Source organism: Thalia democratica, chromosome 8 (assembly GCF_965202585.1).
Source record: "Thalia democratica chromosome 8, ktThaDemo2.hap1.1, whole genome shotgun sequence".
Classification (NCBI taxonomy): Eukaryota; Metazoa; Chordata; class Thaliacea; order Salpida; family Salpidae; genus Thalia; species Thalia democratica.
Genome location: NC_139172.1, coordinates 42235396 through 42307484, shown reverse-complemented (window position 1 = coordinate 42307484; position 72089 = coordinate 42235396). Strand labels below are relative to the sequence as shown.

The following is a 72089-nucleotide window of genomic DNA, read 5'->3' as shown; positions in this document are numbered from 1 at the left end:
ATTTCTCTGAACCCTAATGATACCTCGGTACCAGCTTATTATTTCAATTTTTTTTTATTGGTCTCTGCAAATAGTTCCTGTCTGGTTTCAACATTGGATTGCATAGTAAAACAGAATATATAATACAAGTTAAATGGCATAGGAGATTAAATCACCTTTTTCACAATTTAGTCTTATTGGTCTTAGTCGGAGACTACAATAGGTTTCTTATGGAAGGGGCAAACTAAAACAGCAAATGACTAGAAATCACTGAAAATCTAGCTTCTCCTACGTTTTTTTGAGATAACTACTTCAAACTTTTAGGAAGTGTTCCTTGAAATATTTAGAAAATTCTGTCAGAACAAAATTTAAAAAAATTAGACAAAAAAGTTTTTTTTTTAAATTTTATTTTAAATAAAATCTTTCCATTTCAACAGAACTATCTAGATACTGCAAAGGTAGTAAACATATATTTAAACCTGTTTTTTATTGGCCTCTGCCGCATTTTTTTGCTTGATTTCAACATTGGCAAATAGATATTAATAAATTATACATATATATAATCAAATACCTGTTTTTTATTGGTCCCTGCTGCTTGCTTCTGCCTGGTTTCAACGTTGGCACCTCCCCTTCTCATTGCTGAGTTCACCGCTTGCTTCGATTTGGCTGCTCCCGCGCCCTTTAATTGATAATTTAAACAATTAAAACAAATAGTATAATAAACCATGTTAAACAACTACAGTTGTTTGTTTGATAAAACTAATGTTACAAAGTGGTTCTTGATGGTCAGATTTCAATGCAGAATTTGTAAAATGTATCCTTTAATAGTAACATTTTTAATCAAAAACTATTATACTGTAAAATTACTCAAGTAAAACATATACAACAACAAATTTAAGAAAAAATATTAAGTTTAATTAATTATTTAACTAAAAACATTAATCTAACAATTTATTAAATAACAGAGTTGCAACTCGTTTTTTCAAAATTTTTTCCAGGTTTTTCAAATTTCTTCCAGGTTTTTAAAAGTACACATTTTTGGGTATATTTTCAGTTTTAAGTTAAATTTAAGGTAAGAAACTAAATAGTATAAAAAGATTGAAAAGATACTGCGAAGCTACTTAAAATGTGTTTTTTAATAAAAAAAATTTTGGTAATAAATTAAATTTTTTATCTATATGAAAAATATTTTAAGTCAAACCAAAACTTTACTACTGAAGATTTTAAAGTTTTTAAAAATTCCAGGTTTTTCCAGGTTGTTTGATCAAAATTCCAAGTTTTTTCAAAATTTCTTAAATTCCAGGTTTTTCCAGTTATTTTTTGCCTAGATTGTCAAATTCCAGGTTTTCCAGTATTCTAGCTAAAGTGGCAACCCTAAAATAAATACACCTCCAAATAAAAAACTACATTGAAATTACCAATAGTAATTTTGTTTCAACAATAAAATACTGTATGCTTGCTAATATGTTTAATTCAATAGTGTTGAGCGAAATAAACTTGGAAAATTAAGATTAAAAACATTTTGATGCAGAAATTGTAAATTTTAAATAAGCTCAAATTAAAAAAAAGTGAAAGTCTACATTATATAAAAACAAAGATGGTTAGTTAATGAAAAATTCATGGATTGTTATGGGTCTTTTAACTAAGTTAAGTAGCTTATTGGCATGATTATCTGCTTATAAACTTGTTTGGTTTTATGTTAAGGTTTTTCATAACTTTAATTTGCTTAAATACAGTGTTTGCTAATAAAGAACTTTAATGTTATTAACAATTAAGTTGGAAAATAAAAAAACTTATGATTAAAAGATTTTTTTAGATAAGGATATTTGTTAACAGTTGTACTTTATAACTATATTGATTTATAGGGTAGGTGTCTAATATGCACAAAGGGACATTTTTGCACAAAGACACTTTTAATCAATAAGAATTAATAGTAATAACTAAACTTTTTATTATCACTATTACCCCCAACTCTTACCCTCAGTCTATAATTGTTATTTTATTAATAAATTTTCTTAGACTTGTATATTTTTACGCAATACAATTAGTGTTCTGTCACTATTACCCCTAACCCTTGATCGGTAATTTTTTTTTCCTTTTTTGTTTGATTTCTATTATTATCATTATAGAATTGGTGGACTGTTTTGCAATTTTAATTACTAAACTTTAAATTGTATTTCCAAATTTATTTTTGTTCAAATGTGCTAACAACTTTACTTAATTTAGTAAGTTTATTGTTTTTACTAGAATTTATATTTTTTTCGAAAGTATTTAAATCAGGGAACGAGTCAAATATACACAAAGACTATTTTACATGAAGGGATATTTTTGCACAAAGACACTTCTGCACAAAGGGTCACTTTTGCAAAAAAGGTCATTTTTGGATGAGAGTAAAAAATAAATAAAAAGATTTATTAATGAAAAAGTTAGGGGTAACAGTAATAGCAATATTAAAAATAAAAAAAGTTACCAATCAAGGGTTAGGGGTAACGGTGATAGAAAAAAAAAATGTACATAAGATAATTTATCAATAAAAAAAAAAAACAAAAAAAAAAAGACTGAGGGTAAGGATGGGATAATAGTGATAGTAAAAATTATATTGCTGACTCCTAAAGTTGATTCATTTAAATTATTAAGTTGTAAAATTATTATTAGTCTTTTTTGTTTAAAACACCTTTTCAAAATCCAGCAAATATTATTGAAATTTTAATAACAATATTTAAGTACACTTTCACATAGATCAACTATTAATTGTTTAATGCATCTAATTACATTTTAACCTGACTTGTATGTTCAGTGTTACCACTGACTTTTGGCAAATTTTCTCCAGGTTTTCAAAATTTCTTTCAGGTTTAAGTAATTTTCTAAGGTCTATTTTATTTTAAACTTAAGGGCATAGGGGAGAGGGAGGTTCAACATTTTTTTTTACTAAAAATAACATTGGATCTTATATGAAAGCATAAAGTACAAACTACAAGCCAGTTTTTATAGAAAAGAAAAATACTATTTAACTTTTAATATATTGTAATTTTTATAATAAGTTTCAGATACAAACGTATGGACCGTAAATTTTTTAGGGTCATTTTTCTTGGAAATTTAAAAATACACTAAATATCTATCTTCTCCTTCATTTTTAGAGCTAGAGACCTCAAACTTTCAGAAAACCTTCCTCTTATAGTTTATAAGACTTTGAATGTTGGAATTTAAAAAATATAAATTTTAGATGAGAAAAAACAAAAAAAAACAGGTGGTTTTTTTTATCAAAACTTTATTTTTCAAAATTAAAAAAGTTCCTGCATTTAATCTTTTTAAATTTCAATAAAACACTTTTTGTGAAGAAGATTGCTTAAAAAAGAAGGAAGAGATAGATTTTTAGAGAAATGGTCTTTTTTCGCGTTTTTGGTTTGCGCCTTCCATTAGGAACCTATTGAGGTCACCAACTTTAATCTCTCATATCTCAAAAAATACTTTGAATTTTTCAAGCGGTTAAAAATGTCTGATAGCTTAGATAAAGCTCTTTAAAATAAGATCAACTTGTAGATATCAAGGTTCTTAATCTATGCCCTTAATTTTAAGGTAAAAAACTGTATCAAATTGTATAAAATCATTGAAAAGATTCTGTAATGCTACTTCAAAAGTGTTAAAAAAAAAAATATTGATGATGGCAATTTTTTTTTCAATCTATATGGTATATTTTTTCATCAAAATCAGGAGAAATCAAAATTTTTATACTTAAAATGTTAAAATTGTTCGAAATTCTAGGTTTTTCCAGTTTTTTTTTGCTCAAATTGTTAAATTTATTTTTGCAATTGGCAATCTTGTACATTGGTTGATATGTTTTCAAAATTTTCAATTTTAATTTATTGTAATACCAACTTGTAATTAACAGTACAAATAACTGTTTTATGCGTTTTTTTGGTTTTCAAGTTTAAAACAATATAATTTATGATACATAAGAATTTTTTAAGTTAATGGATATAAATACAAAAAAAAAACATATTATTTGGGTATTAATTTGTTTAATATATAACATTAACTTCACATTTTCATCAAAAAAAAATCTTTAAATGATAATAAATATTAATCATATGTTTAGTATTGACTGTTGAAGTAAATCAACAACAAATTCAATACTTTATTTCTACAGTATACAAAAATATAGAAAATCAGTATAATAGTTCGGTTTATAAAAAAGGGAAGCAATATCAGTATTTAACTTATTTGTTTAAATTGAGTTTTTTCAACAAAATTTATTAGTGGTTATTCTTTTCTATTAAAATAAAAATATTCTAAATTTTTTTAGTAATATATCAGGTCAAATTTGATGCAAAAATAAATTATACAAAAAATACATATGCAATTTTGTGTGTTCACTGAAAAGTTGTAATCATTTAAGGTTCATTAACTAACTTAAGCAGTTTTATTAAGCAACTTAATTTTTCAAGAACCATTTTTAAAGTTAATTAAAAAATATTTAAGCATTTAAACTTATGTTCATTTATAGAAACAAGTATATAAATTCCATTTACCTTGTTTGTCTTTCTCAAGTAAGTGACCGAATCCCAATCAGTGTTAGACTGCATTTTTCTGTACTTTTTTAACTAAAACAACTGGTAACTGTAAGAAGTATTTGTTCTAAAACAACACATTATTTATAAAAATGTTATTTAACAGTTTTCAATCTGCGTCAAAAGTAATTTTTGGGAAACTAAAAAACAATATTTAGGAACTACTAGTCTAAGTATTAACAATGAAAATATAACCATAAAACATTTATGTGACTTGAACGCATTTAGGAAATACACTAAATTAATACATATTTTATTATTTTTTAAACACTTTAAAAACAACAGGTTTGTAACAAACTTATTAACTTTAGTTTATATTTAATGTGAACTATTGTTATAAATTTTTATGTATCAAGTAAATAAATATAAATTTATGTTTCCTAAATCTTTTACGGTGATTTTGGATGTCAGGAGGAAATGATTGGTAAGAAGTTAAAAAAGTCAAAGGGTAATGAACTTGCAAAAAAAATGAACTCGTTTACTAAATTTATACATAAGAGGCTAAAATAAGTTTGGGAAATACTGGTTTAAATGCATTATGTGAGTTATTTACTTACAAAACCTATCATCTTATTGTTTGACATATTAATTAATCAAGTTTCAATTACTTATTAAAACATGTGAATGCCATTTTAGTAAAATAAAACTAATTGGTCTGCAACTCTTTGAGACAAAAAAGTCAGCATGTATGACAAAAAAATAGAGTAGATGAAATTTTTTTGAATTAATTGTGAAAAAAAGCAAATAACAGAACAATCAGGGTGTCTTGCCAAACACATGTACTATTTCAGCAATTATGCACCTGTTTTTTATGGCTCACTGAGCATGAAATAGCAATGTTTTAGAATTGCACTAATGACATCTAAAGCAAGCTAAATTGTGAAACAACTTAAAATGTGAAATGAATAAAAATTGGACTTTTATCTAACTTTAAAAAAGAAGTTGGTATTTTTACCAGAAAACCTAGAAATTTAAATTGTGAATAAAAATATCAGCCAAAAAAACCTAAAAAAACCTGTAATTTTTTACTCAAACCATATAAAACATTGAAGTTCACAATTTTTGTTTATTTAGTACAATGAAATATAATTTAGATATAAAATATATTATATGAGATGATATGATATAAAATGATAATATGATACATAATATGAGTAAAAAATATATACAAATCAAAGTTTAAACAAGATGGTCTTCAGTTGATTTATATCTCAAATTTTTAGAAAAAAAAACTTGAAAACAAGCAAAAAGACAAACTAGGGTTGCCACACACTCAAGAAAACTGAGGGAATTTTTAAATTAAAGAAAATATCAGGGAAACTCAGGAAAGTTTTAAATATAAATATAATTATCAGGAAAAATTTTTTTTGGATCTAGAATGAGATTTAGTAAATTCAGTTTCTATACTTAATCAAAAAATTAGTTTTATTTTTCTATAAATGCTTATTTAGAAGTTTTTTAGCCTTGGGGCTAGTTCTTTGATTTTTTCAAGATTTAAAACAACTCAGGGAAACTCAAGGAAATTTAGGTTACTCAGAGAAGTTTCTGGTCACTCAGGGAATATGTTTTGACTTAAAGAGTGGCAACCATAAGAAATTTATAAATATTAGAAAAATATGTCAAGTAGCTAAGTTAAAACAAATAATAAATGTTTGTCAAAAACTGGATAGGACCCCCCTTTGACTATAAAGCATGGGTATTAATACTATTAAATTGTCTAAAAAAAATTATTTTAAGAATAAAAGCTTAGTATACTAGCTAGATAGTTTAAGGGCATAGGGGGGTAAATCACCTTTTTCACAACTTGATCTTATTTTAAAGAGTTTTATACAAGCTACAAGATGCTTTTTACATATTTATAAAGTTCAAAGTAATTTTTGAGATATAGGCGATCAATTGGTGACCGAGGTTCCTAATGGGAGGCACAAACAAAAACTAATATATCTTGAAATCACTAAAAATCTATCTCCTCCTTCATTTTTTAAGCTAGAGACCTCAAATTTTCAGGAAATGTTGCTTTTATAGTTTAAAAGACTTTGAATGTTGCAATTTTAAAAATATTAAAAATAAAATTTTGAGATGAAAAAAAAAACCAAAAAAGTAGGTGGTTTTTTTTAATAATTTTTTTTCTTAAAATTAAAAAAAACCCTGCAAATAATCAGATAAAACTCTATAAAATAAGATCAACTTGTAAAAATCAAGGTGGACCCCCTCCCTATGCCCTTAATTTTTTTTGAAATTTTTAGTTTACACAAAAGTTTACTTGCAGTTTTTGTAGAATATTAACTTCAATTTGTTTTGAAACTTAGTAGTTTTTTCTTTGAGAAGCATAAGTTACTTTTGTTGTGAAATACTAAGCTTTTTTGAGTATAATTCTATGTTTACAGCTTTATTTTAAAGTATTCAAAAAAACAGCTAAAAAACAAATATGGTTAGTTTTTTATATGAACTTAAAGATTTAATAAATAAGAATGAATGAAGAGTTTATTTTTCTGTGCTATAATCTAAAGTCAGATAGATTTTTTTTTTCTTTGCAGATAGAGCATTAGTTAAGTTTTTTGTTTTGATAATTATAAAGTATTTCCCATTCTTTTTTAGAAGTTTTACCTACATTTGTTTATAAAACTAGTTTGAATTACCTTTAGTTTAGAAATTAAGTATTTTTTAATTTTACAGAATGATGCTATGTCCAAAAATGTACTATATTTTCAAATCTATTAAAAGTACATCCTGTGGTTTATTGCTTTATGAAATGAAGCAGAGGCCAGACATATTAGAAGCTCTTAAGATACTTCTAAGTGCTGCAGAAGTACAAGTAAGTGACTCTCATTCTACCTCTTCTTATCTTTCTTTTCTTTCACAATCTCCTAATTCATCTTGTAACTTAAGCAATAATAATTTGTTTAAAACAGTTTCCCAGTGCACTGAGAACCAAAATGTAATAACTAAAAACTCTGTAGAACCTTTAATTTCTTCTTCTTCTTCTTCTAGTACTTCTTATTCTCTTTTACCATCCCCTGAAACCTTAACTAACAATCCCCTAACTATTAACATAGGTAATGATAATTTGTTTCAAACAGTTTCCCAGTGCACTAACCAAAATGTAGAACCCTCTATAACTAATTTTTCATCGCCTGCATTAAGTCCAGCTATAACATCTATTTCCACAAGTACTACTGTTAATAATAACTTGATAGCTCAAAACCCTCTAGAAAATGTCTGTCTTTCACCGTTACTTCCCAGTAGTAGTAACCCAATGCACAACATTTCATTTTTGAGATTTAAGCCTAAGGAAGCTTTGGGTCTAATTTTAAATTGCAAAAAATTATTTGATTTAGATGAAATTTTAAGTACAGATTTATGTAACAAATATTTTATTACATTAAATAATTTTGATCATAAGCATATAGTTTGTGTCTGGAAAAGTGTGAGAACTGATAATTCCAAATTTAAAGTTTTTCATAATACTGAAACTAATATTTATTCAGTACTTCGTGTAAAAAAATCAAATTTAATACCTGTTAATGAAACTAATGAAAATATTGTTAAATTTTACTATAAATTTTATAAACCAATTTGTAATAATCAGTATGAAATGCACGTTTTTCACACAAGCACACACAAACTGATTCAGTTCATTGGTAAAAAACCCACATGTACTTGTTACAATATACATGACCAGCAAAAAATATTTTATAAAAATAAAGATCTTGCTCCCTCAAAAATTTTCCTTAACAACCCTAATACTTTTAGGGACACGCAACAAGTAAATAATATGAAAAGAAAATGTTCCTTTAATGATAATAAGACTAATGAAAATAAGTTTAGAAGGTTAAATAACATTGCCGACGAGTTGCAGGCTATTGAAAAGTTGTCACCTGATGGTTTTTTTCAAAAATGTTTTAAGTTAACAAATAATGTAGATGACAACTCAATTGATCGCGATTTGCCTGCCGCAATGTTATTTGATCTAAAATTTTTAAAAGAAATGTTGTTTTCAGCTCTAAACAGTAAGTTAATTTTGTATTTTGATAAAACATATAATTGCGCGATTTATCATTTATCCACGATATCGTTTTTGTCTCAAAGGGTGCTAAGAAAAAAAACTAGGGCCAGGGCCCAAATGTTAGGGGTTTTTCTACTCCACAAATCAAGTTGTAAAAGCATTTTCGTCCAGTTTTTTAACCATTTCAAAAAAGTCATGGATTCCCTTATAAATAAATATAATTTAAACTGTTCCTTTGAGAGCCTTTTTTCTTTTTGTACTGATCAGGAAGGAGGAATAGTTTCAGCTTTAAAGGAATGCTTTAATAATGTAGATATAATTTTTTGTCATATTCATGTTAAAAAAAATATTTGTCATAAGCTTAAAAGTAACCCTAATTTAATTTTTATGGTAAGTAACTTAACTAAATGTAAAACAATTCAAGAATTAGATGATAAGTATGCTTTAATTCTAAACTCTGAATATTATATTAACAGTAATAAAAGTATTAAACACTATATCAGAAAAATTTATCCAAAAATAAAAAATAATGTAATATATCCTATAATTAATTTTTGTAAATGCACTGGCCTGTGCAGTTGTTCTCCCATAACCAACAACTGCGCAGAAAGTGCTAATGTAAAAATTAAAAAATTTTTAGATAATGAAACTAAAACACCTCTAGAACTTATTAAATATTTAAATAAATTAAACGAACTTCAACTTATAAATATAAAAAAAATGTTTACTAACGGGGGTGATTTTATATTTCCAGGTGGTAGTTTTGAATTAAGCAGTGTTGATGAAAGTTTTTTAAACTCTTTGGTTGAAGAATTTTTTGAAAATAACCTTTTTTCAGCTTCCATTGAGGAATGTAATGTAGAACCAATTAAGAGAAGGAATTTTACTCTAAGGGGGGGTAGTTTAAGAAAAGTAATAAATAATAAGGTATATGTAGAGTCATCAGATAAGGCTAATTTATATCCATTGTCAGCATTAAGTACAGCTCATAAACCCTGCAATGGAAATAAAAAAACTAGGTCTCCTAAAAAATAACTTTTTTTTCTTTATCTTTTTTCTTTATCTTTTTAAAAATGAGAGAGCTTTTTATTAAATGTGTTTAATCTACAAGTGATGTAGTTAATTAGCTTAATCACTGTAACATTTTTGTTGCATGGTTAACAGTTAATTCTGATGTAGGTTTACTCATTTATCTATTTATTCTTTTTTTTTTTATTTGATCAGACACAAACTAAAATTAGTTAGTATTTTTTCTTTTAAGTTAGAGTTTTATTTTTCTTTAAACTCAGGAAAAGTTTTTTTTTTAATTCAGGAAAGTCAGGATGGCGGTGTTTATAACAAGATAGTTTTAATCTTGTTATAAAATGTGCACACTTGAAAGTACTTTTTGTTTTTGTTTATTTGACTTAAAGTTACCTAAACATTAATATTTGGTGCTTTCATTTCCTTCTCGTGGTCACTGCCGTTACGAAATTTACCAAAGTACTCTATATTAGGACTAATTTATAGTCTTAACATTAATATTTTTGTGAATTTCAAACCAAAGTGCACTTAAGTTAATAGATATAAATCTTTATTTGAATTTAGATTTTTTATAGCAGGGTTGCCTTTCTCCGAATCAAAAAAATCTTCCCTCAGTGACTAGAAACATCCCTTGATCAGGGTTGCCACTCGGTCAGGAAATCAGGAAAAGTCAGGAAAAATTTAAAAAAATCACAAAAGTCAGGAAAAGTCAGGAAAAAATGGGGGGTTTTGAAAAAAAGTCAGGAAAAGTCAGGAAATTTAATAAAATTTAAAAAATAAATCAGATTTTGTCAGTTTAAATTTACAAAATTCCTTGTTTTCCAAAGCCTTCAAATGGTAAAAATCAATTAAAAGACCTTTAAAGTCAGAAAAAAAATCCAAAATTTTCCAAGAAATTTACAAAAATATTTAATTTTATTTCCAATGCCTTCATCTGGTATAAATTAGAAAAATATCCTTTATAAAATTGCAATAATTTTCTATTAACATATTAAACAAGTACCCTACTTGAACAAGCAGATTTTGTAAGATTTTTAGTATTGATGGTCTTTAGCAAGGACACTTCCATAGTGAAACTGTGGTATATACACAAAAGTTTATCTAGCATAATTTTAGAATCAAAGTGTTTTTTATTTATGTAAATAATTGAGTTCTTTATAACTAAGCAGTTAGTTTAGTATTTTATGTAACAAGTTACTGTGTATACTTTACATCTTTATATTTTTGAAAAATATATAGATGACAAAGTTCCTTATATGTCGTTAGTTTATCTAGATACATTCATGCTAGTAAATGGTAAAAATTAGTGTCTTTTTTCAGACAAGCTGTGTTTTTAAAGTAATAATACAAGTATTTTGCTGATAGAGCTGTTTATTACAAACATCAATCATACACAGGTGGTTTAAGTGATGTACTGGAAGTTTGATGATAGAATTCAGCAAAAAACTGTTGTTTTTAACCTGTATTCAAATTAGATTGAAAGCTTTATATAGTTTCAAGTGTTAGATTATGTATTTTAGATTAAGTTTAATTTAAGAGTTTGATTTAGAAAAGTCAGGAAAATTTTGGTAAAAAGTCAGGAAAAGTCAGGAAATTTTTCTAAGCTAGATGAGTGGCAACCATGCTTGATCTTAAACTTCCTTGAGTTTACCTGTTTTTTTTTTTTATGGTATTTTTAAATTCTTAAAAAAAGTAGGCATTTATTAGTGCTTAAAGCTTTTATATTAAAGCCAAATTTTTTTTTTTAAGTTATTGATCACCCTATGGCATTTTCTTCAAATATAAAAGCACACCCCCCTATGTCTCAACTTTTGTAAAAAAAACCTTTACCCTCCTATAGTTTTATTATAAATTTTCAACAGATCTAACATGGTCGCTCTCAATGTATTCCTTAATTTTTAAGTTTCTATTGTGTTGTGGTTGTAACTTTTTGATTTTTTGTAAAAAAGTTTTTAGCTAATTCAAAAAAACTTTTTTCAACAGTCATACAGTTACAAACATATAATCAACAATATTTTGTAATTATAAGTTGAAAGAAGTTGTTGAGTTTTTGAGAAAAATAATTTTATATTTAAAAACAAACTAAACTTTACTTGAGAAAAATTTACTAATAATTAATTTAATTTAAAAAAAATTAATTCAATGATAAGGTGCCTCTGCGCGGATTTGATCTTGGGTCTCTTATCTTATCGTCCGGCGCTTTAGAGCGCTTGGCCATGTGGTTGTTTATAAATCTGCCAATTTTGAGTTTATATATTTTACTTTTATCCACAAAATTAGTTAATTGGAGTTCTCTTCCATACACAATTAATCATTAGAAAACTATCGCTCACAAAAATTAAATAGTTTTTTGCAAAACTACTATATATTTTTACTATTAAAACTGTTTAGTTAACAAAAAAATTGTGATACAATAAAACAAGAAACAACAATATAACAAGAATTACTTTAACGAACCTTATGTAAGTATTAGTTTCTTTGACTTAACTTATTATGAAGATAAATAAAGTAAAATATTTGACTTAAACTTAGAAAAAGTTAAAAGACTCTGGCCCTTACAAACTTTATGTCTGTTTAAATGTTTTGAGTTAAATTAATCCATTCTTAGTTTCAACTTTTTATCTTACAGTTACATATCAATCATGAATTTAAAGATTTTTTTTTCTTTCACTCTGCTTAAATAAATAATTTATTTTTGTAAAAACGCCGTAATTTTTATTACTCTTTTGAGTTTATAATTTTGTTTACTGTTAAATAGCTTAATAATAAAGTTTTAAATTTCAGTTACTTTTTAAGTTTTGCTAATTGCAACTTTAAACTTTTAATAAGATAAAATATAATGTTAAAGTTCATCGTAATATCGCTTTTATCAAAAATTACTTCATGAATTGTGATTTAGTTTTTGTTTAATGATATTGTTTTAAAAAAAATTAATAAGTAGTGTATATATTCCGATAGTTTTAATAACTAAAAAGATACAAAGACATTTAAGATAAAGATAAAATATAAATTGATGAAATTTATTTAGGGATGTAAGTTCGTTTTTTCAAATGATAAGTTGTTTTTAACATAAGTACGTAATATTTTCTAAAACATACTTTAAATACAAATTATAATAATATTAAAAATCTATCTAAAACATATAATTTTTACAAAAACTTGTATAGTCTACTAAGACTATCTTTAAGTAACCTTTTTAAATACTTAAACTATTTTTTATTAAAAAATTTTTCTATATGAGTCTTATTAATAGAAGTATTATATTAAAGTGAGTAATTTTATACTTTTTTAGTCAAGTAGTTCTAGTTATATTAGAAATTTACTATGGTTTATTATAAATGTTATTTTGCGCGATTAATTTGACATTAACATCTTATTTACAAAAACTTGTTATAAAATTGAAATAAAATACATTTAAATAAACTAGTTAGCATTATTTTCAGTTATCTAAAAAAATATTGAAAAAATGTACATTTAACCTATCAAGTTATGAAAACTATATTTATAAGTAATGATCAAAAAGATAAAATAAATATTCTTTTTCATACTTTAAGGTACTTTTCTTGATAAATAAAACAACGTTAAAGAAAGTAATTTGTTTTAAAGTAAAGAAAATATAACGAAAAATATTTATGTTTTTTTTACTTTAAAATTTTAGAATATACTTAAAAATAGTAAGATTTAAAATCAATATAAGTATTATTAAGGTTTTTTTATTGCTTATATACCTAAATTATTTTTATATTTAATCATCTTTTACTATTGACTTAATTTTTTTTTGTTGCTGAATTTACTTGTTAGCCTACATATCGTCTTTAATTAGCTTTCGTTCAATTTTAAAATTTATCATTTGGAATGCTTTTTTTATGCAAGACCTTAGTTAGTTTGATATTTAACGATCTTTTATTATTGACTTTAGTTTTTTCTTTCTCAATTTACTTGTTAGCTTACATATCGTCTTTAATTAGTTTGCTTTGAACTTTGAAAGTTAGTTTTTTGAATGCTTTTTTTATGCTCAGTGAGCCATAAAAAACAGGTGTATAATTGCTGAAATAGTACATGTGTTTCGCAAGACACCCGAACAATCAAGCTTATACAATTAAAAAAAAATGAGCTCAGTAAAAAAAATTTTACAAAGAAAAATAATCTAAATCATAAAAACTAGCCAGAGATTTAGTTAAGTTATCCTAAAAAGCCTGCATTAAAAACACTCAGACAAGCAATAGTTTTTGAAAAAAAAAACAAGCCAGAGTTAAAAAAAATTTGAACTAGCTGGATTTATGGGTGGTTACCCTGTAAAACGCTTCCAATACAAAAACCTATAAAAGCCAATTTCATAGATATTTAAAACTAAGATAAAAACTATTTTTTTTGTTATTTTTAGACAGAAACCTTAGAATTTCAGGAAGCATTATTCACATTGGTCAAAGAACTTCTGAAAATAAAAGTTAAAAAACATTGAAAATATAAACTTTTGATAGTAAAAAAGCTGTGGTTGTTGTTAAAAAAAAATCTTAGTTTCTATCAAAAAATTCATTCAGTAGAATGGTCAAAATATCAGTAACATACTTAATCTGAAAAATTGAAAGGTTCATTTAAGGTAAAAAAGTTGACATATTTAAATACTGGGTCATATACTAGTTTGTGTCTTTTATAAACAACCTTGTAAATTCACCAACTTAGATACCTTTTATCTCAAAAAATACTGTAAATTTTTTAAAGCAGTAAAAAATGTCTGATAGCTAAGAGAAATCTCTACAACCTGTAAAAAAGGGGTAGGTGTCAAATTTGCCTGAGGGGACAAAATTGCACAAAGAAACTTTTGCACTAAGGGTCAATTTTGCACAAGGACATTGTTGTAGGGAATGAAATTTTTGTTATTTTTTTTAAATAACTTAACATTTGTATTTTTTTATTAATTTTATTTACGTATAATTTTTACTATTACTGTTTCAACTTATCCATGGTCAGTAACTTATATTTTTCTTTTATTATTACTTAATTATTATTTATGTTAGCTATTATTTGTCTTTTTTTTTTAATTTTTACTATCACTTTTACCCCTAACCTATACCCTCTGTCAATAACTTTTTTTCTCCTTGTTTTTTCTATATATTAAACTTTTTTTTTTATATCTTTTTTTTTTTAACTTAATTTTTACTCTTACGCAAAAATTACCCTCCGTGCAAAATTATCTTTGTGCAATTTTGACCCATTCTTGTAAAAAAGGTGTATAAAAAAGTTTCTGCTTATTTTTTAAACAGATAAAAACTCATAAGAAACTTTTTTGAAAAAAAAATTAGTAAACAATTTCAAAAATACTTGTATAAATTATGGTTACAAAAAACAGCCTGTGTGTGTGTGACTAAAATTAAGTCCTAATTACACCAAGCAATTTTATGAGAAAACTAAAAAATAATAATTTGATCAAAAGAAAAAAAAAACTTTTGATCAAGTTTAAATACCTTAGAAACATCAACAACAAAAAAATATGAAAAAATAAAGGTTTCAAGTGAAATCACCTGTGTTTTACAGAAAAATGGCTCAATTAAGCCAGTGTTTTTCAAGAACTTTAAACTAGCTGGAGTTGACACAGTCTGTCGCAAACCCAAAAACAATCATCATATTTACTATTGACAACAAATTTAAGTTATACAAATATAAAACTATAAAACAAGCAACTAGTACTGATATTACAAAAATTCATTATAATTCACTCAAACTTAATTTGCTATTTATTAGTATACTACATCAGTGCTTAACGTTGATAACTTTTACTTTTGTTTGACAATTTTACATAAAAATACTACATCTGTTTTTTATTATTTATAATGATTATTAACACTTACATCCTAAACGGACAAGTTATATTGCCTCACAACAATATGAATTAAAATATATTTTATTAAGCTGCTAAGTTGAGGGTTGTCACACTGTTTAAGAAAAATGTTTCAGTATTGGTTAGAAAAAAGCTAGCCTGAGCTTCATGGTTGCCACTCTTAAAGTAAAAAATCAGTAAGAGAAGTTAAACTGTCTTGAGTCATTCAAGCTCTTTCATAGACTTCAAATATTTTTTTTAGATTTTAAAAATTTATAAAAACCAAGTTCTTAATTAAAATTGGTAATAAAATACAGGGTTGCCAAATATTTTTTTTAATTTCTTTTCAGGTTTTTTTAAAGAAAAATTTTTGGTACAATTTTGTATAAAAATTAAATTATAGGTATAAAACTATATTAATTAGTATAACAACATAGTAAAGATACTATCTTTTATACCTATACTTATTTCTATTACTACATTTCATACCTATCTTAATGAGTTTTTAACAAAAAAATATTAATTTTTTTTCTTTATGGTAGCTTTTTCATAATCAAGAGAATCTCTTTTTCTTTAGATGTAAAAATTCTTTGAAATTCCAGAATTTTCTAGTTTTTTTTTTCAAAATTAGAGGTTTTTTAATTTTCTCTACTTCTATGTTTTTCCAGTTTTTTTTGACCAAATTGTCAAACTCCAGAGTTTTTTCAGGATTTTATGTGTTTTGGCAACTCCTAAAAAAAAAACATAATATTGAAACTTAATCTTATTAAAAGTCTATAAAAAAATTGTCTTGAGATATTTAACTATCACAAGTATTGTATAAAAAATAAAAACTATCCTGAGTCTGCCTGAGTTAAAAAAATTCAATATATCTTGAGTGTGTTGCAACCCTGGTTGTAAAAAATTGAAAGTGAAAAAAACTATTAACAAGCACTAAAGTCTTTTCAGCCTTAAAAATCCATCCTTATATATACACATTTCTGCAACATTTTTTGAATGGTTTTAATTCACATACTCAAATCCTTAAAACATTAAAAAACAAATAAGAACAAAAAAAATAACGATTGAGGGTAAAGGTTAGGGGTAACAGTGATAAAAAGATAATTAATTAAAACATACTTAAAAAAAAATACCCACAGAGGGGAAGGGTTAGGATTTATAGGAATTTAAAAAAATGATAAAAATTAAAGTTGTAAAAAAAAGGAAATAAAAAAATATTCAACCTGTGCAAAAGTGTCTTTGTGCGGGTTTTTATTTAAAAACATCGAAAATTGCAAGTATTATAGATTTTTTGAAAAGAGGTTTATGCTCAATAACAGAAGTTTGTTGAAAAAAAAAGCCTAGCTTTATAGTCAAAAAATACTTTTTTTTTTTGAAATTAAGTTTTTATTCATATTCTACAAAGCAATCAAAACCGTTTAACATGTTTTTTGTTTAAAAACATTGAAAATAAAATATTTTTGGAAACACCTGTTTATAAGATATTTTTTCATTTTTGAGGATGGATTTTGAGGCTGAAAAGACCACAGTATTAAAATTAAATACTTAAAAATAATAAAACAACTCAAAAAACTTAAGATTTTAAGAAAGTAATTGTAGCAGGGTTGCTAAATATTTCTGGCAAATTTTTTCCAGGTTTCCAAAATTTCCTCTAGGTTTTTAAAAGTACATAATTTTGTGTCTATTTTTAGTTTAAAGTTAAGTTTTAGGTAAGAAACTGTAGTAAATAGTATAAAAACATTGAAAGGATACTTTAATGTTACTTTAAATGTGTTTTTTAATAATTAAACTTTTGATGATGACAATTTATTTTTATCTATATGATAGATTTTTTGAGTCAAATCAAAGTTTACTACAAATTTTCTTAAAATTGATCTAAATTCCAGTTTTTTTTAAGTTTTTTGGCCTAAATTGTTAATTTCCAGGTTTTACCAAGTTTTAAGGTTTTTTGGCAGCACCGTTGTAGTCATAAAATTATGTTTGTTAAGATTTGCCGAGATATATAAAAATTATTATTATTTTTATACAATATCAAAACTAGCCTTTGTCAGTAAGAGTTTTTTTTTCAAAAAAACTTGAACTAACTTGAGCTGTCCTGAGTGTAAGACTTAATTATTTTTGTCACTAACATTAATCCTATTTAGAAGAACTTTTTCTGCTAACTGATAGTTGTTAACTAAGTACATTATTAAAGTCCTTAAATTTGTAGTCATAACTATGAGTAACAAAATTAAAATTAAGATTTTTTTTTTAGTTCTTGAATTTCAAAAACTTTTTTTATAGAATAATTGTTGAAGTTATGTTTAAAATTCAAGAGTTCATTTTTCAATTTATTTTTTGCCTAAATGTATTCTAGAAACTTCAAGGATTCCAGGTTGAAATAGAACTAACTACTGATATTTGTTTTAAGTTTGTATACTTTAACTTTTTACATAAGTTTGCTACTATGTGTTAAGTATTTATTTCCTCTTTTATTTACGATACTAGCATTAAAGTTTAGTATATAAGCTTTTATAGGTATTAAGTTATTAAAACAGCTAAGATACAACTACATCAATAACAAAGACCAAAATTTGAGATGAAGAATTTAAATTTTCTATTAGGGTTGCCAAACTTATGGTAAATTTTCTCCAGGTTTTCAAAATTTCTTCCAGGTTTAAAACCGTTTTTGGGTCTATCTTTAATTTAAACTTAATTTTAAGGTAAAAAACTGTGTTATATAGTATAAAAACATTGAAAATATACTGTAAAGCAACTTTAAATGTTTATTTTATTATAAAAATTTTAAAAATGACAATACTATAAACAAACTATATGGTAGATTTTTAGTGTCAAATCAAAATTTTTCTACTAAACATGTTAAAATTATTAAATTTCCAAGTTTTTCAAGGTTTTTAAGTTGTTTTTGTTTAAAATTCCAAGTTATTTTTGTCTAAATCAAGGTAAAGTGGTAACCCTGAGCTTTTTTAATGGAGTAACTAAAATATGGGTTCCTACACTTTTAAGTCTTTGAAGCATAAATGATTGAAAACTGGACAGCGTCAGTCTGAATTGTGTTAGTATTGGGTTATTTTAACAAAACAGGTAGTGGCTAACTTTCCAGAGAAGTTTTTACACTTTCAAAATCTATAGATTGAAAGTTGTTCATTCATGTAAGTTTGATTGCATCATTGATCTCAACATTACTTTAATAGTTATTTATAATTGGAACTTAAATTTTGTTTGGTTAAACACTTATGTCCTCACTCTGTCAAAAAATGATATTAGTTTAAAACTTAAATGACAGTTTTTTAGCAAAGTTTATAAGTAAGCGGATTTGTTTTTTTTTATTGTGACATACTTGTGTTTATTACAAAAACCAAGTAGTCTCATGTCAGAGATCTATTAGTTAAATACCCGAATCAAATTTTTCTATATAATACTTCAAGTGGACATACGTGACAACTAATTGATTACTTTGCTTTTGAATCATATATGTGGAGAAGAATTTTTAATTTACATTCAAATATAAATTAACATAGTCTGTTGATTCCAGAAAATTCTTACTGTTTTATATTTTGCCATATACAATTAAACGAATTAACAGTTTAGTATGTTGGTATTTGGGAATTTCCCTAAAAACAATTAGCTTCGTGATTTTTATATCACTTGTCACTAATAACCAGCCAAGTTATAGGGTTAAAGTTATGTTTTCTAGTTTTTAAAATCTAAACCTTACCCACAAATATAACAAATAATTTACTCTCAATAAAAGTAAAAATAAAAATATAGTTTACTGACCCAGCCAATATGCAAACTAAATTGCAGGTTTTTCAAGCTACCCAAGTTATGCACTAAAAATATTTCGGCTGCAGTTCTCAGGTAGCTTCTGATTGGCTAATATTTAACTTATTTTTATTTCGAGTTTAAAGTAACAAAACTTTGTTTTTTTCGGTTTATTTTTATGTATTTGGTTAAGGTGGGTTAGGGATAAGGGTATGAATGTTCTTAATATTCTGCTGTATTATCAATTTACCTCGTTTGCATAAATGTGCATAACGTTATGAATAAAAAAATTTCTAAAAATTTACACTGCAGCCGAACCTTAAACAATAATTTCTTTAATCCTTCAGTTAATCCTTAGCTTAAACAGCTTCTGTTCACTCACACTATGTAAATTGTATTTAAACTGTTGTTTCTCAAATTAAAGAATTTTTAACAAAAAAATTCACAAACATTGTTAGTATTATTAAACTGAATAAAAAATCTTTTGGAGTTAAAATTTATATTTTGACAAAAAATAATGATTGTGGAAAAAGTCAAATTTATAATAGTCAGCTAATCGAAACTTGCCCGTTTATTTCGTTCATCTATTTTTATTTTATTGTATGTATAAACTCAAATGTTTTTCATTGATCTTTTGTTTTAAATAATTTTAAACTACAACTTATTTAAGTAATATTTTCTTTAACATTGAAAATTTACCTAACAAAATAGGAAAATCAGTAAAACTTTTATACTTTTACAAGGTCAACATTTCTTTTTAAACATTTTTAAAACATTTATAAACAGTGATTTACTTAACTAACTCGATCATGACAATTTAACTTAAAACAAACAAACTTTACCAAGAGTTTAGTTTTTAGTTGGAGGGCAACCCCTTTACTTCTGACAACCCTGCTTTATACTGATTGTTCAGTTCAGCTTATTTTATTTGTATTTTTCACGTATCCGTTTAAAATTATCTTAAAAAAACAGAATTAAATGTTTAAAATAATGTTCTATATCAACACTCGGAATTCAAAATAATTTATTGTTTTAATAAATATGTAAGCAAATTTATTAAAAACAATTAAGATTAAAGTGTAACAAGTTAACCTTCAAGTGACATTTGTACCCCAACCTGGGTGTTTCAATTGATGTGTTTTGGAAAGTTTTGAATAAGGAATAAAATTAAAATTTGAAGATTTTTCAAAAAGCTTCAACTATTTTTTTTAGTTTATTTGTAAAGTGTAAAGTCTTTACCCTGCAATTTTAATAAAAAAAGTTGCTTAAAGTTACTGAGTAAATATTTGTATAATAAATTTACAGAATAAAAAAAAACAATAATATAAAAAGTAAAATAATTTGAGGTAATCAAGGGTTAAATTTCAGTACAATTAGATATCTAGAGTTTTATACAATTAATAATTAATAAAACTAATCTTTGTTAGTGAAACATTTTTATTTTGCTTTTTGGAATATTTTATTTGTTTACTATAGCAGAGTAGTCTTATTTTAGAGATGGTTAGGTACCTTTATTAAACTGTTTCTTTCTTAGAATTATTAAAACTAGTGTAGAAGTTTGTTTTACTGAGTTTTAAAAAGAATAATTTTCAAATACAACTTATTAGTAAAAAAAAAACCATGCTTATTGGTTGTATATATAATATTCTTAATGCTCTTATTTTTTTAGAAATAGAACTTCTATATTTTGTACAAAATTTCTGTAAATTGCTTTAATGCACTATATTTGACATTTAAAAATGTTAAAGATTACATGATAACCTAAAGCAAGATAGTATTTTGCTTTACCTCTAACTTTGCAAATTAATGCTCACTTTGAAAAAGTTTAAAAAATTTCATTTGTGAAATGATGCTTTAGTTGCAAATTTTGTTAAATTGATGCTTTATACTTTTTTTTTCCTGTAAAACTGTTGAAAGTTTATTATTTGTCTTAATAGAATATTGAACTTGTTTTCTTATAAAAGATAAAATTTAGTTAATACAAGTATCCTTTTTAAATTGTAGACGAAAAAGAAACAGTTTAAAAGTTGTTGTTATGTATTAGATTTTTGTAATTAATGTTTTTTAATTATACTTATTTACAACATGTTGTTGTTATACACATTTAAGTTGTAATATATTTAAAAAAATATGTTAAAAGTTCAAACTTTCTCCTAATTTAAAAGGGCATATTATAAAGCTTTATTTATATTTAACTCTATAAATGACTATGATGAACAATTAAGCTATTTGTTTAACATTATTTAAAGTTGATGTTGATTAATTAATGTTTTTTAATTATACTTATTTACAACATGTTGTTGTTATACACATTTAAGTTGTAATATATTTAAAAAAATATGTTAAAAATTCAAACTTTCTTTTAATTTAAAAGGGCATATTATAAAGCTTTATTTATATTTTACTCTATAAATGACTATGATGAACAATTAAGCTATTTGTTTAACATTATTTAAAGTTGATGTTGGTTTATATTCTTACAACTTTTTTTTGTACAAATAAAATTATTAGTGCATTTGTGTTATAAAATATTCAAATCGTTGTTAAAACTGTTTTTGTAGAAAACTTGAGTTTCCAATTCTTAAGTTTTTTTTAAAACTTCAATTAATACTTGTCTTATATTTATCAACTAACAATATTTCAAAGACTTAGTTATAAAGAAACTTTAATGTTTTATATTTAAACATTAAGTTTTTAAATACTACATATCCAGTTTTTTAGTTGCATTGTTTACTTATTAAGTCATTATTAAATTAAATCAATATTAAGTCATGATTTGTTAAAAGTTGAAACGCGTTGTTCAAATGTTAATAATTTCAAATGTTTTTTAACTACATATAAATGATAAAATAAAATTGGTTTATATTATAAGAAGTTAAAAGAAAATGATTTTGTGTTAATCTAAAAATGTTGTGGTTAAATAGTTTGATTGACTTGATTTTTTAGTAAACTGTTCGAACTTAAGCTTAGAAAAAAAAAATACATTAATAAAAAGCATACGGGGTAGTGCTTTAATATTAGACAATTTTAAAATCTTTTATCTTAAAAGAATTATAAACTCCCCTCACTCATTTTTTTTCTCAAGTAAATAAGTGTAATTTAAAACTAATAAAACGAATTTTAACTTTTTAAAATAAACTATCCAGTTTAGAATTACTGTATCATCTTAAATTGTTTATACACGCTATATACTTTCAAAAAAAAATCTTATGCAAATTAGTGAACGGTAGAAATTCTGGACTAAAAAAGGTTTTCAGTAATCAAGTTAATTTCCTTTTTACTTTTTTCACCAGTAACTTATAAGACTTCAGAAAACCTACATTACTACATCAACTTAAAAAATAATTTAGAAATTTAATATATATTGCATTTTTGCATTGTATGGACTGTAAATACCTTAACAGTTTTGTAATTTCAAAACCAATTTATTTATTTAAAATTTTGTTAATGTACAATTTCGTTTTAATAAAACTTTGCTGGTTCTTTTCAGAAAAGAAAACCTAAGTATTATAAATACAACTTCTTTGGAACACTTCAGCTATCATATTTAAAACAACAAACTCACCTATGAGCTTACTTGACAAAATATACAAACTAGCCGCGAAGAGCGTTTCTTACGTGAACAAGCAACGCTCGATAAACAAATCTCTAAAACTGCCGCAAAAGAAGCACCGATCGAAATTGTCACACGTTTACGATAAAGCAAAGTTTGACGTTTGTGACGTCACAGAGCGCAACTTCGTTCAAGGCCCTATTGGGAACTGCGGGATGATCGCGTCGATGGCTTCACTGGCCGGCAACCGCGAACTTTTGAAAAAAGTGGCGCCCGTTAACCAGAGGTTCCACAAAAAAAGTTTTTTTCTTCCCGAACAGCCGTCAGAATTTGCTTTCAACCTCTACAAGAACGGCGAGCCCTATGAAGTTGTCGTGGACGAGTCCCTGACGTTCCTGAAAGGAAACAAACTGCAGCACAGTCGCAGCTACAATGAAAACTTCGTGGGCCCACTTCTTGAAAAGGCGTTGGTAGAGCTGCACTTTGACGGAAAATATGAACTGGCAGCTTTTGTGAGTGAAGTTCAAATTTTATCGAGTCTTTCTAACAATTTCTTTGAAGAAGTTTGGAAAAGAGGTATGAGCAGTTCGGGCTGCGAGCTTCCGAAAATGTTAGCTCACGGTGAAAAAAACGGTTCTTTGATGACGGTCAGCTTTGACAAAGCGAGTTCAGAGTACGGTTTGAAGTCCCGCCACGCTTACGCCTTGATTGGCTGCACAGAAGACAACATCAAGTTGTACAATCCCCACGGAAATTACTCAACCGTACCGATGAACGTTTTGTTTGAAAATTTTAAGGTCTTGAGTTTTTCGTACACGGGCGACAAGGTGTTCGGCATGCCCTGCGTGAAAACTGCGCGAGAGTTTCGCGATTCTTGGAGCGAGGTAGGTGACGATGAACAGAGCTCTTCTGTTGACTACAACTTAACAGTGGAAGAAAACGACACGCAAGTTCTTTTCAACGTCATCAGGAACGAGTACAATGACGTCGTGAGGCAAATCCGCGTCACTCCGGCCGATGACGAGGCGAACGGTGCGAAGACCGGTCGTCGCTCGTTGCGAGCGGTTTTGCAAGCGGAGAACTACAAAGTGAGACTTCAGCAGTGTGTGATGAAGCGAGACGTTCCCAACCCTAACGAGTATTCGAGCTGCTCTGAAAACGACAAGAACCGTTTCAGCTTCCGTTTCGCCGCCTCCAAAAAATGCTATGCGGAGAAAAGCGTTGGAAGAGGAAAAAGTGCACGCAATCGCAGTTTTGTAAGTATAAACATCAGCTTTTAATAAAAGCCTTGTCTCACGGCATAAGAAAGTCCAGGCTTCGGCTCTGAACACTTGATGTTTTCTTCGATTATAAATGTTAGGGTATATAATATGATGAACTTTATTTTTAGCTTAATACTTATTGTTAGTTAAATAAACAATTATTTTTACACAATAACTCTACTGATAGGTTTTAGCAAAAGTTAACCATTATTTAGTTATAAAATTAGCAATCTTTTTGTTTACTCAAATTCTTAAATACTTTTTTTAAACATAGTTGTCGTATTTAATAAAAAGATCCTTTAATATTTTTACATAGTTTTTTGTGCCACAAACATTGACTTTTTTGTTTTCCACCATGGTCAACATATGCACAACTTTAATATGTTTTTTACAAAAGTTTACGAAATATGTGTTAGACTCATTGAGCAAAAGTTTTTGAAAATTTTTGAAAAAATTTGAAAATAAATTTTTGAACTAATAAATGTCAATATTTTATCTCCTTTGCAAAGTCAGAGAACTTTTTCTAGAATTGCTAGTTACAATTATTTTTTTCCATTCAGAACAATATTAGTAAAAACAGTTTTTAAACATTCTAAGCTATGAACAAAGAATTTTTCAATTACTGAAACTTTACTTTAACTTTTGAAAATTTTGAATTATAGTTTATCTTTAAACAGTGATATCAGATATTAATTACATAACACTTAATAATAATTGTTGAATAAACTCAAACTAGTTAACATTTTAGTTCAGAGAGTAAAGTGAAAAACGTTTTGGATGAAACTAGTAAGGTTTTATTTAATGCACCGTATAGTTGTGATAAAATAAAAGTGCTGGATAGAGTAAAATTTACTGCTAAAAGATTAAAAAAAAGAAAGTTAGTTGTCGAAAAATAAAAGTTTTAATAATGTCCAGATCCACAATAAAAGCGCTGAAGGCTATTTTAAATTAACAGCAGAAAAAGCTCAAAATAAAACAAACTCATGCAAAATAAATTAGTTAGTAATTTTATAAGTAAAAATTAATGATCTGAAAAAAAATTTGAACAAATTTTTAAGTAACAAGGTTTCGTAATTACCCCTTTATTTCTGACAACCCTGCTTAATGCTGCCCAATCAGTTTTCCTTGTACGTAACTTTTTAAAAGTGACCTTCTAAAAACTTTTAGAATTCGTGTTGTCTATCGAGACTCGAAATTTAAAATCATCAAATTCTAATCTGTGCAACTTTTATAGAAACTAATATGAAGTTGTGACTAATTAACCCTTAACTAACAACTGTACTCCTACCTGGGTGTTTGAGGTGTATAGAAAAGCATTATTATTATTTTTAACTATTAGATTAGAGCTTTAAACATTTTTCGTTAAAACTAACAAAGCTTTGTTTTGATAAAACTTAAAAATTTTACTTAAAACCATGAGTTTTTTTATTTATATATAAAACTAAATACTTTATCAAGTTTTATTACTTTATTAGCCTTAAGTTAAACCTTAAAAACACTAAAATTGTATTTTGTCTTTAGAAAACCGTTCAAAAATATTAAATTGCATAACAATTTTTAAAAATAGTGCCGACCGACTAATACCATATTGAAAGATTTTATTTTTCTTTAGCTCGCATGAATGTGTTGTTCTGAGCTGTATTCAACCTATTGATAACTTGAACTGTACACAACCACGAGTTGTGGCTTTTGTTCCATAAAGCACGTAAGTTTTTACCAATAAGTCTTAAAAAAGTGGAAAGGATTAAAGTAACTTAAACATTTACTACAGCATTATGACTGAACGGAAAAGCTCGAGAAGTTTAAAATCTTTTGACGACAAACTTAAGTAGAAAGAGATAAGGAAAACTTGTTTTTAAGATCCATTTTAAATAAAAAACTTTAAGTGTTTTGTTTAATAAAGTAGTAAATATATTAAATATATTTCTAAATGTTAGTTAATTTAAAATAGCATTAAAAAAAACTATTTTTATTCTGATTAATATTAAGATCACTCTAGTCACAGGGTTGCCACTCGTTTTTTCAAAAATTTTTCCAGGTTTTCCAAATTTCTTCCAGGTTTTTAAAAGTACACATTTTTGGGTCTATTTTTAGTTTTAAGTTAATTTCTATATAAGAAACTGTCTTAAATAGTATAAAAACATTTTAAAGATACTGAAAAATTACTTTAAATATGTTTTTTATTAAAAATGACTAAAAAATCTTAGTTACAGTAACCTCTCGCTTATTTACGCACATTGTGTCCACAGAGAAAGTGCGTAAAAATACGAGAGTTACCAATTATACTTACAGTAACCTCTCCCTTATTTACGCATATTGTGTTCACAGAAAAAATGCGTAAAGATATGAGACATCGTAAAGTTACGAGAGGTACCAAATATATATACATAATGGCTGTTTTTTGATATTGCTTCTAGTTAAAAGCAGACTGGGGACTTTTCCACTTTTAACAACTGTTTACTTATTAATATGAAAACAAAAAATAAAACTATAAATATAAAAAAAGAATTAAACTTAAATAGAATAATAACACTTGTAGAAAATTTTTACTTATTTTAACAATAAATAGAGTTTATCTTTATTTATTTGTGAATTATTTGATACTTTACACTTATATTCTGTTCTATTTAGCAAATTCAATGTATAATTAAACACTTTTTACAATTAAGAAATGGTGTTTTGTTTATATTTAATTTTTTTTCTATAGCCTTTTACAAAAATATGCTTTTGGTGCTGTAATGGATTTCTTCTTTTGAACAAAATATTTAAAATACATGAAAAATTTTTAATAAAATAATTTATGTTACAACAAATTTTTTCTAATTTAATCTCTTATTGTTAACAAAATTTCTGATAAACTGAAGTATAAATGTTTATCAATTAGTCAAGGAACATAAGTTACAAAGTCTAAAGATATATAGAGAAGTGAGTTATCATTTAAAAACATGTTTTAAATTAAAAATATACAGTAAACCTAATTTGTGCAATATTAAAATATTTTGAATTTTTTATAACTCTAAAATGCGTAACTAAATGAGAGTGCGTAAAGATGCGAGAGGTTTCTGTATATGATAAAACTTTTATGTCAAATTGAAATTTTACTACTGAAAATGTTAAAATTAATAAAAATTCTAGGTTTTTTTCAAAATTTCTTAAATTCCAGCCTAAATTGTCGAATTCCAGGTAAAGTGGCAACCCTGTAGTCAGTATTATTGAACGATTCATCATAGCTTACTTGTACAGCAAAATATGACTGTAAAAATATTTATTAAAAGACACTTTGTAACTCAACAAAGTTTTTAGAATATTGCAATTTAAATGAATATATAAAAACTGAGTAGGTGTCAAGTTTACACGAGCGTACAAAATTGTATGAGGGGACAAAACTGCACCAAGGGGCAATTTTGCACGGCTTGATATTTTTTTTAAATTTTTCACAATCACCACTAACCTTTACCATCGGTCGGTAACTTTTTTATTTTTACTTTCACTGTTACCCCAAAACCTCGGTTGGGTAAGCTTGTTGGTAGCTTTTTTTTATTTATCTTAGTTTTTTTAATATTTTCTTTTTTTCAAATCTTGTGCAAAATTGACCATCCGTGCCAAAAAGAGTATACCAAGTATTCCATACTTCACTTATAATAATTAAGCTTATTAAAAAGTTTTTATACCCATTTTTATATATAGAAAGTTACATTTATTTTTACATTTTCACCTAGATTTCCAATTGTACTGACATTTAATCAATCTTAACCTCAAAGTTATTTTCTCAATTTCTTTTGCAACTTTCAGTGTGCAAATATATAACATAATCATTTTCAAAAGAATTGCAAGCAAAAAGTGGTTAATGCCTATTTAATTTAAAACAATGATATGCACTTTATCAACATTTTTTATAACTATATAAAAACAATTATTGTATTTCAAGGAACTTAACAGTTATATTGCTTAAACTAACTGTTATAAGTTTTTACTTTATTTATTTATAAGTTAATCTAAAGTTTTTAATTTATACAAAACAACTAACAACTTGTGGTCAAAGTTTAAATGACGCAGAGAACAAGTAAACGCAATTTTATGTACAAACAGTTTAGGAAAGAATTAAAATAAAAATCATTCTAAATAGAACTCTTTTAACTACTGAAAAAATACGAATACCACGATTTGAAAAGTTCAATGAAAGCAAAAAACCAAAACTGGAAATCATTGTAAGTCGAAATAAAATATAGAACTTTTTTTATTGACATGCCAAATGAACTTTTGAAGAAAACTAAATTTTGTAAAGCTTTAAGAACAAAAAATAAAGCAGACACCATAATTTTGGAATTATTAAAATTTTCTTAAAACTCTTATGGAGAAAAAAACACTTAATCTAATAATTTTTGTCGAAATCAAAACAATCTAGAGATTTGTGTTAAAACTTTAAAAAATTTATCGAGCTCTGTCAATTCATTAATTCACTACATTATCTACCGAATAAAATTTTAAGCAACACAAAAGCCGAACTATAAATAAACCTACGCAAACAGCAAAACACGAATATATCACATCTACTCGATAAATTTATTAATAAATTAGTAGAAGTGCGCGGTAGTAAAAACCGCAGTTTTTTTTAAAGAGGTAAGGAACGTTGTAAAAAACCTATAAAAATATTGTTTGTTGAGTTCTAAAAGATTTAGTTACGCGAACAATTCGAATAATTTAAAAAATTAACTAACTTTTGTGTAACTTCCAGAAATAGTTTAAATACACTGAACTATTAAAAAAACTTCAAAATTTCATTTAAATATTTACAAAAAAAGAGCTTTCAAATGTGACGCACTCAAACGCTACAAAACTTATTTTGAAAGTCGTACTTCATATTAGCTAACCCTAAAAAAAAATTTATGAACAGCAAAATTTTCAAATACAATCTACTCCTAACAATTAAAAAATGGCGACAATTTATTTTTTGCAAGCTCAAACAAAACACTAAACAAACATTTGAAACGTTGCCAGAACACGAAATATTTACTCAACAGTTGAAACGTCGTCTGCAAAAAATACAATAGTCGAAACATCGTTAGGAGCTGCAACGACGAGTTGAAACGTCGTTAGGAGCTACAACGACGAGTTGAAGCGTCGTCAGGAGCTGCAACGACGAGTTGAAACGTCGTTAGGAGCTGCAACGACGAGTTGAAACGTCGTTAGGAGCTGCAACGACGAGTTGAAACGTCGTTAGGAGCTACAACGACGAGTTGAAACGTCGTTAGGAGCTGCAACGACGAGTTGAAACGTCGTTAGGAGCTACAACGACGAGTTGAAACGTCGTTAGGAGCTGCAACGACGAGTTGAAACGTCGTTAGGACCTGCCGCCCCTGAACTTCCTCATGCTGGATACAAACGACGTTTCAACTACTTCTGCGCACTTGACGATGGAGGTGTCGGGGCCGTTGTACTGCCGGCAGTTGTTGAATATCAAGCTGACGTCGCTGTGGAAGTCGGTGAGGTACTTGTACTTTCCGAACCTCAGTTTCTTCATCACCGTCGACAGGTCTGTTGGAATATTTTATTTATCTATATATTTATATTTGGATTTAATTATAAATTTTTTAGTAAAATCTGCTGTGGAAAATTTTTTATTTCTTAAAGTCTTATTTTTAGATTGTGTTTTCGAAACTTCAATTTCATCATCACCGTCGACAGGTCTGAAAATATTTATTTAAAATATTTCGTTTAAATTATTTTTATCAGTTTAAATTGCGTTTTCAAAACTTAAATTCACGCATCGCCGTCGACAAGTGTGTGATGAAAAATATATTATAATTGTTTTGTTTGCTGTTTCTTTTTCAAATAATAATAAAATCATTTTTTTGCAGTTGTATGTTTTATACGTATTCAATACTCAACAGTGTGGCTTTTAATCAAAACAACATCTGTCTGGTCTGTAATGGAAATATTTATTTCTTTCAAGTCTTGTATTTTATTTAAATTGTGTTTTCAAAAGTTCAATTTACGCATCACCGTCGGCAGGTCTGCAATAAAAGTGTTCTAACATTGTTTGATTTGTTATCTTGAAAGTGTGGGGGTGAGAAAAATAAAATTTGTGTCCGGCCTGAAGGAAAACATAATTCAAAAGTTAACTCTGAAACAAAGCTTATATTGAAATGACGTTTCCGCTTTTAAATATATATCATTAACACTTCAGCGCAACCTTTGCAAACCGCTTCCTTTCAAAAAAAAAATGTTCTTTATTTGATACTTATGGCTAAAAATATACTCCTGAAGCAAACTTGGTGTTTTGTTCAAAAACAATCGCTCGCATCTACTGCAACTATCAAAAGTTACAAGAAAATATGCAAGTTACCTACCCGTGGTTTACTTTCAAATATTTGGAGAAGTTTATATATACAAGTTTTAAAACGAATCAGTTAAATAAACTGACCCATGATTTGCTGTCAAATTTCAAACATTTGAAAACATCAAATTTTATCCAATAAATACCAAATAGAAGTTGAAAAATAAAATTTTAAAACAAATCAAACTCACCCATGGGCTCCTGTACCACTTTCCGGTAGTTGGGGGCGTCTTTCAGGTCGACAGGATTCCTGAACGGCCACGCCATTTTGTGGTCCTGAAAATATAATATATAAGTTAGTAAAAAAAAACTAACCGCTGTGCCTAAATTTGTTGTTTGTATTTAACATTCGTACGCATGAAAAAATACGAACTGTTCTTATACTGCAAACACGAGATAGAGGTGTTGTGATTAAGAACAAAACAAAAAAACTTAAACTGTTTTAGTTTTGAAACAAAAAAAAATCAAATCATAAATTAATAACAGAAACAAACATACAGTTTCCACGTTAAGTAAATGATAAAATTGAACTGTTTGTTTTGAAAAAAGTTAATTCATAAAATAACAATAACAAACGTATAGCTGCTGCAGCACTCCCTCCAAATGCTTCTTCTCCTGGCCACTCAACGGCGCCTTCTTCTCGTTCCTCTTCTTCTTGCACGATTCGCAGACGTACGTGTCCATCTTGTCGCCGTCCTCCTTCGACAGGCCGATGCACTCACCGTGGAACCAGTCCTGGCACGAGTCGCACCCGATGTACCACCTGGTGGAAATTTTATTAGCCAATCAGAACGGAGTATTTGTAATGTTGGTCGATACAGGTTTGCCACTCGTTTTTTCAATTTTTTTTCCAGGTTTTCCAAATTTCTTCCAGGTTTTTAAAAGTACACATTTTTGGGTCTATTTTAAGTTTTAAGTTAATTTATATATAAGAAACTGTGTTAAATAATATAAAAACATATAAAAACATTGAAAAGATACTGTAAAGTTACATTAAATATGTTTTATTATTTAAAAAATTTTTGATGATGACAAAAAAATCATATTCATACGATAAATTTTTTGTGTCAAATAAAATTTTACTATTAAAAATCTTAAAATTATTAAAAATTCCAGGTTTTTTTTTTAATTTCTCAAATTCCAGGTTTTTCCAGGTTATTTTTGCCTAAATTGTTGAATTCCAGGTTTTTCAAGGTTTTTCCAGGTAAAGTGGCAACCCTGCCAATAGAATTAGAAATTAATGGAATTAAAAAATCTTGGCGCGATTTGCATCTTAATTATTTAGAGGAGACAATAATTTTTATAAAACATAAATTTATATGAATGTGAAGCAATTATAGTTTATTATTAATTTTCATTTTACTTGCCGTTGAACCAACCTAGTCGTGAATCACAAACTTTATTAATATTTAAACAAACAATATTTTTAAACAAAATCACCAACCTGGAATCGTCGTACGGAGTCTTGCAGATGCATCAGAACATTTAATTAATAAATACTTAACTGAACAAAAAGTGTATTTTTTAACCTGGAATCATCGTACGGAGTCTTGCAAATGCAGTAGAGCTGTTCCTCGGGGTTCTGCATGATCGAGTTGCAGTCGTCGCAGATCCACGCGTCCAAGTCCTTCGAGTTCTGCTCGTTCAAGCCCACGCACTCGAAGTGGAACCAGCCCTGGCACAAGTCGCAACCCACGTACTTTCTGTTGAGGGGAAACACCGAATGTGAAAAAAAGTTAGTTTAATAGAAGGTGTACAAAGTTAACTTCTATGCTAGTTCAATTTGGTACTTTCCATTCAGGGGAAATTATTTTAGTAATTAATCAAAGCCCTGGTAAAAATCGTAACGTTTACTGCTAGGGGTAAACCCCGAATATAAAACAAGTTACTTAAATTAGTATAGTATCGAGGAGTACTGAGATTAATTTTGTTAATTACTTTGTGTTTACGTAAAACTATTTCATCACTATAAATTCTAAAGTAAATAACTACTTAATTTATTAGTATTTACTATATCTTACTATATTATATACTATTTACTAAATATATTATATTTATATATATTTGCTATATTTTAAGTACGGCAGTGTGTTAACAATTATCCTAATTAATTTATTTTGCACAATAACTTTAATACTGCGACCTATCAAAGCCCTGAAATAGTTTTTCCGCTTAAGGCAAGCTGTTTCAATGTGCACCGGAAAGTACTAAATCTAAAAAGTTGAGAAATTTATTTTTAATTTTAACAAAATCTCACCTGGATTCGTCATACGGCGTCATGCAAGTACAATGGAGTTCTTCCTGTTCACTGGACGTAAAGTACAAAACAAGATAATAAAGTTTTTTAATGCATGGTTTTATTAAATGCAAAACAAATATTGTGAATACGTGATACGTTTTATAGGGATTTTTGAAGCAAATTTCAACAAAAAGTGAGAGTATGAACTTAATAACGTAAATTAAAAAAAAATTGTAAGGAGCTCTACAGACGCAATGAACAAAAAATATTAACTAAATTTAACAAACTTGTATTTATTATAGGGAGTCCAGCAGACGCAGTAAAAAAGTTAAATTAAAATAAATGATAAATTAATAAAACAAACTTGTATTTATTATAGGGAGTCCTGCAGACGCAGTGCAAATCTTCTCCTTTCTTTTCTTTCTTCGGCTTGACTGCCTACAAATTTATTGAACTCTTAATAAAATGTTTAAGTATAAAAATAAAAAAGACAACTTAAATATTAAAATTATAAAATAATAACCATTTTGAGATAAAATACAAAAAACTAAATAAATGTAAACAATCGCCGGCATTTATATAAAATAATAATAATAAATCTTTTAAAACAATAAATTGTACATTTTTTTTTTGAAATAATAGTAATACAAAAACAACTTAATAATAAACAAACGTGTTTTCGCGGGCTGAAGACTTCCTCCGAAGCTTTTCTCTTCCTCGTCTCATTGGTCCGCTGCTGGACACGCGTCTTGCTCTCATTGGCTGAAAATATTTGTTCAACAGATGTAAGTGATAATACGACACTGCATTAATGTGAGAAATTGAAAAATATACGGACGTCATTTAAATTGACAAATAAAAGTTGAGATTTCTAATTTTTTTTTGTTTGAGATTCAAACTTTTTAATAATTTCAAAATATAGCAACCGCTGCTTTTTGCTTTATGTAAGAAACAGAGTTATCCGTTAATAAATAATCATTAAAAACTTATTGGACATTAATACTATCATTTAAAACAACAAAAACAAACCGGTCACCCTCTGCGTCGCCTTATTGGGAGTGACTTTCTCCTCACGGCGAGCGGCGTAGCTCCTGATGTCGACCTGCTGATTGGCTGGCTTGTGCCTCTCCTGCTGCTGATTGGTCGACTTTCTACTATCTTGTCGCTGGTTGGTCTGCTGCCGCTGGCTGGTCTGCTGGTTCTTCTGCCTGGACTCGAGCTCGGTTTCGGCGTAGTTCTGCTTCTTGTACATGTTCTCCAGCTGCTTCAGCCTCGAGTCCTTCCACAGGTCGTTCTGTTGTACAAACATTCAATATTATTTATTATAAAACATTCACTTTAATAGTGTATGAACCTGTATGTTTTATAATTTAATTGTTTTCAGGCAATATTCAAACTTCGGTAACTGTCAACTGAGGCCTTAGTGTTTTTATAAAATAATCATCTCTTAAATTTATTTGTGAATTAAATGAAATATAAATCGTACCTCATCCGTTTTAAAGAGCAGTATATTAACAAATTTCAATCACCAAGAAAAAAAAAACGTAATTCACATATATTTCAATTTTTTATAGGGATTTTTTAGAATATTTTAAACTTAGGGAAGTAGGAACCCTGACTATAAAGTAAAAAAATAAATAAATAAAAAGCTAAATTCGTACCTCGGCCATCTTGGATACGTATCTGTTGGCCAGCGCTTGCTTCTTCCTCACGTTCAGGTTCAACTCCTCCTTTCTCCTCTTCATCGCGTGTTGGATCCTGTTCGCGTGCTGGTGCTGCCGCTTCCTCTGTGTGACGTCACAATAAACGTTTAGATAAAAAATTTAGACGGAGTTACACGTTAACGTGTTTGAAAAAAATTATTTTAGCTTTTTCGTAGCCAGTTTTATAACTAATTGAAGTATATAATTAAAACTTGGGTATATTTTTTTCATTTAAATGTGCTTTAACCATTCAAAACTAAATAAAGCACAGATTGATTCAAAGTAATGCAAAAGTCACGTTACTTTTTCAACTATGGTTGTAAGATGGTTATAATGATTTTAAATAAATTATTTCAAACAAACTTCTTCGATGCTCTGCTTCCTCAACCTCTGCTCCTTCAGCTGCTTCTCCCGCCTCTTTTGTTTCTGCTTACCGACGATGTGCTTGTCCAGCCGGTCCATGCAGATCTTCATCACGCTCTTGCACGTGTTCAACCTGAAAAATAATAAATATTCATGCTATTTTTGCAAACATTTAATCTATAACTAAAATTGATGAGATAGTTTAAGTATTCACAACGTTTAATCTGTACTTTATACAAGTTAAAACAGATTCAAGTCTTTATTACACAGAACAATTCATTTAACAAAACAAATCTTTGACACGCAAACTCAATATATGAAAGTAAAAAACAATAATTTAATAATTTTAGTTTTTACAGAAAATCTGACCATTTTTAGATTGAATTTAATAGAGTGGTTCATCTTATAATCTAAGATAAAAGATACAACTATCTAATATAAATATTTCATGTGTTTAGCAACTGACCTCTGCTGTTCGGCCCTGCTGTTGCCATGGACACCGGTCTTCCTGCTTCTGGTGGGTTTCGCCCTCTTGCTTTCACTCGAGGAGAACCTACTCGCGTGGGGGTGGTTGTCATGGAAACCGGTCTGCAGGGAGCTTCCGCTCCACAACGGGTCCTTGTCACTGTTAAAATAAAAAAAAACATACAACTAAATATCTCAGCTGGAATGTTATTTAATTGTCTTAAAAATTACAATTTATTTCACAAAATAACAGTTGCATGTTTTTTAATTATAAACAAAAAAAAGTTAAATTTCAAAAACAAAAATAAATTTGAAGGTAGTTTCCTGTAACAGTCTTTGTAACGTTTGAAAGACAACAAAAAACTTACTTAAATAAATCACCTCTGTAGTTAATATTTTATTTATTTATATATACATCATTTTAATTGAGCATTACATCAAATACCTGAGAAGCGATTGCTGCTGCTGGTTTGAGGAGTTTTTAATCAGGTTGTGGGGATTCTGAATTTGTTGCAGCCTGGTTTGCAGGGTTGGAGTGTTGGAAAGCGCGATCTCGTTGTTTTGGTGTTTCTCCTTCAATTGAGCTGTTTAATGTTGTTATATTTTATTTATATTATTATTTTTCTAATTTAAAGCGCAATTTCGTTATTTTGGTGCTTCTCTTTCAGTTGAGCTGTTGTAACTGTTATATATTTATTTGAACAATAAAATTGTTTATTTAACTAATTTATTTTGATTTGAAAATTCGATTTCATTTTTGAAGTTTTTCTTTCAGCTGAGCTGTGAGAAAACAATTATTCAATGTATTATAATTAAATATTGACTAACTCATAGACGTTTTTGTGGTGCGATTATGTTGGAAATAAATACTAACAGTTACATTTTTGTAACAAACCAACTATAAATACTATTATTATAATCTCTCAACAATTATTGCTAATTATTGTGATAATTTCAACAAATCCAATAGTGTTGAGCATTATTAAATATTATTAATAAACATTTATATTTATATTCATTTTCATATTTAATATAATATTATTATATTAGTTTCATATTTAATATAATATTATTATATTAGTTTCATCTAGTTTAATAATTTTTTCACATCAACAAACCGATGGTGCTCAGCTCATTGCTGTGCAGGTGGGTGAGGAGAAACTGCCTGGGCTGCTGATGGCTGCTGGCCGACAACTGCAGTATTTCCTGGTTGCTGTCCGTCTGCGGCCTTTCTCCTATCGCCAGCACCCTGATCACTCCCTTGCCTGCGAGGAGAAATTGAAATTCAAAATTTAAAAGTTACAATAAGTGATAAAAATAAAAATAAATGATTGAAATAAATGATAGTAATGATAGATAAATAAATAAAAAACTATTAATTTAATAACTTTTTATTTGATTACTTTGATGATTCCCTTGCCTGTGAAGAGAAATTAAACACGTACATTAAAAGTTAATGATAAATAGTTAGATGAAAATAACTTTCGTAAGAACTAAAGATCGGTTTAATTCGATCGATAATTAATAATAGTTTAAAGACTTGTTTAATTCGAATTATGACTAAAACTAAACATTCTGTAAAATTTATTAAGCTTATCTGAAAAAAATTTGAAAAATACATGTATTAAAGTTTGTACGACCGATGGTATAAATTTAATATTTAAAAACATGATTTAATTATTTTTTGAATATGTTGCATTTAATGAAAAAATCTCACTTTGAGGGCCACCCTCATTGGGCGTAGTTAAAATAAAAAAAAACTAAGTCAACTTTTAAATCGACCAGCAAATGTAACATACGGGTTGCCACTTGTTTTTTCAAAAATTTTTCCAGGTTTTCCAAATTTCTTCATGGTTTTTAAAAGTATACATTTTTGGGTCTATTTTTAGTTTTAAGTTAATTTCTATATGAGAAAATGTGTTAAATCGTATAAAAAGATTCTTTAAAGTTTTTTAATAAAAAAATCTTATTTATATGATAGATTTTTTGTGTCAAATCGAAATTCTACTACTGAAAATGTTAAAATTATTAAAAATTCCAGGTTTTTTGATCAAAATTCCAGGTTTTTCCAGGTTATTTTTGCCTAAATTGTCGAATTCCAGGTAAAGTGGCAACCCTGAACATATCACAACCTAATATATGTATATAAATGAAAAAAATACTTACTCGGGGGCCTGCCTTCGTGGGGAACTTCCACGGGCATTTCAAAGGACGGTCCCTTCTCTATCAGCCTGTCTACCTGCTGACTGGACATCCGCACCTGAGTGTCAGACTTCAAAAATTAATTATATATTTTCCAAGAAAAATTATTAACTGGTAGTTAATTAAATATTGTTTCGGACTTCAAAATTAATTAAATATTTGTTGTCGCTGATAATATATATCATAATATTTATTAGATATTTTATTTGTAAATTAAACGTTTTTATTTTGTGTGTCAGACTTCAAAAATTAATTATATATTTTCCAAGAAAAATTGTTAACTGGTAGTTAATTAAATATTGTTTCGGACTTCAAAATTAATTAAATATTTGTTGTAGATTTCAAAAATAATGATTAATTAATTATTTTTATTCGTAAAATTTGTTGTCGCAGATAATGTATATCATAATATTTATTAGAAATTTTTATTTGTAAATTAAATGTTTTTATTTTGCGTGTCAGACTTCAAAAATTAATTATATATTTTCCAAGAATTTTATAACAAAAATCTTTCTGGTAGCTAATTTAACATTTTTATTTGCAAAATTAGACTTAAACAACAGTGGGAAATTAAATATTGTTGCGGGATTTCATAATAACTGTTAATTGAATATTTTAATTTTTAAACTTATTGTTGTATACTTCAAGAATAGTAGTTAACTAAATACCTTTTGACATTTATTTAATTTGTTGTTGTAGAGTTTAAAAATATTAGTTAATTTTTTTATCATTAAATTTTTTTTTACTTATACAAAACTTGAAACCTTATCATTGTTGAGTCTGATATGAAACATTTGGTTGCAATAAAGTTAATTAAATTTTAATAGTGAATAAAAATCAAAAGCATACTAATACTACATATCATAAAAATACTTATCAATAATTGTAAAATAATACAATAGTAATAAATATAATACAATAAAGATATACAAACCTCACGGTCTACAAACTTGAAGGTCTGTTTCGAAGAAAACAAGAAAACATAATATTATTTATATATTTTCAATAGACAACTAATCAATACATTTTTTCAAAAAATAAGGCAGAATTAGTAAAAATTTTTCTTGGGTAATTAACAATTTAATCAATATAAAAGTTAATTTATATAGTTAATAAACAATTAAAAATTATTAAAAATCAACTTTAGCAAATGTTAAAAAATCGCAAATAGTATTTCTTTTTTGCAAAATAATGTTTTAACAACTTTTTTTTCATTTAAGTTTTTCAAAATAATAAACTTACATCCAGCTTGGGGGTGGGCTTCTTCATTATGGTGGGCAACTGTTGCTTGGCAACAATCCTCTGGTGGGCTTTCTGGGGCGGGGTCTGCTTGACGACGGTTACCACGTTTTTGGAGGGCTCAACACTAGATGGCAGCCTGTTGGGTGGAAATTGATACACACATGTACGACAGTTTTTAATATTAAAATATATGTTTTAACACAAAACCAACTTTTTATACCAAATGCAAACCTACTCTACACAAGTATCGAGTAATAAAATATTAAGAAAAATCAAACAGCTTATATTTTAAATCATTAAACCATGTTCACAAACACTGGTGCATTCTTGGAAAATTTTAATATTCTAATTGAGTTTATAACAAATGTATATATAATAAATGAATACAATTTGAGATGTAATTTAAAAAAAAACAATATTTTTTTAAAACTGAACTCCGTAGAATCATAAAACGTTGGAAAAGAAATAACAATCTTTGTCTTTTAGAACATACTTAAAAATAAAAATTTAATATAAAATTCCAAAGCGTTCATAAAAACTTACACTTGACTTATTATTTAATCATATATTTCCAAGCGTTGTGCTCGAACTATACAAGCTTTTATAAAAAAGAATATAAACAAAATAAACAATGTTTTAGTTTACAAAAAAACGTAAAAAAATATATCATCGGTTCCAAAGCTCGTACAAACTAACTGAGGTCTCATACTTATATGTAAACTTATTTCTATTAAAATTAAATTAATACTTGAACTGAGGCACGGCTGGCACTGGAAGCTTGTTAATTATCTGATGTTTTGGCGGGAATCTGCGTGGGTAGAAGTACAAAATACAAGTATTATTATAAGTTTTTATAAATAAGTAGTTTAATTATTTACAAGAACAAACAATTATATTTGTATATAATATATATAAATACTATATGCTGTCTTAAAAATTTACAATAAGACCTTGTGGAAAAAATTTACTTTTTTTAGTACAAAATACAAACATTAGTATTAATTTATATAAATATGTTTATTTGTTAATTAATTTATATATAAACTTGATAGTTGAAGGATTTAAAATTCTGCATGTCGATTAGTACAAAATGTAAATATTAGTTGTGAAATACACACATTTATCAATTTAATAAAACAAACTTCAAATTTGAAGGAAGATTTTGAATCATTACTGGGGGCGAGTTAATAGTTGAAATTATATTTATTTCTTCGTTAAAAGGAGGTGCTTCAATATTGCTGGGTGGAAAACAAGAAAAACATACTATTCAAGAGTAAGAAACATTTTAAAACTAAATGAAGTGACTTAGAATAATTAGCAACTTAAAACTTTTTACAAAACAATTTTTACTTCAACAGTTTTTTTTTTCGGCTTGTGCACTTATTTAATCAGAGAATTATACGATAACGCAAAATGAAAGTACTTGTTGAACCAGAGGAAGAAGTTGATTACATATTAATTAAAAACTACAAATAACTTAAGATATTTACTATTGCTATTAAAAAGTTTTTATAAATGAACAAACTTGATAGTGGGGATATTTCTGATGATGTTGGGAGTACTTATTATTTTCTAATCAGTAATATTTATTAACATTATTAAAAAGTTTTAATAAATAAACAAACTTGATAGTGGGGATATTTCTGATGATGTTCGGTGTTATTTTCTGCGGAGGATTTATCAATCTGGGTGCCGAACCTGTACCTAAAAACATAAAAATTAATAAAATATTTTAATGAAAATGTTGTAATAGTTAAAAACATTGAAATTTTGAAAAAAAACTAAAATTTAAGAATTACTCGCATAAGCTTGTATATTTTATCAAATTTAAAACTAATAACCGCTCTCTACACTTACTTAGTTACACAAATTCAACCTTTTAAGTATAGTTTTTAAACGAATTAAATTTAGTATGCATTTATAATAACTTTTTTAATAAAAGAATATCAATAATATGTAAAAACACATTTTATTTAGTAGATTAATTATAAACTGACCAGAAACTTGGTTCTTGTTTTGCGGGTTGATTGCAATTTTCTGGAGCGCTGTGAAATTTTTTACGTTATATTTCTAAGAATAAATTACCTCAAGTTTTGAAATTAAATAAAACTTTTGTTCAAAACTTCAGTTGTTGTGAAATAAAAAGCTAGCGTGCAACATAAAACTTTTATAAACGTCTTAATTTTATCTAAATTTTATTTCAAGGTAGTGCATTCAAGTTATTTAAATCAAATGTTATATTTTAGAACCGTAAACAAATTCATAAACTAAACATCTTCAACTTTTAATTTTACAAATATAAAATAATTACAAATAATAAATACTAACCTGAGCTTCTATTCAAAGAGGAGGCGGCTACGCTGATGCGGAAGGAGTTCTGAAAATTAATTTATTAATAATTTAACATGTATACTAATAAATGTAACTATAAAATATAATTTTATAATATCCAAATATAAAAATTTGTTTTTTATAGTTAAATAAAAAATCAAACGCATAACAAACATCATAGTCATTATTAGATTTTTTTTTAATTTAATACAAACTTCATCATTTCATTACATTTTTATAGGATAACCGTATTGTATACCCAAATTTTGAATAAAAAAATTAATAATATTTTTGTAATAAGAACAATTTTTCAAAATGAGAGGTTTAAGTAGTAAAAAACTTCCTGTGTATTGTACAAAAAAAATGTCAAAAGTTAATTCTTAATCATTTTTAATGTGCTCATTTAAACCACCATTAAAACATGACAAAAGAAAATATAACCAACATTACAAACAAATTAATTACACCCATAACATATAAGAAATAATACTTAACACTTACTTGTGGAGTCTGCTTGTTAATTACACTGTTCGCGTTAACATTGTTTACAGGAAAACCATACTGAATACCCTAAATCCCGAACATGACAATACAAAATTTTAAGTTTAATAACTTTGAAAAACTAGAAAACAATTAAAAATCATAGATAGTGGATGGTTTTCTTGAGCAGTTAGAAAAACAAGCTAGTAATTTTAACTTGGGTTCTACCGTTTTACGACTTGCCTATTTAATACAGACATTAAAAACATTAGCAAAAAACTTTTAAACAATTTCATTTTGTATGAAGTATGTATTAACAGAGAATAATTTTAAAAGGTTAGTACAATCAACTTAATTAAACAAATAAGCACTAGAAAGCTGAGAACACCAAATAAACAAATTATATAAACATACAATTTAAAAGTTTTATTTATTGATGTTACTTCCTATTTATTTGTATAATTACTGTTAAAAGTACGAAAAAACAACACCCTAACTAAAAACAAATTACTAACATTCATAAAATTAATACACTATTAACATTTAATATTTTTGTATTACATACATAAATTACTTAACGTAAATAAAACTCTAACAAACCATTCAATAATTATATAAAACTACAAATAACACTTACATGCGGAGTCTGGTTGTTTATTATATTTTTCGCGTAAACGGTGTTGGCTTGGTGCAAAAGTGACTGGCTGATGTTGCAGATCTGTTAAACATTGTTACGTCATAAAATATAGTTGAAAATGTTACGTCATAAAGTGTTGTAATTTAAAGATGTTTTAAAAATATATATTAAAGCAACTAAAAAAACATTTAAAAAAAGGTTTGTTAGATTATCCAATCAAAGTTTTATTATTTTTAGATGATCAGTAATTTGGAACTATTAAGGTCTGAAGAAACATGTACTTGTATATCATTAAAATAATTTTTTTAAACTAAATGTTTTAAACTAATTTTAGTTAAATTAAGTACAACAAATATGACAAACATTACTATTTACTCTAGCTCGGCTTGCTACTTTTTGATTGTTCGCACCAGAGTTATGCCGTATAACCTATATTTCGAACATAACAATACAACATTTTAAGTTAAGATACTTTTAACAAATAACATACAACTATAAAACAATCAAAGGTAGTGCACATCTCGTAAGAGACTTTGAAAAACTATTTTGAATGTTTTTTAAACGTTTAAATTCTTAGAACTTTTTTTGTTCAAGGCTTTGAAAAAAAACACTGTTCAAAATAAATAAGTTACTAGAATATACTATTTTGTTTGGCGAAGTTTAGTTTAACTTAAAACTTTTAATTAATATTCATTGCCCTATTTTACTTTTTAAACCTGACTTTTTCCAAATTAAACTAATTTCAAATATGTAGTACAATATTTTAATTTAAACCTTAGCACTATTTTTGACAGTAGCTTTTAGCTCTTTACGATTGCCTTAATTTATTGTTGTACTAAATATTATTACTATTTGTTATATTTATTTAATTTCACGTTTTAGCACTATTTCTAGCCTGCAAGTTTTTAGCAGCTTTCAAATGTCTTACTATTAATATATTTACATTTACATTACAAACCTTAGCACTGTTCTTGGCCTGCAGCTTTTTAGCTGCCTCCAGTTGCCTCGCCCTCTCCTGCATCTGCTGCATCTTCTGCTTCTCCATCAACTTCTTCTGCTGCTCGATCACCTGCTGCTTCTTCTTCGCCTCTCGCTCGCGTTCGTTACGCGCGCTGTGTTGGAGAAAAGGATTTATTTTAATATCGAGATCATATATATCATAATAACCTTTGTTAATATATATTAATCTTTGTTAATTATAATATTAGTACTTGATTGTTGAATTCCGATACTAGAGTCAACTAACAACTTTATTATTATAAGAGACTTCTTTGGTGTTGTAATTTATCAAATTACAGTTCGGTAAATTGTATAATGAAAAAATAACAATTAAACGGTAGTTTATATTATTATTCATCGAGTTGTTGATAAACCAACAAAAATAATATTCCGTTTTTTTAAACTGAATTAACAAGATGAGAAGATAAATACTTATTTAAATCAACCAAATTACAATAAACCACAAACTTGTGATGGAACGGTTTAATCAAACAGTTAAGACTAAAAAGCCCGTTTTTAAAAATTCGAGAAAAACGGCTTTAAAGTTACCCTTTATAAAGACAACCCTTTATATAACCGGTCATAAAAAAAAGTTACTTAATATTTTTAAAATCTAAAAAAAGCATCTGAAAGATTATGAAATTTACTATAATATAAGTCTATATGTTATTTTTGGTCAAAAAATGGCTTCTACCCCCCCCCCCTATGGCCTTAATTTATTTAAGGAACAATTTTATATTTTAACAACTTTGATCTATAAAACACAACAATGATTTAACGTTGTTTATGTTATTACTATTGTTATATTGAATAAATACTTGTGATGGAACTGCATGATCTGCCACAGTTCAACGTCGTCCTGGCTCATCCAAATTTCCTCCACGTCGGGTTTCGACCGCTTGCTGGCGCTCTTGTGCTTACCCTTCAACGCGATCGCCCTCGAACGTTTGCGCAGCCCGGAGCGCGATTGCGGCGTGTACGCTTCGCCTGTGAGTAGAAAAATAATTTAATTAAATACTAAAAATAGATAAAAATATGCGAGTGAGGGGTGTATGCTTTATATCTATGTAGTATGCTTTGGTGTTTGAGTAAACCGTCAAAATATTTTAGGTGTCTGTTTTTTAATCTTACTGATCAAACCCTCTTTTAAAATAAGTAAACAGTAAAACAAACTCCGTCCTTATTTTCAATGAGAAAACTTTAAAATTTAATTCAAGATCAATGGGAACAAACTTCTGAATATTTCCCCTTTGTCCTCATTATTTTTGAGGATGGTTATGTTATAAAAACAAATATATTTCAAATTAAATTAAACAAAAACAACAAGCTTCTGAACAAAATTCTAACAAATTTTTTTAATAAAAAATAGAAACAAATAATTATAATTTGAAACAAACTTCTGAATATTTCTCCTTCGTCTTCGTTGTTCTTGTGGACGGTGATCTTCCTGACGAAGAACATCTGGAACATTCCGCTCATCCCGATGTCTTTTCTCCTCATCAGCTCCGTCGTCACGATCTTCTCGTCCGTCTCCACGGTGTGCAGAGTGTCTCTGTGTGACGTCATACTTGATTGAAATGTGTGACGTCATAGTGGTTAACAACGTGACGTCATAATTGATTAATCGATTTTCAAGTTTTTAATTTTGTTTTTTTGATACAGTTTATGTTATCTCTGGGTAGCAGCAGACGATTTTTTTTTTGCAAAATACAATTTTGATTATTTTTACGTTTTAAATTTAGAGCAGCCAACATTTATTTATTTTTAGGTTGAATTAATTTATGATATTAGATTTTAGTTACTTTTTTTCGTGTTGAACATATACAACTACGTTTAAAATCATTTTATCCTAGTTACTTTATATTAGGAGAAAGTAGGTTATTTGCACATTGTATCTTATTTACATACAAAATATATACTATTTACTCACTTTCTGTTAGGAGGAACCAGGTGTGGCCATTTCACCATCATAATGAGCTCCTTCAATTGCATCCAAACCTGATAAATTATACATTGTTTAATTTATTCTCACCTGGAATGCTTACATGCTAACTTATAATAAATGTTAAGGTCATAGATGTTCACCATTATGTTTACGTGTTGATAATCATAATTTTTCTGTTGATTTTTTGTTATACTATTATTAACTAAAAATATTGTACTAAATTGGTCATAACACAAACCTGACTTGTACGCCTTCGCTTTAGAATTACGGTTTTATTTTAATTTCGTTACATTTAATGTTTATTTTATATTTGAATTACATTTTACTTACCTGACTGAGCGTCTTCACTTTGGAATTTCTGTACCTCCAAGCCATCTCCATGTTGGGGCGGGGAGTCCCGTTGTAAGGCCAGTACAGGTCTGTGACGACACAATGAAACAATTAGATACATGTCCATATATGTTTGTTTAAAATATAAAAATATGTAATAAAGTGAATTTAATTTATGTTACAACTTATTTTATTTTTTAATACAAACCATGCTGGGCTGGGTTCTTGTCCTTGTGGATGAAGCCGGGCGGGGTGAACTTGCAACCCCCGGTCCTTGCCAACCTCTTGATCATGAAGTCCGGCAACCTGTTGTCATGGTGATTGTTTATCATTAACGTTGATTTGAGAAGACTATTAAAACATTTCCTTCCTTTGCTACGTAATTTTTTTCAAAGCGGTGTCTAAATCAGTTCCAATTTTTTTTTCTAAATCTATTTGTCTAATTTCATCAGTATATTGGTTATTATTATCATTGTTTTCAAAGCGAATTGAACAGTTTGGAAGACTTAAAAATATTTTTTTGCTTTTTTTAGCTCGCAATGTGCGAGCTGTAACAGATATTTTCTAAAATTTTCAATAAAATTAAGAGTAGAAAATACTTGCAGCTCATCTTATTTTTTAAACATAAATTGAAAACTATGTCCATAAAGTCATTTGAATTAGTCAGCGAGCGTAAGAGCTCGTCCAAATATCAAAATATTAGACTCAAAATGACATATATTATATAACTTGAACGTTTTAAACTTATTATATGAACTACTCGATAATTTTTTTTAACTAAAATTTTCAAGTGACGTCACGAAATAGCTTAAGTGTTATTCAGAATTAAACAAGAAAAATTTCCACTTATTTGAAAACTTATTTTTTTGCATAGGTTAAAATGAGGGCTAGTAAGAAATAAATTCAACTTTAAGATATCAGAATTTCTTTATGATTATTTACAATGTTTGTAAATTGGTTATTAATAATTTACGTAAAATGTTTTAACGTTCTTAAATATTTAAAAGCTTTTAATTAAAATATTGTTAAAGCTCAAAAATATACATAATAAAATTTGTACAAAAAGTACTTTTCCAAAAAACTTGAAGTCGAACTAAACGCTGTATATTAAAATTTTCACTATAGTTTTAAGCAATTCTAAACTGTTGGAGCAAACCAGCATTTATTTGCTTGAATATCGCAAAAAAATCATTTAAGTACAATAGATTATTTTCCATTACAAAAATAAAAACCAAATGTTTTTACAAAGCTCTTTATTTATTTTTAAGCTTCAAAAAAGTATTTGTTGTTTTTCAGCGCACAACTTATACCATTGTAATGCAGACGTCGATTTTCGTTCAAACCGTAGTTAAGACTTTGGCGCGAACAAATAAGGCCACCAAGCGGATAAAATATTGAATCATTGAGTTCAGTTAAAATAAATATGTACGTTTTAAACATATTCAAACCTGAAAATGTTCTTTTTGGTGTCTGACTCTCGGGTTGAAAACTTAAAGCACTTTATCATCTAAAATAATTTAATTTGTTATATAACTGTTTTTATAAAATTTGAGACTTAACAAATTTAGTTACTTTATTGTACATTTTACTGTTTTTAAATCTTAACACTGTATGATCAAGCCAAACTAATTGAGCTTTTTTTCAATAACAGCTTCAGTTTTTATATCTTTACTGATTTCAAAGTTTCACAATACACAAACAAGTAATATCAATTAACTAAATTAAAAAAAAACTTGACAACTTTTTTTGAATAAATTCTTTTTTTTTTTTACATTTACAATTTTCTTTTCAAATTTATATATTTTTAATGTTTAATCTAACTTTACAGCAACAAATAAATTTTATTATTAATATTTTTTCAAACACACCCTGACACGTTCTTTCTTCTTGCGGTTGGCCACTTTCAAGTGGTGAACCTCGCACGTCTTATCCAGACCCTCGGTCTTCCGCACGACCTTCCTCGGTTTCTTGCCGAACCTGCGGTTGTTGCCCAGGTCCTGCTGTTTGGCGCCTCCGGCGGCCGAGAACCTATTTTTATTGTACCTGTATTTTCTTGAGTACAAAAATATTTTGTTAATATTTTTTTTGTTGACTTTTGTACACAATAACTTAATTAATATTTTTACTGAGAATTTATAAATCAAACTATTCTTTGCATTTTTAACAGTTTTTGAAATAAAAATAATTTCATCAATTTGCTCGCTATACATTTTAGATTTCTACAATTGCCATTTACTTTCATTAAGAAAATATTGGTTTCTTCTTTTTAGAGATAATAATACTTTTAATAAAATAAACAGTCATCTTTGAAATAATCAAAAAACAAACTTGTTGATAGTAAATTTCAAAATTACACTTAATCGTTTTTTGATTGAAAATTTTAAACAATTATTCAAAGCATGTTAAAAAAACAAAATAAAACATTAAAAAAACAAACCTGTTAACAGTGGGCGTCGGCGCCTCGTCGATCAATTTCTTCAGAATCCCATCGAGTTTTTCCGCGCCCTCCTTCGTCGGCGTCTGTAACGCCGAAGAGTTGGGTGTGTTCTGCAAGTCGAGCGCATTGGAAGTTTTCGCGGGAGTTTCGAGCTGGTTGGCGGGAAGGCTTTTGAGCGGGGTGGCGGCGGATGCTTGCGGGATCGCTGAAGGGGACCCGGCGCTAGGTGGCGCTGCTGCGGCTTTCTCCTCACTTTCGAGTTTTTCTTTCTCCTCACTCTCGAGTTTTTCCTTCTCCTCCTTCAAGAACCTCTCGTGCTGCGCGACTCTGCGGTTATTTTTAAATATTTTAATTATTCTTAATATTTAAGATATTCAGTTAAAATGCACCAAAGGATTCGTCTTACCAAGCTTGAGTTGAATTTTGATTTTATAGCAAAATATAAATTAAAACAAGATAAAAAAAATTTTAAATAAAACTAAATAGTCCAACATGTACAATAAAACTAAACTTATAACAGTAAATAAAATTATCAACATTTATTAAAAAACTAATTTATCACCTGTGTTTCAGCAGGCCATCGGCAATGCACTTCCTCCTGTATGTTTTGTTGTAACGACTGTCGGCTCTGTTCAGAAGGCTTGCGCTGACGTCGATCTGACCTTCCTCTTTGGGGGATTTTTCCTCGTTTTCAACTGAATTTTCTCTTACTTTACTTTCAGAAGATTTTTCTTGGGTTTCGACAGACATTTTTTCTACTTTAGGGGATTTTCCCTCGTCTACCTCCAGCTCGGTCATTTTCATCGCGTCGGCCAGAATGTCGCATTTCTCCTCGACGACTTCCATTTTCTCCTCAACCACTTTCTCCTCCTTACTCTCTGCTGCCTCTTGTGGCGGTGATGACGCTATTTGATGGGGTTTGGGGAAAATGGGGGGAACTCCCTTGAGCGAGAACGTGTTGCTCACGTACTCCCACCCCGGTTTCCCTGACAACCGGTAATCCTCGCCCTTGCATTTGCACAACTGCGAGAAAAATATTTGATTATTTTCTTAAAACTTTTATAATAAAAAAACAAGTTAAAGTTGTAACTTGTTTACGGTTTTTACGAGGCTTTTGAAACTTGTTTCAACTGACATTATTATTTTTGAAGAGCAAGGTTCTTTTTAAAAACAAAAACAATGAAAACATTGCTAATTTAAAAAATATACAAGATATGTACAAGAATTAAAAATAATTTAAATATAAAAACTGACATAATATTTGTAAAAAAAAACATAACTGCAGATTGATATTTAGGCGCATTAAGCTTAAATTATACAACAACAAAAATAAACTAAAACTAACGTAATTGCAGATGTTCACAAGTGTATATTTGGGCGCGTTGGGGTTCCTCTGAAGGTCTTCCTTGTTCAGCTTGGGTTTCGCTTTTCTCCTTTTGTCGTGAGCTTCTCTCATTTGCGCCGTGCAGCGGAGGAAACTTTTTAATAAAAAAATGATTAAATTGTTGTAAAAATTTCAGATTTTTTAGTTTAATATTAATTCGACCGAATATTCAGAGAGAAGATTAGACAGTCGGTCACTTCAACTTTTTATTTTTTCAGTTTCAAATGATTTGTTTGATGTTCGATCAAACTTCCTTTTGAATGGAACAATTTAAAATGGTCGAAAATAAAAAAATAGATCACGATCTAATACTTTTCATCATTTTCGGCTTTCAAACAATAAAGTTAGGTAGAAATAACAATATGCAAGTCTTTAACACTGAATTGAACACGAGTTAAGTATAAAAAATGGACTTCTTTAAAACATTTTGTTATGAAAAAAAATACAAACTTAACTCACCATTTAAGCTTTAAAATTTACGAAACATATATAATACATTTACCAAGTTTCTACCAATTGCCTGATGAAACCGATTAAAATTAATTATATTTTATAAATACATAAAATTCCAGGTTCTACCGGGTTTTTTAGCAACTTTTGAATAAAAATTCCAAGTCTTTTGTGATTTTCGTTCAAAGTTCCAAGTTTTTAGTGATTTTGTAAAAGTTTCCAGATTTTTAGTGATTTAGTTCAAAATTCCAGGTTTTTAGTGATTTTGTTCAAAATTCCAGGTTTTTAGTGATTTTGTTCAAAATTCTGGGTTTTTAAAAAAATTTTAAATTCCTGGTTTAACCCTGATAGCACATAAACAATTACAAACTTGCAATATTAGTATATAGTAAACAAACAATACAAACCTGATGAACCCAACGTAGTCGGTCCAGTGCTGCACCTTTATGTTCTGCCTAATAGCCAGCTCCAGTATTCCCACCAGTTTGCTCAACGCTGCGGGCGACTTCTTCTGGTGCAGCATCTTTCCCCACAACTTCCTGTACTCGAACCACCTGTATTTGTGAGTTATTTTATTATTGTTATGCAATTTAATTTGAATAACTACGAATTTGTTTTTTTAAAACAAATTTCCCCACAATTTGCAATAATCGCCCCATCTGTATTTGTATATAGTTTTTTATTGTAAGCACGCATACAATTAATTTATTTTCGAGTTATTACGGATATATGTATTTTTGTTTTTATAAAAAGTTGCCCAACAACTTCCTGTAATCACCCCATCTGTATTTTATTATTTTTACCTATTTATTTTTTGTTGTATGCACATATATAATTTATCTGATTTAAATAACTACGGATAAATGTATTCTTGCTTTTATAACAAATCGGCTAACAATTTCCCGTAATTGCCCCGTCTGTGGCATTTGCACAATTGGAAAAAATCAAATGACGGTTTTGAAAAACATACAAATTTATATTGCAAACGTTTTCAGATTTAAAATCTGTCCTCGATAAACTTAAAATAAACTAAACAAAATGTCGAGTTCCACTTATATGAGGTTGACAAAACATATTTAATAATAAATTAATTAATTATTGTTACAACTACTACCTGGCGTGCATGAAGCAGATTGGAATTTGTTCTTCCACCGTCAGCATGGCGTCCTTGATGTTTCTCACCTGTCTCTCCTGTGTGACGTAACAATGAATCAAAGTTCTTATATACATATATATATTTAACAATTGAAATAAAACCGAACATTCAGAGAGAAGATTAGTCAATCGTTCATACCAACCTTTTTATTTTTATTTCCAAAAATATTTACTTGACTTTTTGTCAAGTTTCCTTTTGAATGGAAATATTTTTGAAAAATAAAAAGAGTTGATCGCGATAAGATAACTTTCATCATTTTTGGCAATAGGTAATAAGTGATAAAAATATTTTAAGTATTTTTTCAACTTAATTATTAGTTTCAAAATAATGAAGACTAAAAACACATAAACTTTTGTCTACTACTCAGACAAAAACATTTAAAAACTCCTATTTTTTTTAACTTCTAATTCATTTACAACTTGAAAATCAATTTTAAACATTATAACAAATATATTTATTTATCAAATTCAAACTGACCACATCTCCGTAACACTGAACTTCACGGTCGTTTTCAAACATCTTTTTCGGCCAACCGTGTTTACCGTGGTGTATTGAGAACCTAAAAATTTATATTTTAATCTAAGATAACAACTATCTATTAACAAAAATGACTTTTATAAAGTTATGTATGGAGAATCTAACAATTTATATGCAAAAATTTAAATTCTTACTTATTTAGTTTATGTCTTCTGTGATGTATCAATATACCTTATAATTGATAATTTTCAACCAAAATGTCCAAATTAAAAAACTAATAAATTCTTATTCAGTTTAGTCAATAAGTGCCAATTTGTAATTAGAATATATTTTTTATTACTACTATTAAGAATTAAGATGTCGTTCGCTATCTCTCAGTTATTTAAACTAAGTTCGATAAAACACTTAACTATTAATAATTTTACATATTCACCTGGAATTGAGGTGTCGTTCCCTGTCTCTGAGTTCTTTGAGTTGCGTTTTGTTGAAACTCAACTCGATGTTGTCGTAAGCGTTCTCGTAATTCTCATAAAACTTCTCCTCTCCCAGTCTGTAGTAAATTGTTAATAACAATGTAAATATTAACATAAAATAAATTAATATTTAACATCAATTTGATATCAAGTTATAATATTTATATTTTATACTTATGAATAACTAATAATAAATACATACCTGAATGGAATTTGCTCTTTTTCAACAGGTTTCGGCTCTAACTCTGTGAAAATAATTATTAATTAGTTTAATAATAAAATAAAAGTTTTTAATTTTTTTTTTGCACCAAACGCTCAGAGAGAAGATTAGTCAATCGCTCATGTCAACATTTTATTTTTTGTAAATCTTATTTCAAAAATGTTTGACTCTTGATCAAACTCCGTATTGAATGGAGCAGTTTGAAAATAAAATTATTAAAAAATTAAAAAAATGATAGCGACTTTACAAGTATCATCATTTTTGGGCTCGTTTGAAAAACAACTACTTTTGAATTATTTCGCAAGTAATGTTAGAAATATTATCAGAGAACTAACTAATAAAGGATTGTATGATTTTGGCGTCAATAATTTAAAATAAATGAATAAAAACGTTAAATGTAACAATTTTAAGAACTTCAAAGTAATAAAATTTTGTTTATTCAATAATCAACAAAGCATTATTAAAAACCAACTGGCAATATTTTGTATCATTTTGACGCTGTTGTTTTTCGGGGGAATCTGCAAAATGGGGAAGTTCAGTTGCACCCTCTTGCCGTCTTTTATCATGAACATCTGCTTCAGCCCCCCTCCGTTCTTGCTACCGTTCAAATCGGGCAGCTTGATCACCTTTGCATCGTTGTTTGGTTTGATAATTGTTCAAATTTATTTTTTTTGTTATATCTATTAGTTGACCAAATTTTCAGAGAGAAGATTAGTCAATCGGTCACTTCAACTATTTATTTTTTTTATTTTAAATACTTTATTTGACGTTAAATCAAACTTCGTTTGGAATGGAACAATTTAAAATTTTTAAAAAATAAAAAAATGATCACGACTTGATAAATTTCATCATTTTCGGCATATTTGTTTATTTTGTAGTTTAAGATAAACAATTGGAGTTTAACAAAAAAAAATTCAAAACTTACTTTTGAGTTTGCAGGCAGCTCGCCTATGGTGACAATTTTCGGGGCGATGATTTTCGAGTTGGAAGAGATGATTTTCGGGGCGTTGGCTGAAATTATTTGAGGAGGTTTCAGCGCGAGTGCGCCGCTAGCGGAAGGCGCCACAGTGGTGGCTGGTGTTTCTATTTTGAAATGAAAATTATTATTAATGAACACTTATCAATAAATAGTAAACAATCAGTAGTTTACTTAATCAGGTGTTTCTGTTTTGAATTAAACATCATATTCTAAAGCCAAACTTATTTTTGTTTTGAAACTGATATTTAAACAACAACTTTTATAAAAAAATATTTTGAATTCTTTTGTTTTAAAAGAAGTTTGATTTTTTTGAAACTATTATTATATTTGTAAGAAAATCACATTCAAAAAATAACTTTGAAAACCACATAATATTAGTTCAAGTAATCTATGCATACTATTTATGAAAAAAAAACAAAAAAACGGCTTCAGGTAGCTTTTACAGAATAATTAAAATCTTATAATAAAAAAACGACTCAATTGGTTAGTTAAATTTTGTGCAAAACAAAAGTATACAGATTACAATCAACAAAAAATTCAATTAAACAGTAAAACAAACCGGTTTTAACGGGGATAACAGCTGGTGTACCACCGTTCATTGACACTGGAGGTTTCAAATTCAGGTGGACAGTCGGTATCTCGCCTTTTTCTGGCGTCTAAAAAATACTTAATATAATAATTAAATGTTTTTTATAAATAGTTTGTTTGCTTTTAAATTGAACCGAATTTTCAGAGAGAAGATTAGTCAATCGGTCATGTCAAATCATCGTTTTAGTTTAAAATATTTGTTTGGTAATTACCAAATTTCCTTTTGAACAGAAGAATTTTTAAACAAAAAACAAAACAGTTGATCGCGATTTCATAAGTTTCATCATTTTCGGCTTGGTGCAAAAAAGTAAAATATTAATCACTAATTAATTTCATATAGATTGTAAATGATGAGGCATCTTGTTACAATTTAATTATAAAAAAAAAAAAATTTAATATTTAAATTATTAAAAAAACAACTCGAACCTTTCCCACAGTCACCTCTGCAGTGCTTGCGGTTTTTTCCGGAGTCTGTAAAGAAAATTACAATGATAATATGCTGAAAATCTAAAAATCTTAAATGCTTAAATTTAATACTTCAACCACCGAACATTCAGAGAGAAGATTAGTCAGTCGCTCACTTCGACTTTTTATTTAGTTTTTTTTTCAAACATACTATTCGGTATACAACCAAATTTCCTTTGGAATGGAACTATTTGAAATTATGAAAAATAAAACACTGATTGCGACTTGATAACTTTCATCATTTAAGGTGTTGTATAAAAAATATTACAAAAAAACTACAATATATAAATTTTAAACTGTATTCAATAAATTTTTATTATTGCAACAAAAAACTTAGTTTAAATTTCATTATATTATTTCTACTGGAAACAACAATTCCTTATTAGTATCATCTTTAATCATTTAATTTTTACGGAATCTTTAGTTCTTGTTACAACTTAATTATAAAAAAAAATCTTTTTAACTATCTTAATTATTAAAAAAAAAACATTTCAAACCTTTCCTACGGTCACCTCTGCAGTGTTTTGGGTTTTTTCCGGAGTCTGTAAAAAAAAAGAATTCATAATAAAAAAGTTTAAAAATACAAAAAATGTTTTATTTTTAATCACCGAACATTCAGAGAGAAGATTAGTCAATCGCTCACTCCGACTTTTTATTTAGTTTTATTTCAAATATACTATTCGGTATGCAACCAAATTTCCTTTGGAATGGAACTATTTGAAATTATAAAAATAAAACATCGATCGCGACTTGATAACTTTCATCATTTAAGGTGTTGTATAAAAAATATCACAAAAAACTACAATATATAAATTTCAAACTGTATTCAATATTTTTTTATTATTGCAACAAAAAACTTAGTTTAAATTATATTATTTCTACTGAAACAACAATTCCTTATTAGTATCATCTTTGGTCATTTAATTTTTACGGAATCTTTAGTTTTTATTTTAAACAAAAAAAAAACAAACTATATTAACATTATCGTTTTTCAATAAATTTTTATATATTTATTTATTTTAGTTTGTAATAATTATATTTTTTATTTCAAAACAAAAAACCTTGTTAACATCATCTTTGTTCTCATCCTCCGAGAACTCTCCCCTCAAAAGTTCGTCTTCTTTTTCCCTCCTCAATTTGTCCTCCATCTCCTTCTTCTGTTTGTTAAAGCAATGTATTTAAAATTAAAATTAATTATTCATAATTGTTTGTACTATATTTTAAAAAACAAACCTATTTTTTGTAGCGGTTATATATCAAAACTAATATATATATATATATACCTTTTTATTTCATAACGTTTGTATTACATTTAAAAAAACCAACAAGTTTGTTGTTGTATAACATATATTTTTTTAAGTTATATATATATATCAAAATTAATATATATTTTCATTTATTCATAATTATTTGTACTATATTAAAGAACAAACCTGTTTGTTGTAATGATCGTTTATCTTCTTATCTCTCTCATCCAACAACTTCTGCGTTTTCTCTGTTGAAAAATAAATATATTAATCAAGTTTTCTAATGCCTGGTAGCTGCATGGTATCTTTGAACATCGAAGTGATTTAGAGACGAATTGAGCGCGAGATATGTTAAACTTTTATACGTCTTAAACTGTTAGGTAGTATCTTTTGTACCGTCTATTTAGTTTTCATCATATAATTTCATATAAAGCTAACAATAAAGTTGAATAATTCACCTTTATAATATTAAATAAAAAATATTTATATTTAAATTCACCTTTATTAATAGCAATTTGTGTGAGTGGTATGCAGTCTTCGTCATATTATTATATATAAAACATTTAATTAAATAATTCACCTTTATTAATTGCAATTTGTGTGAGTGGTATGCAGTCTCCGTCATATTATTATATATAAAATTATTATAATTAAATAATTCACCTTTATTGATAGCAATTTGAGTGAGTGGAATGCAGTCCTCATCGTATTATTATAAATAAAATATTTAAGTTAAACAATTCACCTTTATTAATTGCAATTTGGGTGAGTGGTATGCAGTCCTCGTCGTATTCGCAGAATTTCTCTGCTCCCTCATTTGTTATGTTCTCTGTGAGTTTGGAGAAAAAGCTGAAGTGAGGCAAAACTCTCCTCTGGATTTCCTGTTTGAAAACAAAATTATTTACTTATGATTTTTTAGTTTGTTTATTAACAAGATCATTTGTTATCATTACAAAAAAAAAAACACTAGTTCTTATTATTAAGACATTTTCTTTATTTTTTGTTTAAATAGAATTATCAATACATAATCAGTTGACACTCTTGTAGTGTATTGATAACAATTTTGTTTTAACAAATAATGTTTATTTTTAATTTTTAATATTTTACATACGACCCAGTTGAAAAAGTATAAAATTAGTCAGAAATAAAACAGTACTCAATATTCTGGTTTGAAAATTAAACAAATTTATTAGTGAATCAAATAATTAAATATAAGCTTAAGTATTTCTTAAGTTTTTTGCAAATATTTAACATGGAGTTTTTATAAAGAAACACAAACAACAAACTAACAGAGCACAGAAGGAACTCGTAAGACACTGAGTCGAGGTAAGAAATCAGAAGTTGGAAGTCCTCGTTTGTTGAGTAATACCACACTTGACCGGTTCTTTCGTCCTCACTGTTAAAAACATTGATCAATTTTTTGTTTTTAAATAGAATATATTTAAAGTTTGTTGAAACTATGACTTATTTACACATTTATCATACTTAACAACGACTAAAACAAATAATCTTCTGCAAAGAAAGCAGCACTTGTAATATTAAAAAAAAAAGCTAACACAAACAATATCCTGCACATTAACCACTACAAATAAGTAGTTGATAAAAAAACTAACACAAGTTAACTTCTACAAGAAACCAGCATTAATAATTATTTTATCTATTAATATAATATATAATATAGAACTAAAATACACAAAATAAACTTTTGCATGTCCCAAGCAAAAGTTTATTTTGTGTATTTTAGTTCTATAATTGGCACCTACGAAAAGTGGAGAGCCTCTCTCAACATCAACAGACTTCAAAAAACAAGTAATATATAATATATATATATTAATATAGGAACAAATATCTATAAAAAACCTGTATTTATAATACATATTAAAAAACTAACACAAACAATCGCCTGCACATGAACCAGTACTTCCTGCCGTGCCTGTCAATGCCGATGGGCTGGTGCCTGAAGTAGCAGCCGGTGTTCTCTTCCTCCAACTCGCAGTTGGTGAGCCCGCTCAACGTGTTCTGTTCGCACAACTCGCACTTCCACGGCCCCGACGGTGACTGCAAGGTGTTATTTAATTTGAAAATGTGTAATAATATTATTTGAAAGGTGGCTACAATATAAGTTGAAATGAAAAACATGTGGCAAAAACGTATTTGAAACAGCAGCTTTCATTATTTTTGATCTTACAAGGTTGTCACTGACTTTGGGCAATTTTTTTCCAGGTTTTCAAAACTTTCGGCAAGTTTTTAAAAGTACTTATTTTTGGGTGTATTTTTAGTTTGAAGTTATGTTTAAACTGTGCTAAATAGTATAAAAACATTGAAAAGATAATGTAAAGCTACTTTAAATATGTTAAATAAAAAAAATTTTTTGTTCATGACAAAAATTTTTTATTTGTATGATAGATTTTTTGTGTCCAATTGAAATTTTACTACTTAACATTATAAAATTTTTATAAAATTTCAGTTTTTTAGTGATTTTTGTGCAAAATTCCAGTTTTTTTTTTGAAGATTTCTCAAACTCCAAGTTTTCCCAGGCTTTTTCGTAACCCTGCTTATAAAAAGTTCTCTTGTTATGATACTTGTAACATGAACAACATCATGTTCAAATACGTCTTTTAATTTATATATAATTTTCCATAAAAAAATGTAGAACCTATCAGAAACAGATAATACAAAGAACTGTAAATTAACACCTCATTAAACCAAAAAATATTAACAATTATAAAATCAAAAATAAAAACAAGTACCTCTTTCAGCATACAATAAAATAAGCATGATATATAAACTAAATAATTACTTTTTTCAACCCAGTACATTGTACGTGGTATACAGCAGGGCAATCAGATGATTAATGTAATATTATAAAAAATTATACTAATAGTATAAAACAAACAAGTACCTCTTTCAGCCCTGTGCACTGCACGTGGTACACAGCGGGGCAGTCGTCGCAGCACATCAGACTTCCTACCTGCTGGCACTTCCTGCAGTGGTCGTCGTAAGTTCGCAGATCGCGCGCCATCATCAGCTCGTCCCTGACACGCTGGGAAGCAACGAACATGTCGCACAAGTGGGTAAGTACCTGTGGTAGGATTTTGTTTAATGTTTTTATTTGAAATTTAATAAGTAAACATTTATTTGTTACTATAATTACTTGAATTTCTATTTACAAGGTGAAATAAAGCTACATTGTTGTAAACCGTCTATTTAAGCACTACAGTGCCAAGTTTTAGTTTGATTTTATCAGCACACGTTGGAAAAAATGCAAAAACTATTCTGTTTCTATATCTGTTTAGCACAAACTCAAAGCTAACAGTAAGTTTATATTTTATATATAAACAGCTAACAATGAAAACAATACTATTTATCATTTCAAACCGTAATAGTGTCTTCGACTTCGACGAACGGGTACTCGGGCTTGTTGAGTATCGCCATGAGCTCGCCCGTCTCGTTTCCGCCCCGATAACTCCCCACGAACCTCCTCAGCGTCTCGGGCCACCCCATGGGGTCCTGCAGGCCCGCGTAGCAGGACAGGTGCCAGTTGTCCTTCTGGTCCGACGCACAGAAGTGCACCTGGTTCATCTCGTCCTCCTTAATGAGGGCTATTAAAAGGCGCATGTGCATCTGTGAAAATGGGGGTTTTAATGAAAAAAGCCTTTTTGTTGTAATGTTTGTTTAGGGAAATCCCCAGAAAATTATTATTTAAATTTGCTAGCAGGTGCATGTGTATCTGTGGTGAGTTTTGGTTTAGGGAAAACACCAGAATGCTTTTTTAATTGAAACCCTTTTAATTTAAGCTTTTAGGTTTTTTTTGCAAATTTGTTGTTAAATTGTGATTAGAGACACTATGGGCCGGAAAAATTCAATTTAGCTCTAATTTTAGTGGCATTCTATAATACAATATATTAATTGTACTCTCAGCAAACTTTCAATAGATTTTAAATTTGTTATGAGAGGCTTCATGTCATTTGGGTTTTATTGGAAAAAAACTTTTTGGTTTTGAAAAGAGTTTAGGGTGAAGTTATTTGTTAAATCAGTGGTCGTCAAAGTGTGTATATGTGCACTTTAGTGAGTATAACTTTTTTTTACTGTGTACAGAAAAATTAGTAAGCTGTAAAATTTTTTTAGATGACATTTGTTTTATCTGTTTACATGGTAATAAGCTAATTATAACAAATAAATAACAGTTTTTAAACTGTTATTTATATACTAAGGCTCTCAAAACATAAAAACTAGTATTATTTAATAATCATTTCATATTTATAGTCTAGTGTGCACAGAATTTATTTTCCAGTAATTTAGTGTGCACAGCTTTTAAAAAGGTTGAAAAAAACCACTGAGTTAAATACTTACTACTTAGATGTTTAAAAAATATACGACAGTAACTGCACACCATGATAAAACCCGTAAATTTAAAGATTTTTTAGGTAACACACTTTTATAACTGTCAAATAAAAAGCAATATAAAAACTAACAGCAGATATGATCTTGTTCGTCTTTTTACTCATCAACGCCGCAAGGAAATCTTCCACGAGGAACGGCGTGAGCCTGAGTGTGGTACGGAATATTCGGCAGCACTGAAATATTATGAAAATATAAAAAACTATCAAAGTATATTTTCAACTATTAACAGTTATTGTTAATAAAAATATACTAATTTACAAATATACTATTTTATGACTCAACATGGCAGTCTGGGAGTATATATTTTTAAAAACTAGCATAATTTTTTTTCCAATGTAAAACATTCTTCAAACTTCTACGGTAAGTTAAAATATAAAAACTTGTAAACAACTACTTCAAAAAATTTCATGGCTACTCATAAACAAATGACAGCCACAAGTCAGGGTAAGGCTGGCCTACAGTATACATTACACATAATTCAAGTTTTAAACCACTTCAAACATCAATGTGTAAATTTACCTCGAAAATGTTCATGGCACCCATAAGCTGGTTGTTGGGTATCAAAAGGTCCTCGCTAGTGGGCGGCAGATGCAAGGGAGGCAGGTCTTTGTCGTCGGGGTCAAACAAGTCGTCGGAATACGAGTCTGCATGAATAAATAATCTAATATAATATTTTGTGTACGTAAGATATGTTATTCACGCATACCAATCTGCATGATCAATGCTATTCCTAATATAAAATTCTGCATAAATTTGGTGTAATTTGATTGTGGTGTATAAATATACTGTTCGAGTAATGTACTGAGTAAGTGATATATATGATTATACCACAAACAATAAAATATATTTATACAAAACACCATGTTTATTAACATACTATGTACAAACAAAAACTATTAAAAAACTAATATATTAACATTAATTAGTTTTAGATTTTACAATATATCAAACAACCAACCATTGTCAAAATCACTGTAAATTTCCCTACCTAATTTTAATTTTGAAAAGAAATATATATTTCGATATATATAACATACCATTTTTATTTATATGTCAAAAAAAGTAAAATAAATAAATTTTGACACACTAGGACGATCTGAGTGACAAAATATATATAATTTTTTACAAAATATCAAACAACCAACCGTTGTCGAAATCACTGTAAATTTCCCCGCCATCAGACTCCAGTTCTTCGTCAGACAAAAGTTGTTCCAGCTCCTTGTTTCTCTCGTCTGAGTAGTTTGACATTTCCTGGAAAATATAACTTCAATTTGTGCTGAGACACACTTTATAAAATTGACTTGTTTTTTTAAGTTAAAAGTTTTACATATCCTGTAGACAACACGAATTATAGTTTAAATTGAAGCTAAAATGCATTTATTATTCTTTAAACTTATTATTATTATATTTTTAACGAGGATTGATTATTTTTATTTGTATAAAAGTTACCAAAAGTTTCATACTACTAACTACCTATACTTAAATTATAAGTGTCTCTCTTATTTGTATTCTAATAGTGTCTCTGGATTTAAACAGAAAACTTAAACGTAGCTATACATTGAACCAAGTTAACCACTTTATTTTTTTTTTACATTTAAAAACAACATTAAACAAACTCCTTTTAAAAAAGAAGCTTGAGGCTCCTTGTAAGAGTCGAGACCATGTGAACTTCACATAATAAACTCTAAGCTTTCAAAAGCCAATTACATTTATTTTAAAGCCTACATATATTTCACTATACACTTTTTAATTAATTTATTTATAATTTATCTAATCAAAACCAAAACAAACATCAGAAGCAAGCTCTTCCTCGTAAGAGTCGTAGTCGACCTCGAAAGCGTCGTCCTTGTCCAGGACCATCTTCAGCTGCTTCTTGGCCGTCGTTTTCTTCTCCTTCTTTTCCTTTTTAGGTTTTTTCACCTTTGGGGTTTTCTTCTCCTTCTTTTTGCTGCCCTTCGTGGCCTTTTCTTTTTTCGCCATCCTCTTGGCGCTTTACAGTCATAAAGTACAAAAGAAAAAAGTTTTGCTTAATAATACTACAAATTGGTGGAATTAGTGTTATTGATTTAGGAATTTGGATATTTATGGACAAAATCTAAAACGTTTAATGGTTGTGTCGTAAATTCTAAGTTATTAACTGAATTTAATTAAATTAATGTTAAATTAATAAATTTAAACCATTTTACAAGCATTTTTTAAAAAGATCATTAAAAAGTAAACAATACTAAAACTTATAATGCAATTTTTAACAGCTTAATTTTTTTTTAATTATTAAAAAGTGAGTTAAAAAAATTGAACAAATGAAGCATTTGACACAAAAATCAAGCAGGCATGCTCTCAATGTTTACGTTTAACAACATTAAATTAAGAAGACAAACAAAGACTTGATAATGAATGCCTGATCTTATTATTGTTATATTTAGATTATTTAAATTCTAAAAAAAATTATTTAAATACAGTTGAATTAATCTATACTTAAGTTATTCTCAAAAAACATTCAATAAACTATTGAGAATTAACTGGCTTAATTAAATTGTTCTAGGTACCAAATGGGTAATGAAGAGTTACTTTTTCTAAAATTAACTTATGTAGTTTATAGTATTACTTGAGTCCTCTGTATCTTTTAAATATAGCTTTCATTCAAAATAAATTGTCTTAAAAACATAAGTTCAAATTAATTGAAATTTTTTTAAACCAAGCCATCAAGTTAATTGTTTTTTTCTTTGCACATTTATTATAACAAAAAGATATAGACTAAGCAGTTTTTGACCCAGGTTAAAAAAAATAAACTCAAAACCATATTAACAGGGTTGCACTGACTTTTGGCAAATTTTCTCCAGGTTTTAAAAACTTCTTTCAGGTTTTTTAAGTACTTGTTTTTGGGTCTATTTTTAGTTTCAAATTAATTTTAAGGTAAAAAACTGTGCTAAATAGTATAAAAACATTGATAAGATACTGTAAAGCTACTTGTAATGTGTTTTTTAATTAAAAAAATTTGATGATGAGAAAAAAAGTTACTGTAATCGTAGATTTTTTGTGTCAAATCAATGTATACTTAACATGTAAAAATTGTTTAAAATTTCACGTTTTTAAGTGATTTTTCTTCAAATTTCTAGGTTTTTCCAGGTTTTTTTTTTGTTTATATTGTCAATATCCAGGTTTCCAGGTAAAGTAGCAACCCCGTTTTAAAAGAACTCATTCTATACTTAAGTGGACCGCACTAAATAATCCATGTTGGATGCAAGTTGAAAGGAGAATGATTAGTTTGTCATTCTGCTGTATCACAAAAAAGTATTTTAACAAAAACAAGTAAATATCAGTACGTTTCATTGGAAAGTTTTTTAGGTTTCCTTTTCTTCTTTTCTGATGATGGTGTCCAGTCGTCATCCATAGTTATTTTGTGTAAAATATTTTAGATATTAAATGTGAACTACTTCTGCCAAACATTATTATCATAAACATATATTTATTTCATATTAAATAGTTTGAAAATTTAGTTAGACACTTATACAGTGCTTATATGCGTATTCAGTTTTTAAACCTTAAATTTATTTAGAACTTTTTCTTAAGTTACTTAAAGTATATGTTAATATAAATTATTTCTGTCAAACATTGTTATTATAAACATATTTGTATATGTTTTCAACATAACTTGTAAATAAATATATTTAAATATTAATTATATTTGCTGTCTATAACTCAACATTAACTTAAATTTGTATTTGCTAGATTTGTGTGAAATTTCGAGTATTTCCTAATTGTGTAAATACAATATTTATAACTCAGTTTTTGACTTGATAATATTTATTATATATATATACATTAACAAAAAAGTTTTTTGTTTTTTATTTAGTATATACAACATATAACAACTACACATGTTAATTAAGTTTATTTTATTAATTCTGTTTTACGTTCAACTATGTTTCCAAAAGCATTACCTAAAACTTAAAGGTCCTTGCTTTAAAAATCTAGTAAAAGATAGATTTTAAGTTAGTTTTAGAAAAACTGATTTATAGATTTTTTTTCATACACTTAATTGAAATCTTTTTAAAAACTGATTATCTCTCAACAATTAAATGAAATTTTTATATTCAGTATGCATATTTCATGATTTATATTCAAAAGCTTAATACCCTCTACCCCCACTTAACCTTCAAAATAAATAAATTTTTGAAAAATTTTAGGGTACATATGGAATTTTCCATTTAAAAACATTCAGTCCTAGGCCAATAAAAACCTGTGGCCTGTAATACATTTTTGAGTTTGAAAACATGTTGTTCAGTCATGGTTGCCACTCTTTTAGTCAAAAAAGTGTCCTGGGTGACCAAAATAAATCATAAGTGACTATAAACTGTCCAAGACATTCTGAGTTTTTTTTATCTTTTAAAAAGTCTGTTTGACTTTTCAAAATATAATAAAAATCTAATATCTCAACAAAATTGGTTATAGAAGAACAAACTATGGAAATTATATCAATTTAAGCTCATTTTAAATCTAAAAAATAAATGAGTCCTGGGATTTTAAAAAACCTTACAACTATATGGAGTTTTTTATAATAAACAATACTACACTGAGTCAGCCTGAGTCTAAAAAAATAAATCATAACATCATGAGTTACCCCAAGCTGTCCTGAGTTATCCGGCATGTGTGGCAACGCTGGCAAATCAAACAATGTTGAACATTTTTAACTTAACTGTTTGAAAATATGCTATAACTTGTTATTTAATTCACCATAGCATTTATAAAATAACCACAACTTTGTTTTCTTAAGAATTTTTTTAACAAGTACAGCCCATAAAAGACTTGTTTTGCCAAATCTAACTTGCAGGAACAAAATTTGTCTAACCCTACTAAAAACTATTTGACTATATTACTATTGTGAACATTTTATTTCCTTTAAATAAGTAAAACATTAAAACAAAATATCATTGTAAAGAGTATGTGGTAATTTGTATCAGTATAATCAAACTGATTTAGCCGCATCAACAGAAAATAGATTGAATATGCTAAAAAAACACAATTTTAAAACTTGGCATATTAATGAAAACTAATGATTTCCAGGAAATACAAGATTGCCATTCTTTGAGACAAAAAAGCTTGAGTTTGAACAAGCTACCTTAGTATACAAAAAAGTTAAAAAAAGGAAACATTAGCCAATAACTGAAAAATAGTTGTAGATAAAGAAAGTTAATACCTCAAATCACCAAAATATTTCCAAAAAAACCCTGATCTTTAGAAAACATTTTTTAACTATTCCAAGTTAAAAGAAAAAAAAGGCTGAGTTTAAAAAAAAGTTATAACTAATTTAAATTGGCCTGAGTAAATAAAATTACTAACCAGTTTGAATAGTCAGAGTATGCAGCAACCCTGTTTACATTAAATTACATTCTTACACACTTTTCAGCTCAAAACTTATCAGGGTTGCCACTAGTTTTCACAAAAAAAAAATTCCAGGTTATCCAAACATCTTACAGGTTTTTATAAGTACACATTTTTTATTTTAATTTGAAGTTTAGTTTAAGATAAGAAACTGTGCAAATTAGTATAAAAACATTGAAAAGATACTGTAAAGCTACTTTAAATGTGTTTTTTAATGAAAAAATCTGATGATGACAATTTTTTTTTTACTTTAATAATAGATTTTTGAGTCAAAACCAAATTTTATTACTAATCATGTAAAAATTGATATAATTCCAGGTTTTTTGTACAAAATTCCATGTTTTTCCAGGTTTTTATTTGCCTAAATTGTCAAGTTCCAGGTTTTTCCAGGTAAAGTGACAACCCTAACTTATACTAATTTTTGGCTCTTAACACTTTGAAACTCTTCAATTCTGGCATTACCAAAGGTCTTCAAATCTAGGTTTTCTAATTTTCTTCCAGGTTTTTTAAAGTACAAATTTTAAGTGAAATCTTGCATGAAGTAAAATAAAGGTTTTAAACAACAAAATTGAATAGATACTGTATGCTACCTAAATGTGTTATATAATAAAACCAAATAAATTAAACCAAATAAAAATATTGCTAATGATAAATTTTTCATATCAATTCTCAAGTTTATTATTGTACATGAAAAATTAATCAAAATTTCAAATTTTTCCAAGCTTTTTAGTGATTTTTGTTGAAAACTCCAGGTTTCTTTTCAAACTTTCTCAAAATCCAGGTTTTTTCAAATTTTTTTTGTCTAATTGTAAAATTCCATGTATTTTTGCAACCCTGTCAGTTCTTAAAAACTGATCATTATCAACCACAACTTTAATAGAGTGGTATTTTAACATTTCATAATTTTAGCCCAAGTGGCATCAACATATACTTAAAAATTTTATGACATTTATTTAGTCATTATAAGATTTTCAAAAAATTCAAATGTCATTATGATAATGTGATGGTTGATAAGGGTATAGGGGAAGGGGTAAATCACTTTTTTCACAATTTTAGCTTATTTTATATAGTTTTAATTAAGCTACAAGAAGCTTTTTACAGATTTTGAAAATTCAATAAATAATTTCAGTTATAGCAGATCAAAGTCAGAGGCAACATATATATATATATATATTTATATATATATATATATGTGGGTGGTGCAAACTAAAACTGCAAAAAGACCAAAAAACTATCTACTCCTAAATTTTTTGAGATAAATGCCTCTGACTTTCAGGAAATGTTCCAGTAATGTTAAGAAAATTCTGTCAGAACAAATTTTTTAAAATATAAAAAATAAAAATTTATAAAAAAAAATAAAAGTTTTACTTTTTGTTAAAAGTCATATAATTTTTATTTGATTATTTTTTTTTAATGTATGTAAAATTCATCTGATAAGCTTGTATGGTTACAATATACATACCTTAATTTCTTACCAGCATTTGGATATGGTAGAGCGACTTCAAGAAGACAATTTAATTTAAACATAATTGAATAAAATTGATTGAACGTCATATTATTTAATCAATTTCATGATCATGTTGCCTATTAATTTTAGTCAAGAAAATCAACTAAATTGTAAAATTAAATCAAAATGTGGTCAATTAAGTCAAGTATGAAAACAAGAGAAAACTTTAAATATGGTTATAAACTACAAAATTATCATAATGCCATCAAATTAATAAGTAAAATTATATAAAAGATATACACAAGAGCTACTTAAATTTTAAAATGTATAAACTAACAACTGTTCAATAGGTGTATGCATAAATTGGAAAAAGCAATGGTGTGGATGTCATTTGCTATAAAAGCTTAAATATCATAGATATAAAAATAACTGGTAACATATCAACATGATTTAAAACATTTTTAATATTTTATATATTCCAGTTTAACACATTAGAACTTATATTTCCTTTTTTCTTTAAGAACCACAAAAACTATAAATATTTCTAAGAAAGAAGACAGATACAGGGTTCAAATTTTGACAAAAACAGTTCAATACTAAAGTTAATTTATATAAATAAAACTATTTAATTTCTGGTTATTGCTTAATATATTCAAATGCTTAATTATTGATGTTTTTATATGTAAAACAATGATGAAAGCTTGAAATACTTTGGAAATCTAGCTCAGTTAAATATACACATCACATGACTATCACAATAAAAATTACTTAAAAACATTGACTAGTAGCTAATTTAGTCCAATGTATGTGATTGTGATTTACTTCAAGCATTGCACCAACACTTGTTACATTACTGACACTGAACAGTAAAAGCCTACTACATTTAAACAACAGCAACTTGTGACTTTTTCACACCAAACACTTACCTTGGATCATTTTTCTGCTTTGCCTTTTTAAAGTTTGGTTTTCTTATGTACCCATCATAAAACTTGGTTTTACTATAATTAAAATGAACTGCATCTGCATTGTCCATGTTGCATAAAGTTTACCTCAGTTCAATTTGAAAGCACAGTATATTTTTTTTAAATATCAGCCAATTGATTTCCAGATTTCATCAGAAATATCATAAGAAAGTTTGGCTAAAAATTTTAGCCAGTGGAATTTAAGAAAAAAGCCAATTTAGTTACAAAAAATCTGCCATTTTGAACAGAGAACATATGTATACTATAATAAAGAAACAAAGACTCAGACTTCACCTAGTGGTATTATACAAATAATTTTTGTTGCAAAATTTTACTTTTGGCTAATGGGACAATAAAAGATAAAATAAAAAGAGAAAATTATAACATAAGTCAACGAAATTGAAAAACTTATATTAAAATCGAAATAGGCGCGTTTTTTACACCAGTCTAAAGAATTAAATTACGGTTTTAAAACAAAACTGTTGTTTTTTTAGTATCAATATTTTTTTTTCTCTAAAGTTTTTTTATGGAAAAATATATAAATGATAATTTTTAAACATTTTTATTGAAATTGTAAAAATCACAATATTTTTATCGTCACAATAACAAAATTGCTCTTAAAAGGAGGCTTTTGCAAAATATAAAAACTGTTTTGGTTATTTTTAAACAACAAAAAAAATTTTGTTAAAACAAAAAAATAATGTATTGATTGAAAAGAAATTAATTTAGTTTAGAATTCAAGATTTGGTTTATCTTCAAGAAAAATAGAATATTATTTTGGCTAAACGTAGATAAGACAATAAAAAATGCTATTTAAAGTGTTTGCAACAAATCCTCTATTAGAATTTTTTACCCAAATTTTATAAAAATCTAATTATAAACTTTATTTTTGTTTCTAATGCTTTCTAAATGACATTTTAAACTATATTATAATTTATACATGGTTTGCAGTATTAATATTCTTTTGATATATACATTTATAAATTGAAAAAAAGTTCAAGTATTTCATGAAGTTAGTTTAATTTTTTAAACTTTTTTCGATAAAGTGCATTTATTTTAAGCACTTAAATTTAAAAACTAAAAGGCAGGTTTGCTTTTTAATTATTAATTGATTATTAATAATCACTTTTATTTTAAATGTAAACTAGTTATATTTAACACTTGGCTATCATTTGTACAAGTTGAAACACTTTTTTTTTAATTAGTTATTAAAAGTGGTATTGTATACAAAATACCATTTGCAACAAAGTATATAGAAATTACTCACTTTTATTTTATATTTTACTTCACAAACGTTTTTAAAACTGTACTAGTTTCATTTTAATGCTGTAAATGGTCATTGAATTTAAAAAAAGGTTATTAATAGAGTTTAAATAACTAGTTTAAACTATAAAATTAAAATGAGTAATTTCTATATAATTAATTGCAAATGGTATATAAATAAGTTTAAAAATCTTTTTAAAACATTAAATTTTAATGCTATTATTTTTCTTTTAAGTAACTACTTAAAAAAAAAATTTGTTAAACAGATTTCGTTTAATAAATAACTATTTCACAATGTTTTTTTTTAATTAAAACACTTTTTTTTTTGAAGAACTTAAATTTTGAAGTAAAAACTTTTATAAAAATTAGGAAAATATGTTTAAGTTTTGCTACTAAAGAAGAAGATCTCATAAGTAAAGTAGAATTCTAATAAGTGGTGTACGACTCGATAACCGAAAGGATCCTTTGTACACCAGGTTCTTAGACCAAACTTTTTTAGCGCTTTTTTTTTATCGTTCAATAAACAATATATATAAGTATTGTTGACTTTTTTACTAATACCTTAGTTTTTAACAGTATTTTCTTGCGCTATATCGAAAGCTTACAAATTTTAATTTTTCTTTCGTCATTACAGTATTAACTTACATTGTTTTTATATGTAATACAAAACAAAATCAGAAGTATTATCAGATATGAAGTTTAATTAAAAATGTTCAAAACCTGTTTTTAATAAACTGATTTTTTTTAATAAGTTTAAAAGATGTTTTCGTGCAAGGCAAAATATTATGTTTTTACTAAAGTCTAATATGTGGTGCACTGTGGCTTAGAAGTCCTAGTTAAAGCATTTACAAAAACAAATGTTTTAAGTTCAAAATAAAATCCAATAACTGATAGTTATATCAAAAAAAAAACTATAAAGTTTTAAAACTTTTTTGGTCCCAAAATCCAGTTGAAAAGTTTAATATTTGCTGTTTAGTCGAACTTTTCACGACAAAATGTTTGATAAGTTTTCGACTAGATACTTTAAGAAATTTAAATGACAAAAAAATATTGAATCAAGTTTTTTTCTATAAACAGAACTCTATAGAGTCGGAGCAAGTAACAAGTAATGAGATAACTTTTTACTTAAGTTTATTAGTTTATAGTTTAAATTTACACAAAGCAACTATTACAACAACAAACTTAATCCAAATCGTTATTTGAGCAAAATAATTGAAGGAACAAAATAATGTAGTATAGTAGCAATTATTGTCTAAATGACTTTATAGTAAAAGTTCTTTGACAGCAAAACAAAAACTAAAAAAAAAATTAAATATATTGGTTTATTTTTTTTAGATTTCATAAACGCAGTTAAAGTTTAAAACACTTGAACTAAAAAAAATATTTAGATTTAATGTTTTTTTTGTTTGTTTTATTCTAGCCAACTAAGCCAAACTTCTTGAAGGAAAAATTGAGAAAAATATCCATTTCAAACTTCTTCAAAATTTATCACATAAAATATTATTTTTCGATTGCATAACTTTTACTAAAAACTTTTCATTGATAACGTTTGTAAAACCAAACTACTGCACGGAATTAACAATACTAATAGTCAAAGATTAGTTTTAAGTGGTTAATTAACACTTGTAAGTTTTAAACAAAGTTTATCTTACATCAAATTAATTATAGCTATTTGAAACCTTTTGAAACTTTTTGTTTAAGTAAACGTTTTCTATATAACTAATTTTTTAAAACGTTTGTTTAGTTTTTAGTTAGTTTAATTATTTCAGGTTTAATTAGGTCAAACAAAAATTTATAAAATTAATTTTGACAAGCGCTCTTTATAGAAATTTAAAAATTAATCGCCTCCTTTTATTATACATTGTCCTTTTATAGTAAATTACCCAGCCACTTTCTCAAATCCTCACTGATTTTTGCCCATTTTTAACACAACCATACCTTTACTGCATTTTTTTAGATCTACTGTAAAATATTTTTTCGTTTAACAATGCTTTATTGTTATTTCTATTTTAGCAGTTATTTTAGTTTATGTTTGAATTAACAAACTTAAAAAGTAACAAAGTTGTTTTGTTTATCATTAAAATATAAATCTGTTCAACTTTTTTAATCACATGACTAAATAAAAAATAATAGTCAAACTATTAGCATGAATTACTGACAAAGTTTAAAGAGAAGATACTTCGCTTTTTCATAACTAATTGTTGCTTGTTTATTTCGTTATAAGTTAATTTTTTAGGTCTAAAAATTTTTAAAAGTTCTATTTTTTAAGGCTAAGACTTTGATTTAATTTGTATTTTTACAAACAAGTTTTTGTTCGTTTGAAATACAACTTTTCCAAGTAAACCTATTACTTAGCTAACTATTGTTTTCTTTTCTTTTTATCGTTTGTTTTATTTTTTAAAGTTTAATAAACTTTGAAAGGTAATTTTTAATATGCTCATAAAAGGTTTTAAAAGCATGTTGTAAACGACTTAATAACCAAAAGTTCCATTCTTAGACCAAATTTTTTGAGCGCATTTCTTTTGTCGTTCAATAAACAATAGTATTTATTACTGACACTTTGGCTTTGCTTTTTGTGTTAAACGCTTCGTTTTAAAGTTGTATTTAAATTTACCATTTTATATACTTTTTTAATTCTTATTTTTACACTACTTTATGGATTATTCTGTATTATAAGTTTTTATTTCAGTTATTACCTATATACTATAAAAAATTAAAGATTTTCGATTACCTTTATTTTTGAGAAAATACAACCCATAATAATATCGCACGAGTTTAAAAATATAAGTAATAGTAATTTAAAACTGAAAACTTTTTTTATGCATGTATGTTACTTTTAAATATTTATAGAGTCAGTGTTTACAATTCTAATACTTATTCGATTTTAGATTTTTACTAATCACAAACTTAAACTTTTTGTTAAGTTGTCAGTTTAAAAAAAGTACTGAACTATATTTTTTAAAGCATTCAAGTATTAATCTTTTATGTATTTTTTAACTTGAATGCTCCATTTGTCTTATTGTTCTCAAAATACAAAATTTATATTTTTAAAATACTTTTTATTAAATAACTCTAAATACTAAATCATTTACTTAGTTTATCATAAATTGCTACTAGTAAAACTTCCTAAAATATTTTCTTTTTCACAGTTTTTCTTTTTAGTTCTAATTGTTGCAGAGAGAAAAAAAACAGAAAACATATGTGAGAAACTAAATAATTAATAATTGCCTAACATTTAAACTCTAATTAAAAATGTTAAGGGCTAAATTCTTAATAAACTACTTGACATTTAAAAAAAGTAAAAAATACCTTAACGTTTTTACTTGATAAGATAATGATGAAAAAAAACAGTTTATGTCAAATTAGTAAATTAAAAGTTAATAAAAATAGCCTTATATTAATAGCTTTAACAATTTATTGCAAAATAATGATAATGAAATTTAAATACAGTTGAGAACAGCTAAGAGTTTAAATCTCTGAACTCAACAAGTAAAAAAGATAAGCAATT

The 72089-nt window shown here is 27.1% G+C and overlaps 2 protein-coding genes across 2 annotated transcripts in view; both read right to left on the bottom strand.

The window, feature by feature from the left end:
* The window catches only part of LOC145842033 (endothelial differentiation-related factor 1-like), a 10214-nt gene extending 5616 nt beyond the window's left edge, over positions 1–4598 (bottom strand). The window contains exons 1-2 of the mRNA XM_082949384.1: positions 4509–4598; positions 551–658 (exon numbers count right to left, since the gene is read on the bottom strand). Of these exons, the coding sequence (XP_082805510.1) occupies positions 551–658; positions 4509–4562 (162 nt within the window). The 5' untranslated portion in view covers positions 4563–4598. The remainder of the gene's footprint in view (positions 1–550; positions 659–4508) is intronic.
* A 23413-nt stretch (positions 4599–28011) lies between these two features.
* LOC145843242 (uncharacterized) lies at positions 28012–67389 on the bottom strand. Its single transcript, XM_082950705.1, has 51 exons — positions 67283–67389; positions 61319–61517; positions 60673–60778; positions 60047–60171; positions 59599–59700; positions 58502–58747; positions 58026–58205; positions 57015–57181; positions 56414–56519; positions 55869–56004; positions 55310–55371; positions 54938–55033; positions 54374–54418; positions 53838–53882; positions 53383–53479; positions 52770–52927; positions 52317–52470; positions 51827–51869; positions 51585–51701; positions 51152–51233; positions 50633–50709; positions 49926–50072; positions 49030–49162; positions 48247–48707; positions 47685–48011; positions 47116–47275; positions 46696–46754; positions 45456–45553; positions 45248–45336; positions 44903–44970; positions 44370–44524; positions 43791–43959; positions 42932–43085; positions 41974–42054; positions 40854–40902; positions 40523–40570; positions 40151–40229; positions 38526–38661; positions 37248–37341; positions 36200–36346; positions 35527–35665; positions 35083–35241; positions 34617–34749; positions 34212–34337; positions 33580–33844; positions 33224–33312; positions 32915–32988; positions 31841–32014; positions 30888–31074; positions 30503–30587; positions 28012–29509 (listed from the first exon to the last, which is right to left on the bottom strand). Exons 1-51 carry the CDS (start codon positions 67387–67389, stop codon positions 29316–29318), a joined length of 6729 nt encoding a protein of 2242 aa, XP_082806831.1. The 3' UTR covers positions 28012–29315.
* Positions 67390–72089: the final 4700 nt, after the last annotated feature.

Coding starts and splice junctions, on each gene's coding strand:
- LOC145843242 (XM_082950705.1), bottom strand. CDS start 67,389: ATGGACAATGCAGATGCAGTTCATTTTAATTATAGTAAAACCAAGTTT. Junction 56,520..57,014: donor ATGTGCAGGCGATTGTTTGT/GTTAGTTTTTTA, acceptor TGTTTTTAACAG/TGAGGACGAAAGAACCGGTC. Junction 45,337..45,455: donor CAAGAACCCAGCCCAGCATG/GTTTGTATTAAA, acceptor GTGTCGTCACAG/ACCTGTACTGGCCTTACAAC.